The sequence below is a fragment of the Pinus tabuliformis genome, chromosome 6 (genome assembly GCF_031772625.1).
Source record: "Pinus tabuliformis cultivar Carrire ecotype Pingquan chromosome 6, CPIR1, whole genome shotgun sequence".
NCBI classification, from domain to species: domain Eukaryota; kingdom Viridiplantae; phylum Streptophyta; class Pinopsida; order Pinales; family Pinaceae; genus Pinus; species Pinus tabuliformis.
Window position 1 is genome coordinate 1,125,153,586 of NC_142292.1, and position 72,089 is coordinate 1,125,225,674.

Below are 72,089 nucleotides of genomic sequence, written 5' to 3' on the forward strand. Positions count from 1 at the left end.
TTCCTACTTACTGTTATATGATTCTGACACAACATCTGAAGAATAAATTAAATTATAAGTCTGGGAGGTATACGGAAGTTTCATTAGTCAGATCTGCAAATCTTTGTACAAATTGAAAAAGAATTTCATAATACTGATTCACCCCCCCCCTCTCAGTATTATTTTCAACAATTGGTATCAGAGTAGTTCCTTCAGAAAAGCTTGATCACATGAAGGAAGATCTATCATCATGAGCAACTATGAAAAGGAAGCATCTATCAGGCCACCGATTTTTTATGGGAGCAACTTCGTCTATTGGAAGGTAAGAATCACTGCCTATCTTCAATATCTTGGTACAAAATTTTGGGATATTGTGGAAACAGGATACACATTTCCATTAGCAACTCCTAAAGATGCAGCTGGTAAGAAGCAGTATGAAACAAATGCAAAAGCTATCAATACTCTATTAGGAAGTCTATCTCAATTAGAATTTGTCAAGGTTATGCAGCTCAAAAGCACAAAATAAATATGGGACAAGATTGTTTTGAGCTATGAAGGAGATGAACAGGTAAAACGAAAAAAATTACAAACTGTTAGAATTAAATATGAAAGTCTCAAAATGCATAATGATGAAAGTGTGACTAGCTATTTCCACGTATAGATGAGATCGTAAATTGTATGAAAAACTTGGGTGAAGAAATAAAAGAAGTTTTTTCAGTTGAAAAGGTTCTAAGATATTTGTCTCCTAAGTTTGATTCAAAAGTTTCTGCCATAGAAGAAAAACAGAATCTACAGAGCCTTACCATGTCACAGTTGCATGGAATTCTATCTGCTTACGAAATGAGAAAAGGAGGACCATCAGACAGGAGAGAAGCTGCATTCAAGGCTTCAGGAAAAGGAGATTACTATGAGTCAGGACATATGTCAGAAGAAGAGGAAGAATCAAATTTTGTCAAGAACCTCCAATGGTGAACTGGAAGATTCAGAGGTAAGTTGCCTTTCAAATTCTTTGCTTGTGGTAGAGTCGGTCATTATGCTGCAAAATTTCCTCATAAAGATAAACTAGACAAAGGTAAGGAACCTGTTAGATGGAACATAAAATAGAATGTAAATAAGAAGAGCTATTACACGCATGAAGATAGTGATGGATTGTAAAATAGTGATGGAGATGAACAAGGTAATGATGATAAACTTTTGATGGATTTTGAAGATTATGATTTCGTGGATGCTATAAATGAAGAAGGTCTTTATGAAGAAAATTCTAAACTTAAAGTTTGTTTAGAGGAAAAGAATATTATTATAGATACTCTAACATTCCAACTTGCTGAAAAAGATAAACACAATGAATATTTAGAATGTGAAATTGTGGGAATTAGAAAATAATTGAGAAAACAAAAGCCCTTAATCTCAGATTTGCTAAAGGATCCGAAACTCTAGATGAGATTATCAAAGTGCAACGTTCTCCTCTAATCAAGACTGGTCTCGGATATTCTGAAGAAGCATCTCAATCTCAGAAGTAAGAGCAGAAGCCATCCACCTCCAAAAGTTATCTTGATGCAGCAAGGAGAAGTGAAAAAGTTGACAATCGACAGTAAAAGCATAATGCATATCACCAGGTAAATCAGGGAAAATTTTCTTCAAGAATGATCAAATATTATCAAGTAAATTAGGGGCAATCTACGTCAAGGATGAATAGAAGCCTCAACCGACCACAGGTAAATCATTCTCAATTTGGCTCAAGAATGGATGGAAACTACAATCATATGGTTGGTAGATTTGATAATCGCAGGAATTTCTTCAATGGCCAATGTTTCTCTTGTCATAAATTTGGTCATAAAGCTACTCAATGTGTTTCCTACAAGGCCATCATGACTAGGGAAGCTCAAAAACAAAGAGTATGACAGGAATCATGAAAAGAACCTAAAATAACTTCTTTGCTCTTGAAAATGAAATAGAATTTTCTATCTGTAACAACTTCGGTCATGAAGATTCTGAATGTAGAAGTAGGTTTTGGCAAACAACTCAGAAGGAGCAAGCTTCATTGAGTTCCAAAACATGGAAAAAGAAAGAAACGCAACTGGAAAGATGTGGGATAGCCTTATATGCGGAAGGACAGGAAAATCAATGGTACATCGACAGTGGATGCTCGAAACATGTGACAGGTAATAAAGAAAACCTTTAGTCATATAGTTCCTTAGAAAAGGAAAAGAAGGTCTCATTTGGAAATGACACCCCTGCATTCATAAAAGGTAAAGACTTTGTTCATTTGAAAGAAAAGGTCAAGGCTGGTAATGTTATGTATGTTGATAGCTTAAAGCATAATCTACTGAGTGTCAGTCAGATGTGTGATCAAGGAACTGAGGTAATATTTTGATCAAATGGATCTATTGTTCATGATCTCGATACAGGAAAGATAGTGATCAGAGGCATAAGAAATCCAAATAACTTATACGTACTCAAGGGAGAACAACAACAATGCTATTTAAGTAAGAATGATGAACACTGGCTATGGCACAAAAGACTAGGGCATCTTAGCTTCTCTTAGATAAGGAAAGCATGCAAATATCAGGCAGTTCATGATCTTCCTGGCATCAGAATTCTAGACAATACAATATGCAAATCATGTCAATTTGGTAAGAAAACCAGAACTAATTTCCCTGAGAAGGAAGGATTAGCTAGCAGGTCACTTGAACTTGTCCACACCGATATATGTGGTCCAACTAAGAAGAGGTCAACTCGAGGAGAAGATTATTTCATATTGTTCATTGACGACTTTTCAAGGATGTGTTGGATAGGACTCATGAAGTATAAAGATGAAGCTTTTGAAAAGTTCAAGTAGTTCAAAGCTTTGGTTGAAAACGAATCAGATCGCAGAATCAAATGTGTTAGGCCCCTATACTACTAGTTTAACCCCTTATTGTTATTAGTACAACCCACTTAATATATTGATGTACCCATGTAGTGCCCATATTGTTAGTATTGTGCCCCATAGAAGCCCACTATTGTTATTATTGTGCCCTTACATTATTATTGTTATGTCGGCTCTGATTATGTTATGACCCCTTAGACTCCTATATATAGAAAGGAGGTCTTTTCATTTGTATCATCCAAGAATTGTTCATTTATGTAATGTAAAGGAGGTTTCTCCCTCAAATAGGCTGAATTCTAAGGTGTTGATCTATCTTTTCTATCTTTTCTTGAGCTGGTTTCATAACATTTGGTATCAGAGCTTTGGATTCTAGGGTTTCGCTGCTCCAAACAGGTCATCGTGGAATATTTGCTATAACGTTTTTACTGCGACACTTCATAAGTTCCAAAAAAAACCCATTTGATAATACATCACGCTGAACCTCGGGTCCGAATTTTAGAGCTTTTCGCACTATATTTGCCGAGATATGATCTGAGGAAATTGGTCTTTTTGCAAACTCCTGAATTACATTCCAAACAGGTGACCTGGGGAAAATCATCATAAATTTCTCTCTGAGCATCAGATTTAAATTTCATAAGAAGGTATAGAAAGAGGACAGCCTGTAGTTTCTTGTATGTATTTTTCATATCCAAAGGTCGAAACAGTAACTCGTGGCACGTCGTACAAGTTCGCTCTACTAAACTAGACTATAGTCAAGTCACTGTGGGAGATTCCGCATACCTCTTCCTTGGAGAATCCAATTTGGGTCAGACTTGTGGCATTGGGAATAGGACGCAGAAGGCTACTACAGGTCAAAATTTTAGAACTGGAGGATCTGAAATTGCAGAAATACATTAGATTCAATATCAGGATTCTACAAAGTGAAAAAAGGTGTGTAGTTTTTTTTAAACTTTTGCGTAAGCTTGGTTTGAAGGAATTCAAAGGGCATAGTAAAGAATTATTATCAGTAATTGATGCCCCGAGGAAAGAAAATGAAAACACCTAGTAAGGAACCTAAAAACTCTAGCATGACTCATGAAGAAGAGGAAGAAATGCTACATGATATATCAAAATTACAAGAACAAGTGCAACAAATGTCATGCTCACAAAAGTTAACAGAAGCTAAGATAAATGGCGTGGAATCTAAGATAAATGGCATGGAATCTAAGATAAAGGACATGGAATCTAAGATGGATGATTTGAAGACAGATTTGAAGAGAGACATGGTAGATTTGAAGAGAGATTTGAAGACAGACATGGTAGATTTGAAGGCAAATTTGACAAATTTTCTACAAGAAATACTTACTAATGGTGAAAAGGCTGTAAAGGAAACTCATGATGTGAATAAAAGAAATGTTAATCATGATTCCATAGACTCTAATGTTGGATCGAACCACCATATTCCAAAAATCGATATGAGGAGGTCTGATGGCAAGGATCCCACCACATGGATATTATAGATGGAGCAATTCTTCGATCTCAATAATGTGAAAAACACACAAAAGGTATGTATGGCAACTTTATATTTGGAACCAAATCAGTTTGTATGGTATCAATGGCTTTGCTCTCGTAAAAATTTTATCACTTGGGCAATATTTACAGAAGAATTGATAGCACATTATGAGGATACAAAAAGAAACACTTTTTTTTAGCCAATTGATAAGCCTCAAACAAAAGGGTTCAATAATGGAGCACATTGAGGAATTCCAAAAATTAAACATAAGGGTAAAAGATATTCCAGAGGAGCATAGGATTGATGTGTTCATAGGGTATTTAAAGGATAATATCCAACATGGTGTTCACCTTTGGGAACTTGATTCATTAGAGAAGGCATTCAGGTTAGCAAGAAAAATGGAAAGCAAAATTATGGCAACCAGGAAGCATACCACTCACAACTATAAAGACGGAAGTGTTGTTGCCCCTAGTCTTCCACAACCTATAAGGTTGACACCACAACAATTAGAAGAAAAAAGAGCAAAAGGGCTTTGTTACAATTGTGATAGTAAATACACTAAAGGTCATAAGTGTGCTAAGAAGAAATTATTTTACATAGATTGTGAAGAGGAAGAAGAAAAGGAGCAAGAAAGGTCAAAAAAGAGGATATACTCCAGGAACAAAGCCTAGGTGAAGAAATAATAAATCCGACCATATCTTGTAATGCATTGGCGGGAATTACCACTCCTCAAACCATCAAGATAGAAGGACAAATCAAGAAGAAAAAGGTAATAGTGTTGATTGATTCAGGAAGCACCCACAATTTTATTCATTGTAAGGTAGCAAAAGAATTGAATTGCTTCTTATATCCAGCACCAGAGTGTCAAGTGATGATTGCAAATGGAGGAACAATAAATTTCTCTGGAAAGTGCCATAATAGCAAGCTATCCATTGGAGAATATGTATTGACTAGCCCAATGCTTTCCATTCCAATGGGAGGTGCTGATGTTGTACTAGGAGTCCATTGCCTACAATACTTGGGTACAATAGCTTTTAATTTTCAAGAAATTTTCATCAAATTTTCTACAGAAGGAAAGGAAGTTGAGTTAAGGGGTATTGTAGGGAAACCAGGAAAGATAATCAACTCTAGTTTTATGACAAAGCTTCTAAAAAAGGATCAAAGAGGTGTAATTGCACAATTATGTTCGCTAGATGTTTCCACATCGGAATCATCTATTTCTCCAGATCTCCAAAAAGTCCTGGAAAATCATTCCAAGGTATTTGAGACTCCCAAAGGTCTCCCACCTATGCATGATCATGATCATGCTATTCATCTGATTCCAGGAAGTGTTCCTCCAAACATCAGGCCGTACAACTATCCCTATGTCCAAAAGAGTGAAATTGAACATATGGTTGCAGAAATGCTAGAGGCTGGTATAATTCAACTGAGTCAAAGTTCTTTCTCTACTCCAGTAGTATTGGTGCACAAGATGGATGGATCATGGTGCAGGTGTCCGAATTATAGGGAGCTCAACAAGCTCACTGTTAAAGATAAGTCCCCCATTCCTGTCATTGATGAATTACTGGATGAATTGCATGGATCAATCTACTTCACCAATTTGGATCTTCGTTCAGGATATCATCAAATCAGAATGAAGACTAAAGACATTCCGAAAACAGCATTTTGAACTCATGAGGGTCATTATGAATTTTTGGTCATGCCTTTTGGCCTTACCAATGCATCTTCAACATTTCAAGGTTTGATGAATTCAATTTTCAAACCATTCCTTCGAAAATTTATGTTAGTATTTTTTGATGATATACTAATCTACAACAAGTCTTGGAAGGATCATGTTGAACATGTTGACAGGGTGCTACAACTATTAGAGGAGAAACAATTATATGCAAAAAGATCCAAATGCTTCTTTGGAGTCCAGGAGGTGGAATATCTGGGTCATATTGTATCTCATGAAGGAGTTAAGGTAGACCCTAGCAAAATTAAAGCCATTAAGGAATGGAAAATCCCCACATCCATAAAGCATCTGCGAGGATTTCTCGGGTTGACAGGGTATTATTACAAGTTTGTTAAGAATTATGGGAGAATAGCAGCACCCCTAACAACATTATTGAAGAAAGATGCATTTTAATGGATTCCAGAAGCAACAAAGGCCTTTGAACATCTTAAAGAGGCAATATGCCAAGCACCGGTCTTAGCTACACCGGACTTCACAAAAACCTTATTGTGGAATGTGATGCTTCAAGAAATGGAATTGGTGATGTTCTAATGCAAGATGAAAGACCCATTGCTTTTGAAAGTCGCCCAATCAAGGGAAAGTTTTTAAGGAAAGCTATTTATGAGAAGGAAATGTTGGCAATACTCCATGCACTTAAGAAATGGCCACCCTACCTAATGGGAAGAAACTTCAAGGTAAAAAAGGATCATGATAGTCTTAAATACATTTTAGAACAAATATTATCCTCTGAAGTGCAACAAAAGTGGGTCACAAAGATGTTGGGTTATGACTTTGAAATCATCTACAAAAAAGGGAAGCAAAATGTGGTGGAAGATGCACTCTCAAGAAAGGATGAGGATGCAAAACCATTGTTGTGCGCCATTTCTATTATCCAACCAGTTTAGAGAAACGAAGCAAGGGATGAATGGAAGAATGGTGAAGAAGTATGGCCACTTATTCAAAAGTTGCAAAAGATCCCAATTCAAACAATATTGCCAGAAATTAAAGAGGAAGGAAAAATCATATTGGAACCTGGAGCAGTCATAGAAACAAGAACTCGACAACTACGAAATCGATCAATTTCAGAGTATCTCATCAAGTGGAAGAATTTGCCCACTGAATATTCCACATGGGAGGACAAGAATTTTATACAGAAGAATCAAGAACTACTCAAGCGTTGAGGACAACGCTTTTTGAAGGAGAGGGGCATGTTAGGCCCCTATACTACTAGTGTAACCCCTTATTGTTATTAGTACAACCCACTTATTATATTGATGTACCCATGTAGTGCCCATAGTGTTAGTATTGTGCCCCATAGAAGCCCACTATTGTTATTATTGTGCCCTTACATTATTATTGTTATGTCGGCTCTGATTATGTTATGACCCCTTAGACTCCTATATATAGAAAGGAGGTCTTTTCATTTGTATCATCCAAGAATTGTTCATTTATGTACTGTAAAGGAGGTTGCCCCCTCGAAGAGGCTGAATTCTAAGGCATTGATCTATCTTTTCTATATTTTCTTGAGCTGGTTTCATAACAAAATGCCTCAGATCTGATTGAGGAGGGGAATTTACCTCAGATGAATTTTTCGATTTTTCTGAAGAACATGGAATAAGAAGGAAACTTTCTACTACAAGGACTCCTCAGCAAAATGGAGTAGTGGAAAGGATGAACAAAACGGTTCAACAAATGGCTCGTGCTATGCTTGATGAGTCTGGAACTCCCACAACCTTTTGGGGTGAAGCCGCATTTGCCGCTATTACTATTCTCAACAAGACAAACGTCCAGGTAAAAAACACTCAGACTCCCCATGAACTTTGGTACGGTAAGACTCCCATGGTAAAATACTTCAAAATTTTTGGAAGCAAATGCTACATTAAAAGGACTGATGAAAATCTTGGCAAGTTTGAACCTAGAGCAGATGAAGGCATTTTACTTGGCTACTCTCTCCACAACAAAGCTTACAAATGTAACAATAAAAGACTTGGTAAAATTGTTGAAAGTATTGATGTAGTGGTTGATGAAGAAGGAAGTACTCCTAGGTAGGTAAAATTTGAAGATTTCGAAGATGGTGAATACTATTCGTCAACATCAAATCAGATTTATGACGAAGAAGAAACCCATGAGGCACCAGAAGATTAGATAAGGATAGAAGAAAAGAATCCATCTAGATACGTTCAGAAGAATCATCCAGAATCTAAAATTTTGGGGTAGAAAGAGGCAGGTGTACAAACAAGAAAAACCATTTTAGAAGCTTCAAGCTATCTAGCATTTCTCTCCTCCACTGAACCGTAGAACATAAGAGAGGCTTGCAAAGATGAATGCTGGGTCAAGGCCATGGAAGAAGAACTCAAGCAGATTGAAAAGAATAACACTTGGGAGTTGGTTCCTAGACCAAAAGATATGAATGTCATAGGGACAAAATGGATTTTCAAAAATAAGCTGAATGAAAATGGGGATGTGGTTAGAAACAAGGCAAGACTTGTTTGTTAAGGATATGCGCAACAAGATGGAATAGACTTTGAAGAAACTTTTTCTCCAGTTGCCAGACTTGAGGCCATAAGAATGTTCCTTCCTCTCTCTAGCATTCAGAAGTTCAAAGTATTTCAAATGGAAGTAAAATCTGCCTTTCTGAATGGAGACTTAAATGAAGAAGTATATATTGAACAACCAAATGGGTTTATTCTTGGAAATGATCCAAAACTTGTATGGAGACTCAAAAGGCTCTCTATGGCCTTAAACAGGCTCCAAGGGCGTGGTATTATCGGTTGGATAAGTACCTTCATCAACAAGGTTTTGTAAAAGGATCAACTGATAACAATCTATATATAAAATTTGACAATGATAAGTTGCTGATACTTGTTGTGCATGTTGATGATATCATATTTGGTAGCAATGAAGAAGACATGAGTCAAAATTTTGCCTTAGTGATGCAGAAAGAGTTTGAAATGTCCATGCTTGGTGAGGTCACATATTTTCTTGGTTCACAAGTCCAACAAAACAAAGATGGCATTTTTCTATCACAAACCAAATATCTCAAGCAGATCTTGAAGAAATATGGGATGGAGGATTCAAAACCAGTATATACCCCTATGGTGACAGGATGTAGCCTTAACGCAAATGATGAATCGATAGTTGTGCATCAACCAACCTATAGATCCATGATTGGTAGTATGCTCTATCTAACAGGTACCCAACCAGACATTATGCATGCAGTGGGAATAGTTGGAAGGTTTTAGGCAAATCCAAAGGAAAGTCATCTTCAGGTAGTTAAGAGAATCTACAAGTATCTTCAAGGAACTCAAAACTATGGCTTATGGTATCCTAGAGGTACAGATCTCACACTTCATGCATACATTGATGCGGATTGGGCAGGAAGTGTGGATGATAGGAAAAGCACTAGTGGTGGTGCATGCTTCATGGGTCCTAGATTAGTATCTTGGTTCAACAAGAAACAAAGCTCTATTGCATTATCTATAGCTGAAGCAGAATATGTAGCGTTTGCATCTTGTTGTACACAGCTCCTCTGGATGATGCAAACATTGCAAGATCTTAAAAATCACTTGTACTCCACCTATCTCCATTTTCTATGATAATACAAGTGCAATCAGTATTTCAAAGAATCCTGTCATGCATTCAAGTATCATTTTCTCCGAGAACAAGTTCTTGAACAAAAGGTCAAATTGGAGTATGTTCCCTCTAAGGAACAAGTTGTTGATATTCTCACCAAACCACTACCTAGGGATACCTTTCAATACCTCAGACAAAAGCTGGGGGTAATTGATGCATCATCTTGCTATTGAATCTTGTCTGTTTCAGAGATTTTTGGTTTTACACGAGTTTCATGTGGGGTATACGCGTACATATGCTAGTTTATATGGGTACATTCGACTTGAAGAAAAGCAAGGATGAGAAGAGTCCGATATGGGTTTGTCAGAGACCATCTGGCACAGGTTTAGGGGGAGCATATATTCTTCTAATAATGCATTGTTGGCATTATCATAGAAGATCTTGGTTCAATTTTTCAGTTATTTTGATTTCAGGAGGAGCAAGTGCAGAAGGAGAACATGGCTACTGATCTGAATAATGGTTGACAGATGCTACTGATATTTTGTCTCTATCTTTCTTTTGTCAAGGTCATGTAACGGCCTTGTCACGCAGAAAGAGTCGTTAGTGCGGACACAACCGACCTTCCTAGAAAACCTAAGACTTTCTAATGACAAACAAGACAAATAAGAGAAATCCTTCCCTAAATATTCTTTTACAATATGAGAAATCAAGTGTTTTAGATCCTACCTGAAATCCAACGCTGTTGTAGTAGTACAGCTTCGTTGATCCGGATGAGCTCCTCCTTCTCTTCTAAACCTGCATTCACTAACAATCAAACAATTAAATAGCACCTGAATATCACATAAGATAAAACATATTTAACATATAGACCAAGGAGTATATGAAACAACTCATAAATAACAAATTGTTGAGAAGAATGGACTAATTTGTATTAAAAGGTAACAAAAGGAACCATTACAACCTGAGCCTTGGTGTTGTGCAAGCTCCTCCCAGGGTCCCCAAGAGTTCTCCCTTACTATGATCAGCTCACCCACCTCCCAATGGAAACAAGTAAAGATGGTAATCTCTCCTCACACGCTTCTACAAGGAAGTCCTAATTCCAGCAGCATCTACCCTTAGGAATATTCAGCTTTCAACCTCCCCTCCCTTTGGCCCAATGCCTGTATTTATAGTGCTCTAGAGGAAGTTATTCAGGTCCACCATCAATGGGATAATCCCCTCTTTGGATGGGATAGCTCCCCTATTGATGGGATAAGTTCCTCTTTGGTATGGATACATGAACCATCTGGAGGCGCTTCATACACGTCAAACATACTTCTAGAAGACTCTAGAAATGACCACAAGTAACTTTTTTGGAGTGAAACTTGCGCCTTTTGACCTTTACAGGAGTACGCACCCACCCCTTTACATACAGAGCGTACAAGTACGCAGGTATTATGAACTTGGGTTGCGTACCCGCAGGTAAGGCTAAGAGAAACTGCGTACCAGAGATAATTGACTTTAAATGACTTTTCTCTCTTTCTTGAAGTTTGACATGGAGAGCAGAGGCATGAGACTTGCCAAGGAGGATAGTATGACAGTGGATGGAGCCATACTAACTGCAAATAGTCATGGTGACATTTTTTAGTGTAACAGATTGCCCCCTAAAGTGCGAAGCCTGTAGTAGATTAGGGTTTTTATGATCTAGGAAGGGTGAAGTACTTTATCATTTCAAGGAGTATCTTGCGGAGGACCCGGTCAGAACCTGCAAATATTCAACACAAAGCACATATATAAGATGATATCATCGCTGAGGTAGGCATTCCCATACTCAGATTGAAAACTTTAACTAATAATCTAACTACTGCTCTGATACAAGAATGATTTTGCAGTACATCACAATCATAGACTCTTGTAGACACAATATGGATGCAGCCATCTGTTTATGATTAGTCTACTGTATAATGAATACAAAACTCCTCGCAGCCTGGATGGTGGAAACTAGATCCAGGGTCTTCATTTCTACTTCCCGAATTGGTACGATTCTATTCATGCGAATAAATGAGTTGATGTCGAGCATGGTAGAAACCACTTGATTACCGGTCAATGATGTAAACCGTTAACAAGTGTGAGAGAGACCACCAGTGATGTCAATGGTTCTCAAAGTACTCAGTACAATCCATGAAACGTGAATGAATGGGTTGATGTCGAACACGTCACGAAATCCTTCGATCGAAAGTCAATGATGTAAACTGTCGTCAAAGGCGAGAAACCTGCCATTGATGCATGCAGACTTCAAGGTACTGACAATTTCTAAGTCATCTTTCTAGATAATATGCTGATGTCGATAGAAAGCGACTCGTTGCAGGCAAGCCCACAACATGAAATCATTGTTCAAGTTGAAGAAATGTTGCTGTAAGGACTGACTCAGGGATGGTCAAATGGATGACAAGTATTTTGCATATGAATGGTTTATTTGCAGAGACCTCTTGAACACATAACGACACAACAGATGGCTTGATGACGATTGACCCAAAGTTAATACCCGGAAACGGTTGAACACTTTCAAAGTGGTTTGATCAACTTTTAAGGCAAAGGATTTCCCAACCCAGGTGAATGAAAAGTGTCGTGTTCAAGAGCGGTGATAAGGTTCTTTTGTAACAAAGGATAACAAATCGGTTCATTCTTCTCTCTTTTCCCCCACCATTTCTGGAAAGTACCTCTTTATTTTTTTTACAAGCTTGAGGAGGATAACATATGCTTGATTATAAGCTCATCCTTTGGATGCGTCCAACTTAGTTTAGATTCGGACCCTAAGAAGGAGTGGTCCGTTCCTGTTTGTAATTGAACAGGTCCTGTACTGTGAAATTTTAACGAGTCCAGTATACGAGAAACTCGGCGTTTTTCATTTTTAGAGAGTCCGAAAAAACTAAAGGAGACTCCAAGGTGAACTTTTTCGTAAATTTGTGTCTCCCAAGCCCGAAAAAGTATAAAATAATACCTGAGAGAACCGCTTGATCTTGCGACCAAGGAGTACTTTCATGATTAGTGTCTTTGACCTGAAAAGTAAAAAGCGATCAAGGACACGTCGTTTTATTTCCGTATCGAGTTTGAAACGACAAAAACCCGACAAAATTTTCTCGTTTTTACGGTCAGAAAAGAGCTATAAGGGGACCGTCTTTTAATTCCGTTTTAACGAGTGTAAAAGAAACGCTCGACAATCTTTTCATTTTTTAGGAGTCAGAAAAGAGCTTAAAAGATGACTCTGATGTTTTGGTTCGTGAAAAATGATGATTTTACTCTAAAGTCCTTTTGTCCTGCACAAAAACTACACATTACTCATACCTGTTTAAGATGGGTAAAAATACATTGAAAAATGTCCTTTCATGGTGAAAAATAAACAAACTTAGCATTCATTCATCCAAAAAACCTATAAAAAGACTTTTTACCATTTCATTTTTACCATTTTACTGTTGAGGTTGAGAAGAGGGCTTTTGACAAGAAAACTTTCGGTGCACTTTGCGGAGAATCCGACCATCAGAATCGAGCGCCGTCTCTTTCAGGTATTTCACAACATCCTCCTCTTCAATTTCATCCGTTTAGAATTTAATTTCAAGTTTTAGTTTGATTTTTTGGAGGGTTTAGGGTTTTAAAAATTCGTTTCTCGGGGGACGCAGGTGCCCCATGGGCGACCTGCGTACCCCGATTTTTTCGTATATCGGAAAAAGGTCGGGGTACGCAGCTCGCCTTAAGAACAGTTGCGTACCGCCGCTCTGTTTTCTGAACGCGGGGTGCGTACCCCGTGAAACGTGGATTTTGAAACCCCAAACCCCAATTTTAACCAACCAAATTTTGTTTAATGAATTCTAATCATTGTTTTTTGGTGTGTAGGTCACTCACCATGCTAGATTGGCATGAAAGAGAACACGAAGACATTGATTTGGCCGCAATAGGTCATCAACCTTCTATTGATGCGTTAAGGGCATGCGGTCTCTACAAGTACTGGGCCATACCTGGCATGAGGGCCCAGGTGCCATTCTTAGAGTGGCTGGTTGAAAGGTGGAATATTCAGGATCAATGTTTTTACATCGGAGAAAACCAACTCGAGATAGAGTTCTCCGACATATACTTTCTCACTGGCTTGCCTAACAGGGGCGAGCAACTCTCTCTTTTCGGGACTAGGCCGGGTGGCCAATCCCTTGCTAGTCTCCGGCTAGAGTGGTGCAACAATAAAAACCAGGAGAAGGGGATAGAAATCAAATATATATCCCGACCTGAACTCATGGTAATTGCTTTTACAGTTACCAGACTTTGCGGCGCTGCCGCTTTGCACATAGCCACTGGTTCCCAAATGCGGATGGCTATAGATTGCTTCCATGGCACCATTTTCAACTGGTGCGATGCTGTGTTGGCCAATATGAAGGGCCAAATAACCAGGGCAAAAAGAGGACAACTGAAGACCTTTGGATACGGGCCTTTAGTTGTGAGCTTTGCCCTAGAGAGAGTTCCAATGTTGATCCCCCAGCATCTTACAGTTCCAGTTGGGGCTCCTCGGGAGCCTAAGTTAACGAGATGGGTTGCGATAATGGCTCGACATCCTAATGAGGGAGCAGGAGTTGTTCGATTTCCTGATGGTTACTTTCACTGGCTGGAGGGCCAGGTCTTTGCGATTCAGGATTTTCCATATGCCGGAATGGATTTTCGCAATGATCCAGACATGGTTCTTCCACAGGGAGAACAATGGGACGACAGAGGTATTTCATTTTTCACAAGTTTTTAAATTATCTATTTTTTTTTTTTTATATATATCGTCTCAAAACTGACAGCACAAATCTTCAAAAGGCAGATGTAGGTCCGCGGTGTCTGGCCAACCTTCGGGCTTTTGAGAGGAGAGTACCAGCTGTACCAGCGCCGGCCCCACAGGATGCGGCCGCAGAGACCTTAGCCGAGCTGGAATAGGATCTAGAGTGTCTGACGGCGGATATACCAGAGACCACTATAGATGACATTCCTATCCGACTTCAGTGCTACGTGGTCGCAGTCCCAAGACCTTTCAGGAGGTTCTTGTGTAGGGTAGCGCGGGCAGTGGTCTCGTATAGAGAGCACCACCAGTGATTGGCTAGTCACTTTTGTAGACACATATGACATTTTTGGTTTTTTTGTACTTATCATTTTTGCCGATCATAAGGTGTTTTTCAACCAATGATCAAAGACGATGTATATTTTTGACACACTCCTATCTATATATATCATTATTACCGGCTTATTTTGTTAAACATGTGTGATGAAATGTTTATAAATTTACATTTATGATTGTTACAAATGTATATTTAACATTCGAGACGCCATTGCGTCTGCTAATGTATTTAAAGACCTTGGAATATGCTGATATTCAATGTAATCAAATTCACGTTCCAAGAGACGCACCCTCAAAAACAATCTTAATAAAACTGGGTTTCTAATGGCATAGACTCTATTAAGCTGTAATACAATGAGTTCAGAATCTAACCTCACTATCAAACTCCGAATCCCAAATGAAATAGATTCAGATAATAATTCAATCACTGCATTGTATTCTGCAATGTTGTTTGTTGTTTGACTGAGGCTCACCCCATGCATAGAAACTAACTCGTCAGAGGGCGAATAGATAACCCAAGCTGCGGAAGAGATATTTCGTGTACTACAACAAGCACCATCAGCAAATCCAATGTACGTTTGGAGAGGCGTCGACATCTGCAATATCAAGAGTAAAACCAAGATAAGCCAGAATAACGACAAAAACACACTCTTTAAACTAAGCACACAGCCTAAACTAAGCAAACATACCAGCTAGAAAGAAAATTAACCTAACTAGAACTAACTAAATCTCCATACCCACCATTTAAGCATAATACCTCTTTAGGTAAAGTCCATTTCTGGGCTTACCCAAAGAGTCCCCATCAAAATCTACCAGCTCATAGGCCCCTTTTGCCAGCTTTCGCTTGACAATGTAGGGCCCATGCCACATGGGAACGAATTTTCCAGCACCTAATTTATCGTTAGCTTGATCATATAATAGCACTAGGTCTCCTTCCGAAAAAATACGAGGGGTCACGTTACGATCATACTGAGCTTTCATCCTTATTGCATGAGTCTCGATTGCCAAAGCAGCATCACGTCGAGTCTCATATAATTTAGCTAAGTATAACAGACGCTTCTCCTCTTCGGAAGTAGCTGGGAGTAATTCGATAGCCATTTGAAGTGATGGGATTTCGTATTCAATGGGCAACACTGCTTCCAAACCATAAACTAGTTGGAAAGGAGTGAACCCTGTTGATGTTTTTACTGAGGTTCGATATGCCCAAAGCGCGGAAAATAACATGTTGTGCCAATTCGACCGATGAATACCAATGATTCGTCGGATCATGATAACTAGAACTTTGTTGATAGATTCAACCAAACCGTTTGCTTGAGGATAATAAGGAGTAGAACTATCATGGCGTAAACCAAGCTGGCTTGTAAGTTCTGTCATCATAATGCTTCGAAAATGGCGCCCATGGTCAGTGATGATCGCTTGTGGGACACCAAATCTAGCAATAATATGATTGAATACAAAAATCGTTGCTGTTTTGCCGCTTGCCTCGAATGTAGGCATCACTTCGGCCCATTTAGTAAAATAATCAACCGCAAGGATGATATACGCATGCCCCCCGACCGAGTGAGGGTTACAAGTAATAAAATCGATACCCCATTTAGCAAAAGGACCAATGGAAATTATAGGGTGGAGAGGAGCAGGTGGTGCGCGCATCTTGCGATCAAACACTTGACAGTTGTGGCATTTTCGGACCGCAATGATGCAATCTTTAAACATGGACGGCCAAAAATAGCCAGCACGCAACACCTTCTGAGTTGTGGCATACCCAGACATATGACTGCCACATACTCTAGAATGACAGTCATTCAAAACCCTTTCTGCCTCTTCATGAGTTAAGCAACGACGAAAAACCAAGTCCGCCCCACGACGACAAAGAGTATCTCCAATAATTCTGTATTGTTGGGACTGGAATCGAATTTTCCGGCGTTCCGACTTTGAAGCTTCAGGCCGAAAGGATTGGGTTTGGAGATAGAGGATTATATCCCCATACCACGGATCTAAAGTGTTGATAAGAAACAGAGATTCGTCCGCAATGGGTTCCTCTGCCACAGTTTCCGTGTCAGCACGCGGGAAGTCACACATCAATTCCGCGGAAACTAAGGATTTATTAGACTTGGACTTCTCGAACTCCAAATCGAACTCCTGCAGGATAACAATCCATTTGGAGTACTTGCCCCCTAGCAATTGTTTTGTCAAAATGTAGATCATAGGGTTGCAATCCGAAATCACTGTAGTTTTATGGAGAAGAATGTAATGACGAAAATGCTGGACAGCCTGAACAGCTGCCAGGGCCAATTTCTCCACATGCGAATATTTTAGCTCCGTGGGATGTAACGTCCTACTAAGATAATATATCACATGTTCTGTTCCGAATTCGTCTTCTTGAACTAAGACCATTCCAATGGTGGAGTGGGAGGCGGCGAGATACAAAAAGTAGTCCTGGTTGTAGTTGGGAGGATGCAGCAACAGTGCATGGGTCAACGCGTGCTTAAGTGCATCAAAAGATTTCTGAGCTATCTCATCCCAAGAAAATTGAGCGTTTTGTTTCAACAACCGGGTGAAACCTTTTGTAACCTCGACGTAGTTAGGAATGAATCGACGTAAAAAGTTTGCTTTCCCCTGCAAACTTTGGAGTTGGCGCAAACTCGAAGGAGGAGGCAATTTGATGATGGCTTCGACCTTCGAGGGATCGACGCGGATACCGACTTTTGAAATGACAAATCCTAGCAATCGTCTCACTTCTATGCAGAAGACACATTTGTGTGGGTTCAACCGAATTCGATAATGCTGACACCTCATAAAAATATCATGTAAGTGGACAAGGTGATCAGCTCGATGTAAAGAATGAGCAGGCAAATCATCGAGATATGGTTGCCCAATGTGCTTGATGTCGTGAAACGCGTAAGACATTGCCCGTTGGAAATTGGCTCCGGAATTCTTAAGTCCGAAAGGTAATTTGCAGTAAGCAAACGTCCCCCAAGGACAAACGAAAGCCGTATTTGGTTGATCGGTGGGTAGAATATTAATTTGGTTGTAACCGGAAAAACCGTCCATAAAGGAAAATATTTCACTGCCGGCACAATCATCGATTATTTGATAGATATAGGGCGTAGGATAGTTGTCTTTTGGACAAGCATGATTTATATCCCTATAGTCGATACGTATTCTTATTGTTCCTTGTTTCTTGTTAACCGGAACAATATTCGATACCCAATCTGTTAACGGGATCGGATAAATGAAACCTACTTTCAACAGCTTCTCGACTTCTACTTTAATCGCAGCTGCTTTCCTAGGGTGTATCTGACGTAGATGTTGCCGAACGGGTTTAGCGTCCGGGTAGGTCTTGATTTCATGAACAACAATGGAGGGATCAATTCCTGGCATTTCCTCATAGGACCAGGAAAACACGTCGCGAAATTATTGAAATAGGACCTTGTATGTTTGAATTTCGTTATCTGTACACGAGGCACCTATATGAATGTTTTCAATAATTCCGGTTTTGTCTGAAATGTCAATGGCAATCGTTTGGGAAATGTTTCCCAAATTCAACTCTGAATCAGGATGTTTCATGGGATTCTGAGCGTCCTTGACATATTCAGCTGTAAAAATTGATGAAAAATCATTTTCAAAGTCATTACCCTCAGGTAAAAACGAAGATCTATGATGAAGATCTTCCCATGGTAGATCGTCTACACTTAGGATTTCGCGAAGTTGTTCGTCAGATGACACGACTTCAGGAAACGTTATCCATTCTGAGGTTGATGTGAAAAGCGATTCTTCACGGACCACATTCATTTGGTCGATTTGGGTTGAACGCGGGTCGGTAAAAGACTGCACGGCTTCATAAGCAATTTCATATGGACTCAAAGGCATGACATTACCGAATGAGTCTATCTCAGATCGAGATGGAACAATCCAAGGATCATCATAAATAATAGTGTCTGAAGTAATCATATGAATGGATGCGAATGAAGGGTCTGCATTGATCGAAGGAAAAAGAAAAGTTCCCAGTAAACCGGAATCTTTAACTAATCCTACACCAACATCCTTGTAAGGGATAGTCGTTTTACCGACATGCTAGATACTCTCTGAAAAGGCTGGGTCGGATGAAAAGTAAGCCAGCTGGTCTATCGTCACGATCTTACCATTATGTGGAAACTTTATAACTCTGAAGACCGATGACACGACCGCTGTCATAGCGTAAGACCAACTGCGACCCAAAAGAAGGTTGTAGTCTAGAGGGGCATCAACCACTTCCACATCCAGACTAATGGTTTTTCCTTCAACCCCTATAGGCAAGTCCTGTAGAATGCCAAACGGATGGAACCCACGGCCATCAAAGGCCTTAAGAATCATCGGGGATTGGTTCAGTGAAGGAGAACCAAGCGATCTCCAACACTGAATCGACATAATACACGTAGAAGCTCCTTCATCAATTACAGTCCGATGAATAGGCCTGTTTTTTACTATCACTGGAATCTGGAAAACCATTTGATGAGGGAGACGCGGTGTACTATTTTCTAGATCAAAGATTATCAGGTTCGGGTCCTGAATATCAACAGCTCCTATAGCTGACAAGAGTAATTTTCGTTGTGCTGGGCATGATTGCAGCACTTCCAAAGCCGACATTGCTGAGGGTGAAACAGCTAAATCCTCAACAATGTTATAATTCTGAGCTGCTCTCGCATGTGGATTGAAAGTAGACTTTCGAAGTATACCCTTGGCGGGCGGTTTAATTACCAAGTCCGGGTTAGGTTTCTCGATTTGTAGTGGATCGGAACCGGGAGCTGAGGTTGATGGATTAGAATGAGAAGATTCTGCTTCTTTACCATCAACAGGATTCTTACTAACATAATCTTGCGATCGAGTCGCAATCCGTACATGAGACATCATCAATATGGGTTCTTCACTGGCACTCGAGGAAGAACCTATCATTTTACTCTCCTGCTTTGGAAATGGATCTTTCAAAACAGTAGGAGTTGGGGAACCTTTAACGATTTTCACAACCTCTGCCCGATGAGGGCAATCTCTTGTGAAATGATCTCTTCACAAATTAAACAAGGATAGCGAGGTTTGCGCTTTTCGTCGTTAGATTCCGACTTCTCTTTTTTCTCCTTTGGATCCTTGTCTACTTTATCCTTCTTCTTGCCTTTCTTCTTACCACCGTTTTTTTATTTAGCCGTAGATGAATCCACAGCGTGAATATCGGCAGTAATTTCAGGAGAAGATTCTCCTGTCGGGGAGTCCGGTAAGGTTATTATTGGAGAAGAATTCTTTGAGGATTTCTTCTTATTTTTAGTATTCACCGTACCAATCATGCCATCAGTAGCATGAGACCCCAAAGGAGCAGCAGCGATTTGATTCGACTTAGGAAGATCTGGGATCTTCTCGTGCAATGTACCCGACTGAGTGTAAACTAAGTCAAGGTACTGGGCTTGAGCAATGACTTGCTCCTCAGTAACTACTCCGGCCTTAGCTACATCTTCAGTAATCTTCGGTAATAATGATTTTACAAACCATTCAGCTAAGATTTGGTCCAGGATAAAAACTTTCACTAAACGTCTTCGACGTCTCCATTCATGAATATGACCGGAAATATAGGTGGAGGTCGACTGTTTTAATGAAGTTAATAGCTCCGTGTCATTATCGTATATGATCGGCAACTGAAAATGAGTTAGGAACGAGGTAGCTAACTGGCTAAAATTGTAAAAAGAGGCCCGTGGTAACTCAATGTACCACTTGGCCGCGAGACCAATGAGCGTACGCTGGAAAAGACGTAAGTGGATCGAATCATCCGAGATAGAATTGGAAGCACACCAAAGGTGGTAAGTCATCACGTGATTGGACGGATCCTCTCCAGACTTACCTTCGAACTTGGGTATATCACTGGGCAACTTATTTGGCATTGGCGGCCAGAATGGAAGATATTGAATTGGATCGTTCGTTAGGCGCGTCAAGTCTGGTAAATCCAAAGTTGCGATAAATGGTAACTGCCGGTTAGGATCTCTAAAACTTTGGGTCACAAGACCAGTCCCAGGAGGAGGATATCCAGGATAGCTAGGAACAGGAATCGCATTAGGGATATTATATCCTCCTGGAAAACCAGGATTAACCGGACCGTACTAGGGTTGTTGAGGTTGTTGATAAGTGTACCCAGGATACGGTTGATACTGGTAAACTGGTTGTTGGACAGCAGGACCGAATTGGTACTATCCCTGGTACTGTTGGTAAGTAAATTAAGGTTGACTTGTTACAACAGTGCTTAAACCAGGTTGCCCTACAGGCATCTGGACCGTAGTTTGAATCGTAGATCCGGACAACGGTAAAGATGTCTGAGGAGTGGTTGCAGAGACAGTAGAAACCGGAGTTGTCGATACTCCAGAAGTAAGTGCAGTAGATGTTGCGGTAGTTGCAGCAGCCGTTTGAGATGAAGTACTAGGTGCAATTGGTGGCTGAGTAACTACCGAAGTTACAGAAGTTTGAACATTTGACTGGACAGGTTGTGGTTGCTGGGGTGAACCAGAAACTACGGGTTGTCCAGTTTGAGGTAACAATTGTATACTTGGCTGCAACACCTGTTGACCCTATGTGATGGATCCCACACTATCATTCCAGGGTATTGACCCGTAACAGGTTGAGGATACTGAGACCCATAACCGAATTGAGGAAAGGATTGATAACTGAAAGGCATAGTTCCCATACCTTGAACATATGACTGACCTTGAGGTGGCTGATAACCTTGACTCGAGTATTGACCTTGAGGTTGATAACCTTGGGGTAAATACTGATACTGGGTTTGACCTTGACCTTGAGGTTGATACCCTTGAGGTTGATACCCTTGGGGTTGATACCCTTGAGGTAAATATTGATAATGAGGTTGAACCTGAGGTACATATTGAGGCTGGGGTTGACCTTGAGGCATGTATTGTACCATAGGTACATACTGACCTTGAGGCTGCCCCCCAGACACAATTTGTGTACCTTGAGGTTGCCCCCCAGGCGTTAATTGAGGCTGCCCCCCAGGCGGTAATTGACCACCTTGAGGTTGAGAAACGGGAACTGAACCTGACATCATGTAAATGTCCCCTACACCCAACGGTTTATTACCATTGTTTCCAGCTAATAACCCATGATTAATGGGTTGAGGAGATGCCCCCGCAAAGGTACCAGAAAGTGACTGATACCCGGTGGGAACAGAAGGACCGCTGTGTAAGAAAGATTCAGAAGATTGAGTGAACACGGACGACTGACCAGACATATTTACAGGAGTATAAATACCTCCAGGTGGAAAAGGAGTACGAGGTGGAGAAAAACCTACCCCTGAGTTGTCTAAATAATTGGTTAACGAAAGGTACCAAGTAGTACTTCTAGGAGGAATGTAAAAGATAGATTCACGCTCCCTTAGATCAATAGTAGGTTGATCTTCAAGGGTAGATACGCCTAATTCTTCCTCTGGAGCAAGTTCTTCAATAGCTATCAAACCAGTAGGAAGATTTTCGGTGATGACCCTTTCTACCCTAGGTGAATCTGGTACACTAGAAGTTGGAGTAACAGGTTCAGATATTTCAGGTTCTTCACCTATATCACTAGTAGATGAAAAACTACCAGCAAGCTCAGAAACTTCAACTGCTTCAGGATTATAACCTGTCTCTAGACTTTGGTAATCTTGATGGACTACCAACGAAGACTCTCCTTCTTCTGGTGAACCTACTCTACTGCCGCTAGGAGGAGTTACAAGGACCTTTAAACCTTCGTAATGACTTGGGACATCTTGAGGAGATTCACCCCGAAGTCTACAGGATTTCCTCAACAATTCGGCCACAGAAACAACCTTAGGAGACTTGCCCCGAAGTCTACGGGACTGTCTCGGTAATTCCGCCACAGTTAAAAACTTTTAACTACTGACACGCAAACAAAGTAAAATATCAAAGCAAACCACCTAAAGTCTCTAAAGAACCAAACAAATTTGAATCATACGCCTAAAGGATCTAGGGCGTCAAACCAAGCACAAACAGTAGCCTTCCAGACCGAAAATGCTAGTTGGAGATGAAACCCAACATCGCCGGATTCAGTACAGAAGTGGCGGGTGGAACAGTTACCCCGGCAACCTGCTTAATGAATATACTGGCACAAGTTCCTCCACTTTAACCGTCTCGAGTGAAGTGAACCCCCGGAAAATCCAAGTGAGTCTAGCCGACGTCTGCTCCAGGTACAGTGGGATCTTCCCTCCACCGTCACCTCGGTAGAATCCTAAAGATAATGGTCACTAAGGTTACCAACCGCAACAAATGCACCTGGGGGAACAGTCTACACTCGGACAGCACGCAAGGGCAGAGTATCAAGCTCAATCCCCTTGTCGGTTCCTTGACAATAATCCAAGGTTTACCGACAAGTGACCCCTGGCTCCTCGACAATGGTTAATCCGAGGTTTACCGTTTGTAATACGTGCATGTCTGGCGTCATTCCCAATGAGGGAGGATTGATCCCCTCACTGGTTCGGACACGAGCTCGTGCTTCTCCTTTAAGAGGAGCTTTCACAGAGTACAAATGAGACAATTGGATTTATTCTATCACAAGATAAGCTACTTGTTTGGTTTTGTTGTCTTGGAGAGTTAATTACTCTCCTACTCCAAGACACTAGCCTGATCTAAATTGGTGTTTCAGAGCCCTATTAAATAAAAGTTACTACGTTGATTTTACTTTAAGTGTTAATTTTATGGTTTTTCTTAAAGACAAAAGGTAGTGGAGATGAAACTGGTGGTGTGTAGACTTGACTCGCAACCACTACAAAGATGAACCTAAGATGATTTACACTACTTTTCCTTTTCAATGAATCTCCTAACTAAGAGAGTTGGAAAATGCAAATTTTATAGAAAAAAACTTTCTTAGTAAAGACAATCAAAGAAACAATTCTCTTTATCTTTTCAAAATACACAACTCATGACCACTAATTACTCTACGAAATTTCCTTTTCCTCCCAAAAGTCTACAAATGCTACCAAAGAAAACTTTTTCCAAAAGAATTTTTGTGTTTTTTTCTATGTTAATAAAGCATGTAAAACTATTTTATCAAATCGAATTTAACAAATCTAAGACAATCAAATCAAATTCACTCAAAAGCAAATTAAAAGGAATTTTACCTAGAAGCAAAAAATAATGAGGACAAAAGCCTACAAGGATGATTCCCGGATGTTTTACTTAGTCAAAATGCAACTAAGGATCAGTTCATGCAAAATCATAAACTAACCAAAAAACAAAATCGAAATCTTTTTGTTCTTTTTTGCCAAGAATGGAATTCAAGGCTTTAACAGACAAAATTTTCGAGATTCGCAAAGAGAAGACACAAAGGTAGGTCTCTCACTAGGGTGACTTCTATGACAGGCCCGACTCCTAAGAGGACTGATCAAAACCAGGGAGATCCAAAGTTTGACAACCTCTAACGCCAAAGTCACTACAGGACCAGTTAAAAATCAAACCCTAAGGCAAAATCCCTATGAATTCCACCAAAACCCTCGACACTAACGGGACAAGTTCAGGTGAAGATCTTTGATAGTAAACTGATGGATCTGGGCAGTAAAAACAAATTGAAAGCAAAATCTAAAGAGCAAAAAGCAAAAATTGAAATTTTCTCAAAATTGACAGGGGTACGCAAGTCATCTATTCACGCAGGCGCGGGTACGCACTGTGCACAAAGACACAGTACGTACAAGTACGCACTGTGTCAAACCCAGAGGCTGCGTATTGCTAGCAAGGCTAAGAAAAATAAAAAACTAAATTGACTCTAAGCTAACCCACCCAAATACACAACTAGACAATCAAAAATCAGAAAACAAGCAATTTTTCTCAGTCCAAAATATCAAATCAAAAAGAACTCAAACACATTCATGGAGTCCCCAGTGGAGTCGCCATTTTGTCACGCGGAAAGAGTCATTAGTGCAGACACAACTGACCTTCCTAGAAAGCCTAAGACTTTCTAATGACAAACAAGACAAATAAGAGCAATCCTTCCCTAAATATGCTTTTACAATATGAGAAATCAAGTGTTTTAGATCCTACCTGAAATCCAACGCTGTTTTAGCAGTCCAGCTTTGTTGATCCGGATGAGCTCTTCCTTCTCTTCGAAACCTGCATTCACTAACAATCAAACGATTAAATAGCAACTGAATATCACATAAGATAAAACATATTTAACATATAGACCAAGGAGTATATGAAACAACTCATAAATAACAAATTGTTGAGAAGAATGGACTAATTTGTATTAAAAGGTAACAAAAGGAACCATTACAACCTGAGCCTTGGTGTTGTGCAAGCTCCTCCCAGGGTCGACAAGAGTTCTCCCTTACTCTGATCAGCTCACCCACCTCCCAATGGAAACAAGTAAAGATGGTAATCTCTCCTCACAAGCTTCTACAAGGAAGTCCTAATTCCAACAGCATCTACCCTTAGGAATATTCAACTTTCAACCTCCCCTCCCTTTGGCCCAATGCCTGTATTTATAGTGCTCTAGAGGAAGTTATTCAGGTCCACCATCAATGGGATAATCCCCTCTTTGGATGGGGTAGCTCCCCTATTGATGGGATAAGTTCCTCTTTGGTAGGGATACATGAACCATCTGGAGGTGCTTCATACACGTCAAACATACTTCTAGAAGACTCTAGAAATGACCACAAGTAACTTTTTTGGAGTGAAACTTGCGCCTTTTGACCTTTACAGGAGTACGCACCCACCCCTTTACATACATAGCGTACAAGTACGCAGGTATTATGAACTTGGGTTGCGTACCCGCAGGTAAGGCTAAGAGAAACTGCGTACCATAGATAATTGACTTTAAATGACTTTTCTCTCTTTCTTGAAGTTTGACATGGAGAGCAGAGGCATGAGACTTGCCAAGGAGGATAGTATGACAGTGGATGGAGCCATACTAACTGAAAATAGTCATGGTGACATTTTTTAGTGTAGCAGGCCTATCTTGGTTGCCCCACTATGCCTGGGATGGCTAATGTAATATGCTTATTATATCATGTATCCCCACTTGGTTTGGAGTCGTATGTATGAGTCTTTGGTTATAGGAAGTTCAGTTATGATGTATAAACTCATATTTATTTTATAGAACATCTTCATGCAGATCTTGCCTAAATGTTGAGGGGAACTTGGATAGCACAGCAGAGTAGAGATTTTAACATGTACTCATGGGGAGCATAACCCTTTTCCCTTGATGTCAAAGGGGGAGAAAAGACTTTGAGTGACTTTGGGTTGCCATCAAGTCCAAAGGGGGAGATTGTTGGCATTATGACACAGGTTTGGCACAGGTTTGGCTCGATGACATAAGTGTTGTCCTTGATGGAAACTCACTCAAATAGCAGATCACAAGTTCAGGCTCTCAAAATAGTAGAAACTGAGATACCCACAGGTTCCTATTCACAAAGCCACGGACATACGCAGGTGCGCCGAACAAAAGGTGTGGACATATATGTAGGTGAACCGAACAAAAAGTGCATACATAAAGTACATGCACTTTCATGCAGAGAAAAACATGCACACGTGGGAAATCTTATGGTTGGTCCATGGTATTTAGTTCGACATTTTTGATCCTATGGTTTTGGTCCGTGTTTTTGTATCTAAATTAATTAACCCAGGTTTTGGGTCCCTAGTATTGGATCTTTATGGTTTTGGACCATGGTTTGAGTAAGGCATAGACTATAAAAAGGAAAGGAGATCATTTGGCTAGTGTGACTGATGTGTTGAATATCTTGAGAAGAGCAAGATCTAAAATACTGGTGATTGGTTGGTGAGTTATAGCTAGACCTGAATCAAGGAGAAACCTGAGCATTACAAGACGGATCTATTGATGGGTCGAGATCTCTTTGGTGCATGATTAGATCTATAAATCTAATAATATGGGGTATAATTGAAGTCTAATAAATTATCTATACCCGCAGGTTTGACACAGCGCAGGCGCGGATACCCGCAGTCTCGACACAGCGTAGGTGCAGATACCTGCAGGTTTGACACAGCGCAGGTGCATATACCCGCAGGCTCGACACAGCACAGGCGCGGACACCCGCAGTCTCGACACAGCACAGGGGCGGATACCTACAGGTAAAGGAAGTGAATACTGTGTATGTACACAGGTTTCTAGTGGTGAGGTTGTGGACTTTTATTGAAATATGTTTTAGCTTCTTTTGTCTATTACTACAGTGTTCAAGGTTCTGAATTGATGTCTGGTTACTGGTACTGTGTTCTGAGAAGTTATTGATTCAGTATTTGTACAAGGAAGTTGGTTGATTGTAGATCTTTTTGATGGTTGATTGATATTCATGGATCCAATTTGAAAATTTATGAAATGTGGTCCCTGGAAGAAAAGAGAAGTCTTCTTAGCAAGGGGGTTGTAGCTCCCTTCCAGAAGAGTCTGGAGAATGAGAGAAGGTTGTAGCCTTCTACAGGTTGAAGCCTGCATACTGGTCTAATACTGCACCAGTACAAAATCATTGTAAAAAGAAGTTTCTAATTGAAAGAAGATAGAGACATATTGCAACAGGTGGCTTTCACCCACATTGGGTTTCCACCTTATATCTTGTGTTCTTAAGTGTGACTGTCTACTCTATTTTTCTGTTTCTGCTTACTGTTATATGATTCTGACACAACATCTGAAGAATAAATTAAATTATAAGTCTGGGAGGTATACACAAGTTTCATTAGTCAAATCTGCAAATCTTTGTATAAATTGAAAAAGAATTTGATAATACTGATTCACCCCCCCCTCTTAGTATTATTTTCAAGAGAGTTAATAAGACAAGGATTTCCATGAATACCACCTTCGCCAACACCACCTCCAACTTCACCACCATCGCCTCCAACTTCACTCGTACCACCTCCACCTCCACCACAATTCAGTATGGCAAATACAGTGAAGCTTCCTTTTTTCAAAAGCTTGGAAAATGAGGACCTGGATCAATTCTAGTTTGTTGTAAGGGTTGTATGGGAAGCTCAAGGTGTTACAGATAATCATATAAGGAAGGTGAAATTGGTTAGTGCTCTACAAGATCACACACTAACCTAGTATATTAAGTACTCTAATGATAACTCGAATGCTGGAGTGGTATACATTCAGAAAACACTGAATAAAGAATTCTGTAGGTCTAAATCTGAGGAGTAGTCGATTGTGGGATTCAAAGAAATCACAATGAAACCAGGCAATATGCCTTGGGAAATAGATCAGAGGTTTAAATGTATAATCCAGGAAGCCAACATGAACCTAACAGATGGGCAACATCGCGAGTGGTTTGTTGCTTTGTTCCTGCCACACTTAAGGGCTGCATTGTCATAGTAGAAGATAACCACTCAGGCGAAGGCCTTGGAGATTGCCATGAGACTACATGAAACTCTGATGCGAGATCCAAATCTAGGAGTTTAGTAGATCCATGTGTAGTTGAAGAATCTGTGCCTTGAGATGCAAAGTCTGAAGTAGGATAGGATGGTTCGACGAGAGGTGCACGAGGAGGATATTGTTAACGGGAAAAGTGTCTACTCAGAACGACCCTATCCCACTAAGGTGTGACAGTGACCTTAGAAACAAACAAGAAAAATAATTTCGTATTCTTCTTTATGAACTATAAACAAAGAGGAATAGGATGAACCAACCTGTGTCTTGCGCTAGTCCTTTGATCCAATCTCTCTCCTCTTTGACAGCTTCTAGCTACCTGCTCCCTTACTTTCCCAGCTTCACCAAGTTCCTGTAAGATCACAAAAGAAGAAAACTACAAAAAGACATGGATTTATATTCATAAATAGCTTAGGATCAGATTTAAGCTAAACATACAAATGTAACAAGCATCAATGAAACACAAGCATGTAGGAGAAACTCAAATAGTTTTATTGATATAACAAGAAGATCCAGGAGGAGTTACAACCGATGATTCCTGATCCATCATCAACCTCCCAGCAAAGGAATCCCCTCTTCACCTCCAACAAAGCATAAATCACCCAATACTCTGATATCTATCTCAAAACCAACAACAATTCTCTGCAATGTACAAAATTCCAGCCCCTGGATCTCTGGGATGAGGGATCCATATATAGATGTATGCAAAGAGGATGAGTGAGCTTATGATCTGACTAGTGGCTTCTCTCTGTCAGTTCTTGCTTCCACTTGGAGACTGAGAGCCTCTTACTCATCCCTGGTCGAACTCAGTGATGCAAGTGTCATTGGGGAAGATTCTGGAAGCTTCCATTGTCTGTCCACCTCGCGGAATGACACTGCCATTTGTCATTTCCCGCTCAACGCACCCTGGTAGTGTATTTAGGTGCGTTACAACGCACCTAGCTAGTGTACTTGGGTGCTATGCAACGCAGCTAGCTAGTGGAGCAGCTGAAATGATCCTGATTTGACTGATTCTGAGCAGTTTCTGGTGGAGAACTTCTGGGAGAAGCTGCAATTTGTTGACCTTGTTCCTCTAGGGGTCGGAACAACACTTTTAGGGACTTAGGATCCCTTGGTTTATGGACATTTCATGCTTAGAGCTGTAAGGCACAAAAATGTCTATAACAGTTGCCCCCTAAAGTATGAGGCCGTTTATCGGGTGAAATGCCTTATTAGGAGGATCCAAAGTTCTTCCAATGCTGGGAGGAGACCTGTAATAAGATACAATACAATACATTATCTTCATACTATTTTCATGATCTAGCTGAGGCGGGCATTCCCATGTTCAGCTTTGTAAATTCATTTTCATGTACATAGGACAGACAATCGTCTGATGGTAGACTGATGATTCTGATAGAGCCATCATCCTTTTGGTAGGATGATTATCTGTGCTGCAATGCTGTACATCTCCATGTCTTTATTTTCCTGAATATATATCGCAGCCCAGATGGATGAAACTAGATCCGGGGTCTTCAATCTTGTCCGATCTTCACTCGAAGTACAAGTCGATCCATGTGAGAAATGTTTTGAAGTCGAACATGGAAAGACATCACTTGATTACCAGTCAATGATGTAAACTGTTAACAAGCGCGAGAGGAATCATCGATAATGATGATGACCCTCAAGGTACTGCAGTACAACTCACATGGTGTGAATAAAGGACTTGGCGTTGAACACCACGCAAAATCTTTCGGTCGAAGGTCATTGATGTATACCTGTCGCCGGAAGTGAGAAACTTGCCATTGAGGCATGCAAGCTTCAAAGTATTGAATGGGGTGTTCCTAGATCAACTTCTTGGATAATGAGCTGATGTTGACAAGAAGCGGTCCGTCAAAGGAGGGCCTTGATGAATCCCACATCAATGAGACAGAACAGAGCAAATGATTTTGATGGAGGTGAAAACGATCTGATGATATATGGTTCAGGATGGTGGTCATGAAAGAATGAAGTATAATGTATGGTAGTGGATGGGACACGGGTGACTTCTCTGGATGACTTCTCTTGAACATGTCGGCGACACTTATGTGATGGATTGGTAGCATTTACCCCAAATGTGGATGGTATGGCGTGACCATGGTGATGTGACCGGTGAATGAAACAACCCAACCAGACTCAAGCACCGAGTGGAAGTGTCATGTTCAAGAGCGACTTGCTACCAATAAAGATTCTTTGAGTTTCTTCCCAATTTTTCCCCAGTCATTGCTGACCAGTACCTCTTTATTTTTGTCAAGCTTGAGGAGGATAACATATGCTTGTTCTATAATTTGCCCTTCGGGCAAATCCATCGCTATGTTTTAATGAGCCTAGCGACAGTGAAACTCGTTCTCGTCTAAAGACAAGTTTGTCGCTATTAATATTTTTAACGAGTTTAACGACAAAGATAACTCGGTCCTTTTCATTTTTAGAGAGTCTGAAAAGGTACGTAAAGGTAACTCCAAAATTCCTTTTTCATCATCTAATCCCTTAAGTCTGAAAAGTATAAAACAATACAGAAGGGATGAATTTTCGATAGTTTTAACGAGCCGAACAAAACAAGCGCTCGATCTTTTTGTGCAATAATCCCTCAGGTCCAAAAAGATTAAAATCTAGAGGAGGGATAATGCTTCCCGTAACTTTAACGAGTTGGAAGGCCAAAACTCGGCAATCTTTTCATATTTTACGAGTCAGTTGAATAGAGCTTAAAGAAGACTCGTCTTTTGAGGAACGAGTGATAAAATGGGTAGCAGCTGATTCCAAGTAAGGGTTGGAATTTTCCAATCACGGCAGTGTCACAAGGATGGCTAGTGAAATCACTCTTCGCAGCTGTTCCTCAAAATGGGTAAAAAATCAAATGGAGGTGAATGATCGGCCAATGGAAAAGTGGAGGTGACGGTGCAAACACGACCAAGGCTTTAATGGCTGAAATGCTTCATTCACGGTGGTTATTTACCAGGGAATAGTTCATTTTTTAACGAGCTTAAACACGGGTGGAAACATTTGCTCATGTCTTATGTTTATTTTTTAACGAGCTTGAACTATGTGCTAAAACTGCTCGATTAGATGGTCTTGTTTTGAGTTTTTACCATAAATAGCTTTGTCCTTCCAAAGATAGTACTGTATTTTCAACTGCTTCATCAAACTAGTCAGAAATGAACAATATTTGCTTGAAAATGAGATTAAAACGCTAATATTTTACTTTGAACTACGTAAAAGCAATAAAAACGTGTTTTTTACCTCTCATTTTACCATTTCTTTTGAACGTGGTTTGTTGGAGCTTTGGAGGTGCTTTTCCCCCTCGATTTTCATCAGCTGATTTCGGGAGATTCTGTGGACGATTCTCGGCGCCGTCTGGACCAGGTAGGAGCTAAACCCGAGCTCTTTCATTTCATGGTTTCCTTTTTGCATTCTGTGCTTCATTCCCTACTTTTCTGAGCCCCTGGGGTTTGATCGTCAAGATATGGTTTATTCCGAGTATCCATATGCTGGCATGGACTTCCGGGGTGATCCTGATTTGGTACTGCCGGACGGCGAGCAGTGGGGTGCTATTGGTAAAATCTCTGACCATATTGTTGTTTACTATTTTTGTTTATAATGTCCTTGTGCTTTATTCTATCGAGACTTTATTCAAACTCATGTGTACGTGCAGATGTTGGTCCTGTTCGTCCAGTAGTTCGCCTGAGAGTACCAGCTGTTGCCCCAGCAGGAGAGGCCGCCAGAAGAGTTATTCTTCGCGACCTCGATGTGGCCGAGACTCTCACAGCTGTGCAGGAGCAGGTTGAGAGCCTTACTCTCGGTATTCCAGATGTGAGGATCGACGAGCTACCTTTGCAGTTACAGCGACATACTACTGGTGTGCCTAGACAATGGATTTGTCTCTTACGCATGATCGCACAGGTTGTGACTTGCTATCATGAGCATCATTAGACTAGGGTGCCCCCCAGCATTTTGAGTTTTTGGGTCATGTGACCGATTTTGTCTTGGTTACAGAACATTATATGTAACCCATAAATAGCTATATATATTTTTGATTTTCGGGGTTTTATTTTGGTTGAGCTATATGATCCACATGTAAAACATTGATGATGTGTTTCTTTTTATAAATGTTGCAAATGTCTATCTAACACATAGTTTTCTAATGAGTCGGTTAATGTGTTTAAGTTTCTGGAAATATGTTGGTATTGAATAAGATCAAATTGTCTTTCCAAAATCTTAACCTTTAGGAACATGCGATAAATAGCTGAGTTTCGGACGGAATATATACCATTGAGTTGTAGTATTATGAGTTGTGAGTCTAACCTGACAATTAGTCGGCGTATACCATGGGTGATGGCATCAGAGAGAAGTTCTATCAACGTGCTATACTCAACGATGTTATTCATTGATTGACCAATACATACACCTCTGAAACTTACTAACTCACCGCTTGGATAAAAAATGGCCCAGGCTGCGGAGGACAGGTTCCACAAACTACGACTCGCTCCGTCGGCATATCCAACACATGGTTCCAAAAGGTTTGACATCTGCAATAAATGTAAAAAGGTGGATTACTCGACCAAAACAAACACTTTAGTGAAAACAAAAATATAACAAAATCATATTGGTTACTATTTATGCATAGTAACGCTTGAGGTACAACCCATTACGAGGTTGCGCCAGTGGAATTCCGTCATAATCCATTAACTCGTAGCCTCCTTTTGCTAACACTCGTTTAACAATATAGGGGCCCATCCATAAAGACTTAAATTTACCTGCTCCCAATTTATCGAATTCTTGGTCGTAAAGCAGGACCAAGTCACCTTCCGAGAAGACACGGGGTTTGACATTTTTGTCGAACTATGCCTTGACTCGTTTCTTATGGGCTTCGTTAGCCAAAGCGACGTCATGACGGGTTTCATCCAATTGGATTAATTCCAAGAAACGATCCTCTTCTTCTAAAGTTCCAGGGCGGAGATCAATTGCGAGTTTGAGAGACGAGATTTCACACTAGACTGGTAAGACTGCTTCCAGGCCATATACCAGTTGGAAGGTTGTTAACCCGGTTGCATTCATTATCGATGTTTGGTAAGCCCACAAGGCTGAGTACATGATTAGGTGTCACCTTCTTTTGTGAACTCCGATCATCCTTTGCAACATGCGCTTCAAGACCTTGTTGATCGCTTCAACTTGTCCGTTGGCTTGTGGATGATATGGAGTAGAGCTGTCGTGAGACAACCCTAGTTTGGCAGCTAATTCGACCATCATGTGATTACGAAAATGTGATCCATGATCTGTGACTATAGTCTGTGGTACGCCGAATCTGGCGACTACATGATTGAAAAAGAAAAGGGAAGCTGTTTCACCAGTATTATCTAATGTAGGCATCGCCTTGGCCCATTTGGTAAAATAGTCAACTGAAACTATGATATACCCATGCCCCCTGGTCGAGGTGGGGTTACATGTCATGAAATTGATGCCCCATTTGGCGAACAGCCCAACAGCAATTATTGGCTGTAGAGGTGCGAGTGGTCTTCTGGTTTTGCTATCAAAAATTTGACAAGCATGGCAACTTCTGACTACGGTTATGCAATCTTTGAACATTGTCAGCCAGAAGTATCCTGCTCGTAAGATTTTTTGTGCTATAGCATATCCAGATTGATGCCCCCCATAGGCGCCTAAATGACACTCATTCAGGGCTTTCTCGGCCTCCTCATGGGTGAGGCACCTTCTCAGAACTGTATCGATACCACGACGATAAAGTGTATCACCGACGATCATGTAGTCTTTTGCTTGGTATCAAATACGTTTTTGTTCAGAGTGTGAGGTGTTTGGCCTAAATTTTTGGGTTTGGAGATAAATTATTATTTCTCCATACCACTCATTGCTTGTGGATATCAGAAACAAATTCTCATCCACGATTGATTCTTCGGATGTTTCATCGTTGGACGATGATGGGAGATCGCATAATAGTTCTGCAAAAACTAGAGCTTTCTTTGACTTAGATTTTACAAATTCCAGATCAAACTCTTGTAGGATCGCTATCCATTTTGAATATTTGCCCCCCAACAACTTTTGCGACAATATATAAGTCATGGGGTTGCAATCTGACAGAATGGTAGTTTTCCGAAAGAGGACATAGTGTCGAAATCTTTGTATCGCTTGAACAGCTGCAAGCGCTAGTTTTTCAACATAAGAATATTTTCTTTCTGTATCATTTAAGTTTTTACTTAAATAATATATAGGATGTTCAATTTCATCGACTTCTTGAACTAAAACCATTGCGATGGTCGTATCTACTACAGCCAGATACAGGTTAAAATCTCTTTGATAATCGGGGGCATACATTAATGATGCTTTCATTAGGGAACCTTTTAAAGCATCAAAGGAAGCTTGTGCAACCTGATCCCAGACAAAGGGTACCTCCTTTTTCAAAAGACGTGTATAACCTTTAGCAAGTTCGGCGTAATTTGGAATGAACCTCCTCAGAAAGTTTGCTTTCCCTTGGAGTTTCTGAATCTGAAGCAAATTTGAAGGTGGAGGCAAATTTATGATTGCCTGGACCTTACACGGGTCAAGACGAATCCCATCCTTTGAGACTACAAAGCCAAGTAAACGACCAGAACTGACGCAAAATACACATTTGTGCGGATTGAGTCGTATCTTGTAGTGTCGGCAACGTAGAAATATCGCTCTTAAATGCTGCGGATGATCAGTCAACTTTCGTGAATGAGCCGAAAGGTCGTCGAGGTATGGTTGAACGATGTTTTTGATGTCATGGAAGGCATAATTCATTTCCCTCTGAAACTTCGCCCCTACGTTCTTTAAACCAAAGGGTAATTTTCGATATGCGAATGTGCTCCACGAATAAATGAATCCATCCATGAATGAAAAGATTTCGCATCTGGCGCATTCATCAATTATCTGGTCGATGAAGGGTGTAGGGTAGTTGTCTTTTGGACAAGCTTGATTTACATCCCTATAATTGACACACACTATAATTGTCCCCTGTTTCTTCATAACAGGGACAATATTCGATACCCAATCGGTCAGAGGAACCGGGTAGATGAAACCAGCATGGGGAAGTTTTTCAACTTCTGCCTTAATGGCGACGGCTTTCTTGGGGTGCACCTGCCTTAGCTGTTGTCGTACTGGTTTGACATCTGGATACATCTTAATTTCGTGTTCAACGATACTCAAGTCGATGCCTGGAATTTCACTGTATGACCAAGCAAAGACATCTCTGAATTCGCGAAAAAGAGCATTATATATTTCCAGCTCTGAAGGAGAACAACATTTGGCAACATAAATATTCTCTACAACATCTGTTTTAGTCGAGATATTTATGGCTATAGTCTCTTCAATGTTGGATAAGTTTCGCTCGGAATCCACTGTATTTACAGTATTTGAAAGAAAATCAAAGACTGAGGGATGATAAAGGTCATTCTGAGTCTCTTCTTCACAATCCGGAAGAAGGGAACGATGGTGGGAATCATTCCATGGTGCTCCTTCAATTACCATAGCTTGGAGAATTCCCTCGTTGGTGACATGCACTTGCGACCAAGGATCTGAAGGAGTACCATATTCTCTAGACCTATCTATCCAAACGCTTGATGAGCGTTGATTTGGGTCTGCCTCCCATGCTAGAAACATTGATTGCTATAATATTTCTATTGGGCTTGGGGGAAAAACCATTGCATGATCCATGTTGATATCATTTTCTGAGATCTTTGTCGAAGATATCATATTGCAGGTTCCTATCGATGCTACTTCCGCCAGATTGATTGGAGGTGGAAGAGCGAAAGTCCCCATTAGTATAGGATCTTTTAGTAGGCCTACTTCAATATTCTGAAGCGAATGGGGGCTTCCATGGATCATGGGAATGCTTCCTGTAACTTGAGAACCATTGGGGAGGAAGTTTTGTTGATCGACGATTATAATCCCTCCTTGAAAGGGAAATGCAATCTTTCTAAAATAGGTCGACACAACAGCTGCCATGGCATATATCCATGGTCTTCCTAGTAGGATGTTGTAATCAAGATTCCCATCGATGACTTCAACATCTATTTCTACCGTTTTTCCCCCTAGTTCAACTTTCAAGTTATTTAGGATACCATATGGGGTATATGTCCTTCCGTCGAATGCTTTTAATGTCGTCGCTGACCGCGACAAGGTCGGAGATCTTAAATTTTTCCAGCAACTCATCGACATGATACATGTAGATGCCCCCTCATCAATTATTATTCGATGAACAGTTTTGTTGAGGGATTTCACTTGAACAAGGAAAGCTAGTTGAGACGGTAACTGAGGATCGTATCCTTTGTGGTCGAAGGATACAAGATTGGAACCCTTTGGATCAATCCCACCAATGGCCGATAATAAAGCCTGCCTTTGGGATGGGCAATTTTGTAGTACTTCAAGAGTCGACATAGCGGATGGCGATTGGGCCAAATCTTCCACTATGTTATAATGTTGCGCTGCTTTAGCGCGAGGATTAAATGTCAACTTGTGTACTACTCCCTTTGGCGGTTTTATTGTCAATTCAGGAATGGTGGGTGGTACAACTTCTGTCGAAGTTGTTGTCGAACTACTTGGTTGATCTTTATCCTTGTTGTTTGACAACTGCGGATTCCCGTAATCTTTGTTCCTTGTCGAAATCAAAGCATCATTCTGCTGTTTCGAAATCGAAAACATCAACACTTGAGACGGGGAAGCATTTCCACTTTCAACCAGATTTGTTCCTGGATTCAGAAACGGATCAGTTAGCACTGCTGAGGTTTTCGAACTTTTAAAGAATTTCTTAAGCTCAGTTTTGTACGGACATTCTTTCGTCCAATGATCCTCATCGCATATATGACACCCTGCAGGGGGTTTCCTATTTCTAGGAGGGTTTGAAGAAGATTTTTCAGGAGATGACTCATCCTTTTTCTTCTTTTTCCCTTTGCCTTTTTTCTTGCTTCCTGGTTGTTTGGTTTATTTGCCCTTATCTGTCGATACGGCATTTACTTCCGAAGAAAGAAGTTCGTCTTTTGCATTTTGATCTGAAATCTTACGGGCCTTCTTGAATGTAGCCTTTGTTGATTTCATGTCTGTTGTGCCAATCACGCCATCGCCGGCGTGAGAGTCATTGTTCGATTTAGGAGGAGGAGGAATTGAGAATTCTAGTCTAGGGGCGTCAGGTATTTTGTCATAGATAGTGTCGGACTGAGTATAGATCAAGTCTAGATATTGTGCACGAGCGATAACTTGCTCTTCCCTCACGACTCCCCCCTTTGCCACATCTTCCGTGATGGAAGGTAGTAACGACTTGATAAACCATTCAGCTAATAGCTTATCGAGAACGTACATTTTTACCATCCTACGACGACGTCGCCACTCATGTATATGATCAGATATGTGAGTGGTCGTTGTCTGTTTGAAGTTGGTAAGGAGTTCTGTTCCATTTCGTACCTTATCGGTAATTGAAAATGGGTTAAAAAGGTTGTGGCTAAGGTACTGAAGTTGTTGAACGAAGCTCTAGGAAATTCAATGTACCATTTTGCTGCTGGACCCGTTAACGTCCTCTGAAAGAGGCGAAGCCTTATCGAATCATCATTTAGGGTGTTTGATGAACACCATAGATGAAATGTCATCACGTGATTTGATGGATATTCACCCAGATTTCCATTAAATTTAGGAATATTTGATGGAAGTTTATGTGGAATCGCTGGCCACCAAGGGGCGTAAGGAATTGGATCGTTTGTTAACCGGTTTAAATCAGGTAACTCTAAAGTTGCCACGAATGGTAACTGCTGATTCAGATTAGGTGAAGCATACCCAGGGTAAGATGGGATTGCCTGAGCAGTTGGTCTTTGCATGCCAGCATAATGCATTTGATGTTGGTATGACTGATAAGGTTGGTGGACATGACCATTGTAAAATGGTTGATTTTGACCATTTTGAATGTACGGTTGTCCACTGTTCGCAAAGATTTGCTGCTCAGAACCTTGGTATACTTGTTGGAATTGTGGTTGTTGGTATTGCACCAGCCATGGTTGAGAAGCCATGTGCTGTTGCGCTATACTAACCGTTGGACCAAGGTGTGGGGTAATTGTACCCACCTGGACCTATGTCGCCCCACTAGTTGGCGATTGTGGTTGAGTCACAGGGTCAAGGGGTATTCGACATAGGTATTTGAACTTGTGACACCGTCACAATAGCTGGTGTAGTCGGGATATTCGACATAGGTATGCATTGTTGCATCGAATACACAACCCTTGGTTGTTGAGGTAGTATAGGTACCCAACCACTTGAGGTAATTCCAGTATAACCTGAATATTGTTGTGAACTCCCGTATGGATATCCTCCTGGAGGGCATAATGAAAGGGCATACTGCCCCCCATACGGTGGTAATCCAGAACTCAAGGGGATTGTTTGCCCTTGGGGACCGGACTACCCAAATTGACCTCCAAACGGATCAATTTGTTGAGACTCAACATAAGAGTTTCCGGATGAACAAACATGAATGGACCAGACTGTCGAAATAGCCCCTGAGTGGGCTCCTTCTAGCGGTTGAGAACTAGTCGGGACAGTTGGTATGCCGGCGAACATTGTCGGAGTGACAATAGGGGGTTCTGATGTCGCTGTGTCAGAAGACACAGTCCTAGATGTTGACGGTTGTTCAGCCATTTGGAGTCTATCCAAAAGATTACGTAGCGATTCTACAGGAACTTCCGCTGGTGGTAGACCAACTTCTGATGAAGAAGGATATAGAGTGATCCGGACTCCAAAGTGCGTTGGAGTACTTGTTTGAGTTTCTTCTACAATTTATTCAATTGCAATCAGACCAGGTGGAAGGGGAAGACCGTCAGGTCCGTAAAATATTTCTGGTGCCGAAGAAGGGGTTGAATCGGCAGCGACAGATGTTTGAAGAGCAAGACTCTCTGAACCGGTTGTAGATGGAACTGGTTCGGTAACACAAGTGTTTACTCTCAGACTAGGATCGGTATCACTGTCCCTCTGTGGCTGTTGAACTTATTCTGTAGAGGCAGGGATTCCAGAAATGTTTGGAGTAACCGGAATCTCGGATGTCGTTGGAACACTTGTTCTAACTTTAATAGGAGATTTTGAACCGGTTAAACGAGTTCGCTTTGTCCGTACTGGTTTCGATTCTGGAGACAAAGACGGTTGACTCGTAAGCCTCCGCAAACGATGGGGTTTCAATTGAATTTCTTCCATGATTGCGGATTACTCGATCAACTAAAATAAATAGGGGAAGTATGTTTCCGAATTAAATGAATTTTAGACACTTTTGACACAACTTGTTTTTTCAGTTTTTAAGAGTCGAGAAAAAACAAAAGATGACTCTAGTCTCCTTCGATTTTTAATGAGCCTAAAGTGATAAGTGCTCAGATGGACCTTTTCCGTTAAGGAGTCTGAAAAGGAATGAAAGGGATTGCTCTAGAGATATAGGTAGAGGGAGTACCAAACCAATCGCAAAACTGCAGAATACTTTTTACAGTACGGCAGTCAATCTTCCCGAATGTTGTGTTCGGTGCATTGCGATCAGTAGGGCGGCCGACGCGGCTTCCTATGGATAAAAGGTTTTAAGCCTATAGGGGTCTCCCAATATATACTCGACGGTACGTGGGAGCACAAGTCCGTACTGGCACTTATCATCTCAAAGTGGAGGAATCACCCAACCATCAGTGAGGACAACAGTTACCAGGCTTTACGACACCGGAATACGTCTCTAGCTTAGACCTCTAAATGTTGTGCGTTAAGTTCCAAAGTGTTGTTAGATTCATTCAATTTATTTTAAGTTGATCTTTCTTATGAAGTTTGCCTTTTGGGATCACCATGAGATGTAGATGTAATTCCTGAAATGCAATCTAAAGATGATAAACAAAATTTTATCGCTTTTCAGCAATGAAAATCCTAGCTACAAGGGAAAAAGAAAGACACAATCTTTTCTCAAAGAGCAAAGAGCACACTGTAAATGCACTTTTCCTAAATCAAGCCAAGCAGACTATCAATATGCAAATGCACATATGCATGTATTTGTTTTCACTTTCTTAATATTGATGCCTAAAAAGAAAGTTGATGTACAAATCTGAATTTGCTTTCAAGTGACAAACACAAACAAGCTTCTTTTCGAAATCAAAAGGTAGAGATGATTACGACACTTTATGATTTTGAAATAAATACTCGTTTCGACACTAGAAAGTCATAAATTCAAACCAAAGGCAAAAGTAAAAGCATAATCGACTGTCAACAACAAATAAACTTTCTCCTAAGATCAAAATCGACACTTACGACAGATCTAAATCAAAGGACGACAGTATGACTATTCTACTTTTTCAATGGAAAACTGTAAATGATGTAACAAACACACAAAGAACATCTACAGTCTTTTTGTACAAAGGAGGTAGAATTAAGGCAAAGAAAAGGGGTTTTTGAATAGACACATACACTGATCACAGGCTGCAAAAATCAGAGACAAAACTGAAAAAATGAAGCAAAGAACCTCAGCTGCACAGGGCTAGGCTGATCAGTGCACCTGTTACACAGAGAAACTAGATTACAGCGCAGGTAGCCCTCTCGGGAACTGCGTTGAAATGCAGAATCTCTTCACAGAGCCTGCGCTGGGGCAGAAACGAGAATTCTATCTAGGTTCTGGGTTACGGTTTGCAGTTTAATATATGGTTTTTGGCCGAGTAAAAACAATCACTAATGCACAATCAGAGGGTAGATTTAAAGGAGGTATAAGAGCTATCAAAAAGGGCAATCATATCATTTGTGAATCAGTTGTTCAAATCATAAACAGATCCAGTGAATGGATTGAAGTAGCAGATGTCTACTTTGCATTTGTTAATGGCAAATGCAGTTCGATTGCTACTTCTATGTTTATGAAACAAACAACAAGAGAAACACAAATAAACTAAATAAACAAGCTCCCCAGCGGAGTCGCCATTTTGTTAACGAGAAAATTGTCTACTCAGAACGACCCTATCCCACTAAGGTGTGACAGTGACCTTAGAAACAAACAAGGAAAACTACTTTCGTATTCTTCTTTATGAACTATAAACGAAGAGGAATAGGATGAACCAACCTGTGTCTTGCGCTAGTCCTTTGATCCAATCTCTCTCCTCTTTGACAGCTTCCAGCTACCTGCTGCCTTACTTTCCCAGCTTCACCAAGTTCCTGTAAGATCACAGAAGAAGAAAACTACACAAAGACATGGATTTATATTCATAAATAGCTTGGGATCAGATTTAAGCTAAACATACAAATGTAACAAACATGAATGAAACACAAGCATGTAGGAGAAACTCAAATAGTTTTATTGATATAACAAGAAGATCCAGGAGGAGTTACAACCGATGATTCCTGATCCATCATCAACCTCCCAGCAAAGGAATCCCCTCTTCACCTCCAACAAAGCATAAATCACCCAATACTCTGATATCTATCTCAAAACCAACATCAATTCTCTGCAATGTACAAAATTCCAGCCCCTGGATCTCTGGGATGAGGGATCCATATATAGATGTATGTAAAGAGGATGAGTCACCCTATGATCTGACTAGTGGCTTCTCTCTGTCAGTTCTTGCTTCCACTTGGAGACTGAGAGCCTCTTACTCATCCTTGGTCGAACTCAGTGAGGCAAGTGTCATTGTGGAAGATTCTGGAAGCTTCCATTGTCTGTCCACCTCACGGAATGACACTGCCATTTGTCATTTCCCGCTCAACGCACCTTGGTAGTGTATTTAGGTGCGTTGCAATGAACCTAGCTAGTGTACTTGGGTGCTATGCAACGCAGCTAGCTAGTGGAGCAACTGAAATGATCCTGATTTGACTGATTCTGAGCAGTTTCTGGTGGAGAAATTCTGGGAGAAGCTATAATTTGTTGACCTTGTTCCTCTAGGGGTCGGAACAACACTTTTAGGGACTTAGGATCCATTGGTTTATGGACATTTTATGCTTAGAGTTGTAAGGCACAAAAATGTCTATAACAGGTATGGTGCTTGAAATGCAAGAGTCAAGGACATGACAAGGACCATTGCCCGGTCTTTGTGAAATATATTACAGGAGGGGGACTGATGCCTTTAAGGCTAAGAGCTCAAGTAGGACCTAGTGCAGGTCCTGCATTATGGTGCACTATCTGTCAGGTATGTTAGTGCTTGAAATTTCACCTCAGGCTGAGAAAGGTAAACCTCAAGGCAACATCAAACCACTTAGCCTCATAGCTAGCCCTACGGGGCAGGAGAGGGCTCTCTGTGGTCTATCTCGATAAAGATCTTCAATGGGCGAGGTAACCAATAGGGTAACACTGATTTTAGGCTAGTAAACTGATCAAAGGGTTGATTTGGGATTTTTAGGGTTTTTGGTGGCAAATTGAGGAGGTGGCAATTTTGGGTGCGGGGATTGGACACAGTTTCTACAGGGGGCTCTTTGGGGCGAGGTAGGAGACAATATTGATGCCTTTGATTGAGGTGGATGATTAAGAATGACAGATGAGGAGTTAAGGAGAGCAAACAATAACTTTGAATTCTCCTTAAACAGTAGAAAACATTGAAATTAAACAAACTTAAAAGCAGAGCATGACAGTCATGAGTTCTACTTTAACACTTCATTTGCTTAATGTGCAGAAGGAAAAGAAATGAAATGATTCACATAACACACTTACAAGTACATAGAGAAACACATCATCAATACATGTAACCACAAGAATCCCAAAAAGGACTGCAAAACCCTGGTCTTCCTTAGCCAAAAATTGCAGAGATACAGTGAAAAATACAATGATAGCTTCTCCCTCAAGAGTCCAACCATGAAAATGAGCAAGAGAGTACATAATATAGATCATATAACATCTTTCCCTGCCTCTAGGGGTCGATCTCACTATCCTAGGAGCTGTTTCAACCACTTAAAACTAAGCACTGAAAACTAGGCAATCAAAACAACTTGCCTCTATAAGCTAGGAAACCAATTCATTCATTAAATACAAGCTATTTCATGAATGAATCTTATAGAATAGGTAAATAAGTGTCATATCAACATGAAAATACATAAATTACATTAAAGAGGGTGAAAAACCCCATCAAGAGTCAAAACTAGTAATAGCTGGGCGAATCCATGAGCTGTAAGTGAAAAATTATGAAATTTTCCTGATGGATCGCGCGCCTTTGAGAGCACTTTTGGGGCACGTCCAGGTGTCCAAATGAGGCAAGAGTAGGCTTGTTGGAAATTTCTGTGAGTCTACTATCCAAGCCAGATGGAATTTCGGAATTTGGTTGTCCTTTGCCCCTCCAAAATTGCAATCTACCAAGACTGCTTTCTGTGTGTCAAAAATGTGGCAGAAAGTCATTTCTTGCTTGTTTTTTGACTCTTAGGGGGCCCAAAACTTCATAAATCTCTTGGAAATGGGTGAGCATGTGTAACGTTTCATGCCAAATCCAGAAATGCTGAGTTTTTTGAAAATAGAGTTTCCAAGTGAAAGGGTCGCGCGGGGGGTGAGACCCGTCAAGCGGAAAAACCTGTTTTTTGCCTTAAAAACCAAAAATCACCCAAAATGCTCAAAATTTCTTGGAATTTGTGCTGGGGATGAACTATTTAGTGCCTTGCTCCTTCAAGGAAGCCTCGGCCAAGATGTGGAGGGGATTGGGCCTCTTTCTCCGTTTTTGTGCTTTGACCAACCGCCTTTGGAGCACCTTCATCTTTGCCTTGTACACGTGCATTCGTGCCCAATATTGATTCTTCATGTTTCTAAGCAATTCCTTATCTTGGTTGGCCTTGGCCAACAGCCTCTCCAAATGAGCATTGAGCTGGATAAGCATAGAATCTCGCTCATCAGGCAATAGATCACCTGGTCTTCTTCGATTCAAGTTGCGGTCACTACGAATCCTCCACAACTCATCAAGAGTTTGCTCATCGTCCAACTTCTTGTTGCACTGTTCTAGATATGAGATTGTCCATTGTGCCCCTTCTAATCTCTTCTGCAATGCATCATTTTCAGCTCTAAGGTGCTGAATGATCTCCTTCGACTCTAGGCTAGGAGAACTGACATCAAGATCAATAAGCTCTATATTTGGAACACCTGATGGCCCCTCATCAATATTGGGCTGCTTGCCCCTCTGTGCTGCCAGTGCTACTGAAGAAAGTGAGGCCCCTTCCACCTGCTGTGGAGATAACACTCGCTGAGCTGATGAAGAAGGCGAGACCCCTTCCACCTGGTGTGGAGAAAATACTCGCCGAGCTGCTGCAAATAAGGCCCTTTGGCCTCTCTGATAAGTGACAAGCGGAGGAGAGCTGACATGGCTAGTCCCGGGGATATCATGCTGCTGTGATGGTCCTCCCTCCTCATGAACAATCTTCGGATGTGGTGGTGGTGCTGTAAAGAACTCACGAGAGATGAACTCCTCCCATGTGATGCCCTGCTGAGCCAACTAATGTCTGACCACAAGCTGAATCAAACCGTAATGATAGAGGCTCCTATACTGCTGAGCTGGGCTCTTCCTCTGCATCAAGGGCACCATCCTCTCAATGTTCTGGCACATGAAAACAGGGATGTTCATCATCCGTACCCGTGTGAAATGCATCAATAGGCGAATATGGTACGAATATATCTGTGAAAATCTGCCCTCACAGGTGAAAAAGAGCATGATAAGCCTTATCATGGGAGCAAAATCACTCCTCAAAAATATGAAGGGAAATACACCCGTCAAATGTCTCATGAATGCAGGTCTAATGAAAAGCTCAAACTAAACACTGTCCAACATCCTGTGCTTGTTCCACACCTCTCCGACATTCGGTATCCCTGTGGCTTGAGCAATCATCTCGGGTATCAATGTAAAATCCACCCCAGCAAGGTTCACATGTCCATCATGCAAATGCAAAACAAATAAGCAAGCCAACTCCCTGTGATGCTGAATCTGAGAGATCCTCTCGCAAAACTCAATCAAGACATATAACGGAAACATGATACTGCCATTGGACAAGCCTGCAAATTGGTCAAAGAGGTGGGCTCATCTATCCTATGATGACCACCCTTTCCACCCTTGTGAGGCCTTCTCCGTTCCTCAAACTCTAAAGCTGATGCATGGTCATGACTTTGCTCATAACTGGTTTCGGTTTTTGACATTGTTTTAGGAGCAAAATGGCTGAAATGTACTGTTGTTTCTGCTTTATAAACTTCTGATTAAAATGTTGTTTTCAAGGGGACAAGGAGCACCAGGGAAATGTTAGGGAAGGGATGTTTTAAAGGGAATTTGGGAATAATAATGAAACAGGGATTTAGGGGAAAATCATTGCATATATATCATTATACAAATTTATTTACATGGATATTATGAGAGGTAGGGTTAGGGTTTGATTTTTATTTCTTAGGGAAAAGGGGTAGAGTTTGGGTTTCTTTCACAAATTTGGAAAGGCAATTTACATGGAATGACAAGGAATAAGAAAAGGGAAATGGGGAGAAAATGATAACAAGAGGATACCTTAAAACAACATATAAACCCAAGCCATTTTACAACTTTAAACCAAAGCAAAGTGGAGCTTTTCATTTGCAAATGAAGGCCTTTGAGAATGCAATCATGATTTCCTTTAACCATGGCAAGCAAGAATTGTTTAAGATTGAGGGCCTACCTTACGAAGTTTGGCGATTTGTTGCTCCTTGGTGAATTTGCAGGCGGTTTTACAAAGAGGGCGCTGACGGGTCGCGTGCCTCACCCAACGGGTCACGCGCCTCTGATGGGTCCCGCCCGTTATAGTTTTGCACTGTCGGAGGGTGCTCAACGGGTTGCGCGCCTGGTTCAACGGGTCGCGCGCCTGTCCAGCTCACAAATTTCGCCCAATATCTCTTGCAATCACTTACTCTATGACTTAGATGCATAATGAGGTTCAATGGAGGGAGATTGGGACTTTTATAACCTTATTTGAATTAATTTCATGCCCAAACCCACTTTATAATGTTTTTCCTTGACACTTTATAAACTTGACTTTTTGGTTTCCTTTTGTCCTGAAATTGACTGATTTGATGCTTTTCTTTGATAAGTTTTTTGCAGGGGTAGCATCTGAGGGATCTTGGCAAGGGAGCCAGGGTTACATGCTGTCCTTTGAATCATTTTGAATTTTTACAAAATTTACAAAAATTTTGAGAAATGACTTTGGCTTTAAAAACAGGGTTTTTAAATCCAAGGTGAAAATTAACTGTACAAGATAGAATCTTTTGAAAAAACACTTTAAAAATCATCCCTCTAGCTTGCTGGGTACTTATTGACCTTCAGAGACATGAGCTTGAAGACAAACTTGACAAAAAACCCTAGACCTAAAAATTTGATCTCAAGGCAATAGACAAGTAGCCTTGACAAAGTTTAATGACTGAAACAAGTTGATCCAGCAGTGCCCAGAGGGGGACAAAGACACCAGCTCCTTCATTAGGGTTATGGCATGCCTAATAGAATGCAAGACACTGATGAGACACCTACTTATGCAAATGCAAAGAGCTTTGATCACTGATGGAGGGCTACTAGACCAACTCTAACATTGGCTCCAATGGGGATGGTAGCTCCTTGGAGGTGCCAAGAACCTTAGACCTCTGGGAGAGCAGACCAGTGCTTTATCATCATTGGGCAATGGAGTCAATATTTACACATGTGACCCAAATTTGGACAACTTTATTGACTTTGACAATTGACTGAAATTTGAACTAACTTTGACACAATTATGAAACCTACATGACTGAAAACTGACTCATAAATGACTCATGACTGACTTAATGAAAACAAGAACTTACAAAGCTTATTAAAGGGCAGCAGTCCATCAAGATTTGAAATCATGATGACAACCACCTGTGTTTCTTAGAAGACAATATACATCAAAATATATCAAAATGCCAATGCAACTAATCAAGCAGATGCCTTCTTGATTGATTCTCCTGATCAGATCTTCTGGTCAACAATACCAACTGATAAATAAACATCCAAAAACATAGTTGACCATGATCTCCTTCATCACTGAACACAACAATAATCACTTTCAATGCTGACTGCAACAGGGCTGCCATTGGATCTTGAAAAACATGAAGTTTTGCCATTGCCACCTCCCGCTGAAAGATCAAGGTGTCCTCTGTTTCAAATTCTGATCTGCCTTCATCATGTGCTTCAGTAAAAGTATGCTCATAAGCTTCAAATAACTCCGAACAAATGGATGAGTAGATCTCTTCTTGGAAAAACATTTCAGCACATGAAACATATGAAGAATCTGAAAGGTAATCCTGTATGCTATGATCTTCTGTAGTTTGACAATATGGTAGGTCATCTTCAAATGATATGACAGCCAGATTCACATTACATTCATCAATCATGAGAAAAGAAATTTCAGATGTTTCGTGAAACCCAACACTAACATTTCTATCAGCTACCATAGATTCATCCAAAGAAACCTTTTCACTTACTTGAATGAAGATCTTGTCTTGTTTTTCACAGAGGCAATGAACTACCTCCTCATGAAGATCTAGTGTTGGTGAGATGAAAGCATTTAGGTCCGCTACTCCATTTTCTTCATTTGAGGTAGCCGCGAGAATACAACTCTCTTTTATGAGATCTGGAACAACATGTTTTGCCTCATCACAATTTATCTCTCGATCTGATTTATCATCATCACTTTCTGAGATTGGAACATTACTTTCCTACGTTACCTGCATGTTGTCTTCTTCTATGGACAGGTCTGAAACCACACTTGCTCTTTCCTCATTTTCAACCATATGGAAATCTTCAGCTTGTTGATCTTGACAAGTATCCTCTAAGATTCCTATGTGCTGCTGAAATGGATTCTCATACAGAGCCTCCATAATCTCAACGTCCATAAAATTATCATCTTCATAAAACTTCTCAAGGCTTTCAATAAAAGTTGAAGCATGTTTGCAACAGTCATGAACTAAACTTAATGATGGATAAGAGTCCTTATATCGTTCAATGAACATAACATGAAAATCCTTTAAACAGTAAATACAAGCAGGCAACAAACTTTCATACCATGATTGGGCTTTACCTTCCAGAGTGGCCAAGAATATCTTCATCAAGCAATCTTCAGGAAAATTAACCTTCAACTTGCGAATATGCATGTGAAATCTAACTAGATGTCAAGCAGCATCCTTCTTACCATCATCATTAAATGTAGGCAAATTCCTTGACCAATCTACCTTTGGAATTTTATTTCGAAAACCAGGGATGTGATCTCGGCTCAAGGGAGCATATCTTCTTGTGATTCGGTCCATCTTGAAAATCTCACAGCTACTGATCTCTCTGTAGTGAAATCACCATGAAGCATTGATCTCTGGAGTTTTCAGTGAAGGAGTCGCCAGTGAATGATTTCAGCCTTTCAAGTGTCTCATCGTTGTCCACCATCAACAATCAGATCTGAACTTGATACATGTACTAGGGTAAAATGCAAATGAGGTGTTGTATTCACAAGCTCATGGAGATAGACTGAAGCAGCGTTTATCTACTTCCGCTTACGCAAAGCAAAAGCGTTTCAAAGGCTACCTGGCATATCTTCAGGCTCCGTCTAAGACTTATGAAACAAACACATCAAACCACAAACAAGTTTGTTCTCCCCAGTATGGTCGCCAATATGTTAGCGCTTGAAATTTCACCTCAGGCTGAGAAAGGTAAACCTCAAGGCAACATCAAACCACTTAGCCTCGTAGCTAGCCCTACGGGGTAGGAGAGGGCTCTCTCCGGCCTATCTCGATAAAGATCTTCAATGGGCGAGATAAACAATAGGGTAACACTGATTTTAGGCTAGTAAACTGATCAAAGGGTTGATTTGGGATTTTTAGGGTTTTTGGTGGCAAATTGAGGAGGTGGCAATTTTGGGTGTGGGGATTGGACACAGTTTCTGCAGGGGGTTCTTTGGGGCGAGTGTTATAGACATTTTTGTGCCTAACAGCATGAAGCATGAAATGTCAATAATCTGAGGGATCCAAAGTCCCTAAACATGTTGTTCTTACCCTTAGAGGAACAAGGTCAGCAAACCACAGCACTGAAAATCAGTTCTCCACCTGAAAACACTAAAAAACAAGCTATTTCTGGATCATGTCAGCTGCTCCACTGAGCATCTGCGCTGAATGTCAACTGCTCCACTCTGTACCTGCGTTGAATGTCAAATCTAATGAAGGATACCTGCGCTGGGCAAGATTGGCCAAGTGGCACAGTCATTCTGCAAGGTGTCAATTGCCCAGGAAGCTTCCAAACTGACACTTGGATCAAGGAATTCGCCTTGTGATGAGTAAGAGGGTCTTGATCTACAAGTGGAAGCAAGAATCTCCAAGTGGACTCAAGAACTGAAGATTAACTAAAGTGGGAGAGGACACTAGTCAGCTTCATGCCAGCCTCAAGCTGACTCATCCTTTCTCCAATTCTCCTATATATAGAGCTCTCTCATGAGGTCTAAGGAGGCTGGAATTTTGTGCAAGCAAGGAAGTGCTGTTGGTTTGAGTATAGAACTATTGGGTGATTGCTTTGAAGGAGGTGAAGAGGAGATTTCTTTCTGCTGGGAGGTGTTGCTGGATTGGGCCTATTATGGTTGTAACATTCTCAGAACTTTACTTCTTCTATTAATAAAGTATTTGAGGTTCTTCTATATGCATGTGTCTCTATGGTGAATTGATGCTTTTATATTTGATTTATTCTAATCCCTGAATCGATTATGGATGTATGCTTCTTGTAGTTTCCTTTTCTTGTGCTTTTACAGGATCTTTGTGTAGCTGGGTCGGTGAAAGATCAAGGAGCTGGGAGCAAGCAGCAAAGAGGGAAGATTGGATCAACCATTAGCGGAAGATAACGGTTAGTGGATTCCTTTTCTCTTCTCTCTCTCATCTCGTAAAGAAGTAATCTTGAATAGCTTTGCATTCAGTTGTTGCTGAGGTACTATCACCCTTAGAGTGGGATAGGGTCATTCCGTATTGGATACTTTTCCCAACAACAAATTGGCGACTCCGCTGGGGATCGTATCTTGTTGGTTGTTTATGTGTTTGCTATTCATTTCATAAACAAAGGGAGTACCGAATCGAACTGTGTTTGAATCTTTCAAATGCAAAGTAGAGGGTAGCTACTCTAGCTCAGTTTCTGGGCAAGTTTATGATTTGAAGAGCTGATCCACAAGGACTCTAATAAGCTCTTAGTGATATCTTTTCATCCTCCTTGTCATCCCTTAGTGTGTCCTTGACTGATAGCTTCTGATTTGAGCAAAAACTGTGAATTTTTGAGAAATCTGTGACCCGGAAACCACCAGAAACGAAAGTTTCGTTCTTTAGTGCAGGCCGTACAAAGGCTGTCTGCATTTCAGCGCAGTTCCCGAAGGGGCTACCTGCGCTGAAGGTCAAACAGGCAGTGTACCACCTGTGCTGGACCAGTCTTGCCTAGTGCTACTGGGGTTTCCTTCTGTTTCTTGCTTTGTTTTCACTCTTGTTTTTGTTGTTTGTTGCCAGTCAGTAGGCCTATTTGAAACCAACTTTCCTTGTCACTATTTCGCCTCGATTGTATAAAGAAATTGTGTTTGTTCTTTGTGTATTTCTTGTACATTTACAGTTTCCTATAACGAAAGTGAACTAGTCTTGCTGTGGCCTCTTAGATCTAGACCTGTGATAAAGTGTCGTTTTGATCTTAAGAGTTAGTTTGTTTGCTGTACATAGCTGATTGAGCTTGTCGCTTTCGTCATATGGCTTGAATTCATATATTTCTAGTGTCGAAACAAGTAAATCTTAAGGTGTCTTTTGATTTTGGACAAGCTTGTTTGCTTTCACTTGAAATTGAATTCAAAATTATACAACAACTTTCTTTTGGCATTTCACCAACATTAAGAAAGAGAAAAGAAATACCTCCATCCTTGCATTTTGCATATAAGTTTGTATGTTGATTTAGGGAAAAAGTGCATTAGCGAGTGCTCTTTGATCTGTGTGAAAATATTTTGTCTCTCTTTTCCCTCAGTAGTTAAGATTTTCATAAGTTGAAAAGATTGAAAAAGCTTGCTTCTCATCTTAGACTGCATTTAGGAATTTGTATCAATACATCTCGTGGTGAACCTTGAAAGGCAAACTTTAAAAAGATCAACTTAAAATATATTGAATGAACCTAACAACGCTTTGAAACATAACGGAAACATCTAGAGGTCTAAGCTAGAGACGTGTTCCGGCGTCGTTAAATGTAGTGACTGTCGATCTCGACGAAGGTGGGTGATTCCTCCTGAGAGTCGGTGGCACTAATAAGGACTTGTGCTCCCATGTACCGTCACATATATATTGGGATACCCCTATAGGATCAAAGCCTTTATCCATAGGAAACTGTGTCGGCCGCCCTACTGATCGCAATGCAGTGAACACAGCATTCACGAAGATCGACCACTCGTACCGTAAAACGTATTCTGTGGTTTGCGAAAAGTTTGGCACACCCTCTGCCTAGAACTCCAGAGCAGTTTCTTTTGGCCTTTTTCAAACTCTATAACTGAAAAAGTCCAACCGAGCATTTGTCACTTCGGGCTCGTTAATACATCGAAGGAGACTAGAGTCATCTTTAGCTTTTTCTCGACTCTTAAAAAGTGAAAAAGCAAGTTGTGTCTAAAAGCGTCTAATAAAATTCATTCAATTCGGAAACACAAATTTCCCCTTTTAATATTTTAGTTGATCGAGTAATCTGCAATCGTGGAAGAAAGTCAATTGAAACCCCGTCGTTCGCGGAGGCTTACGAGTCAACCGTCTTTGTCCCCGGAATCGAAAATAGTACAGGCAAAGCGAACTCGTTTAACCGGTTCAAAATCCCCTTTGAAAGTTAGAAAAAGTGTTCCGACTGAATCTGAGGTTCCGGTTACTCCTTACATTTATGGAAACCCTGCCTCTGTAGAAGAAGTTCAACAGCCACAGAAGGACAATAATACTAGTCCTAGTCTGGGGGCAAATACTTGTGTAACTGAACCAGTTCCATCTGTAACCGGTCCAGAAAATTTTGTTCCCCAAACAACTGTCGCTGTCGAAGCAACCACTTCTTCGGCACCAGAAATATTTTATGGACCTGACGGTCTTCCTCTTCCACCGGGTTTGATTGCGATAGAGGAAATTGCAGAGGATCCGCAAGCAAGTACTCCAACTCATTTTGGAGTCGGGGTCACTCTATTTCCTTCATCAGAAGTTAATCCACCACAAGTGGAAGTCCCTGTAGAATCGCTAGGCAATCTATTGGATAAACTTAAAATGTCTGAACAACCGTCATCATCTAGGACTGTGTCAAATGACACATCGACAGTAGAAGCCCCTACCGTCACCCCAACGATGTTTGCCGACATACCGGCTGTCCCAACTAGCTCTCAACAGCTAGAAGGAGTTCACCAAGGGACTATTTCGACAGTATGGTCTGTTCCAGTTTGTTCATCCGGAGTAATACCCGGTAATTCTTATGTTGAAACTCGACAGATTGACCCTCAAGGAGGTCAATTTGGGCCATCTAGTCCTCAAGGACTAACAATCCCTCTGAGTTCCGGATTGCTACCATATGGGGGGCAGTATTCCTTTTCATTACCTCCTCCGGGAGGATATCCATATGGCAGTTCTCAACAGTATTCAGGTTATACTGGAATTGCATCAAGTAGTTGGGTACCTATGCTACCTCAGCAACCAAGGATTGTATATTCTATGCAACAGTGTGTACCTGTGACAAACATCCCAACCACACCGGCTATTGTAACCATGTCGCAAGTTCAAGCGATACCTGTTACATGTCAACCTCAGATTTCTCAGGTTGTAATGCAACAGTCGCTTGACCATGGGTCACAACCACAATCGCCAACCGGTGAGTCGACACAAGTACAAATGGGTACAATTACCCCACACCTTGGTCCAATGGTTAGCATGGCGCAACAGAACATGGCGTCACAACCATGGCTTGTACAATACCAACAACCGTAGTTCCAGCAAGTGTACCAAGGTTCTGAGCAGCAGATCTTTGCGAATAGTGGACAACCGTATATCCAAAATGGTCAAAACCAACCACTTTACAGTGGTCAAGTCCACCAACCGTATCAGTCATACCAACATCAATTACATTATGCTGGTATGCAAAGGCCCACTGCTCAAGCGATTCCATCGTACCCTGGTTACGCTTCGCCTAACTTGAATCAATAGTTACCATTCGTGGCAACTTTAGAGTTACCCGATTTACACTGGTTAACAAATGATCCGATTGCTTATGCCCCTTGGTGGCCAGCGATTCCTCATAAACTTCCATCTGACATTCCTAAATTCAATGGAAATCCAGGTGAAGACCCGTCGAATCACGTGATGACTTTTCATCTGTGGTGTTCTTCGAACACCCTTAACGACGATTCGATAAGACTTCGCCTTTTTCAGAGGACATTGACAGGTCCAGCGGCTAAATGGTATATTGAATTGCCAAGAGCCTCTTTCGACAACTTTAGTTCCCTAGCCACGACTTTCTTAACCCACTTTCAATTACCGATAAGGTATGAAACGGGAACAGAAATATTAACCAACTTCAAACAGACAACTGCTACCCATATATCTGATCATATACATGAGTGGCGTCGTCGTCGTAGGATGGTGAAAACATATGTTCCCGATCAGCTACTAGCTGAATGGTTTATAAAGTCGTTACTTCCGGCTATTACGGAGGATGTGGCCAAGGGGGGAGTCGTAACAGAGGAGCAAGTGATTGCTCGTGCACAATATTTGGACTTAGTGTATACTCAGTCTGGCACACTCTATGACAAAATACCTGACGCCCCTAGACCGGAATCTTCAATTCCTCCCCCTCCTAAATCAAATAGTGACTCTCATGCCGGTGATGGCGTGATTGGCACAGCAAACACGAAATCGATAAAGGCTTCATCAAAGAAAGCCCGTAAGAATTCGGATCAAAATGAAAAAGAAGAAATTCTTGCTTCGGAAGTAAATGTTGTATCGGAAGATAAAGGCAAAGAAACCAATCAACCAGGAAGCAAGAAGAAACAAAACAAAGGGAAGAAGAAGGAACAAGGAAAATCGTCTCCTAAAAGATCTTCTTCAAACTCTCCTAGGAAAGGAAAACCAAAAAGTCCATGTTTTATATGTGACGAGGATCATTGGACAGCAGACTGTCCATACAAAGCTGAAATAAAAAGATTTTTTAAGAGTTCGAAAAATCCAGCTGTGTTGACTGATCCGTTTCCCAACCCAGGTCAAAATCTGGTTGATAGTGGAAATGCTTCCCCGTCGCAAGTACTTATGTTGTCAGTTGCAAAGCAACAGAATGATGCTTCGATTTCAACAGAGAACAAAGATCACATAAATCTGAAGTTGTCGAACAGCAAGGGAAGAGATCAACCAAGCAGTCCGATGACAACTTCGACAGAAGTTGTGCCGTCATTTATTACGGGAAGCATTCCAATGATCCACGGAAGGAATCATTATCTCCAAAATATCGGAGTAATTTTCCTAAAATATCCCACTTTAAAAGGTACTTTTGCCCTACCACCTCCAATTAATCTGGCGGAAATGGCCACAGCGGAATATGAAACCTTCTGTTTCTAATGGATCTAAAAACTCGAGGATAGTTCCTATCTCAGGTCAACCTCGTTTAAAAAATGAAATAAAGAGTCAAGAGGATAGTTCTTTACGATGTCAACCTCATTGAAAAATGGAACGACCCCCTAAAGACTAGGGGGCATGTGCCTCGTTTACATTATTATGCTGGAGGCATACAAAATCAGAATCGAGCAGTTTTAGCATAAAGTTCATGCTCGTTAAAAAATAAACGCAAGTTCGAGCAGTTTTACCGCGGAATTTATGCTCGTTAAAAAATAGAAAAGCGAGATTCGAGCAGTTTTAGCATAAAGTTCATGCTCGTTAAAAAATAAACGCAAGTTCGAGCAGTTTTACCACGGAATTTATGCTCGTTAAAAAATGGAAAAGTGAGATCCGACCAGTTTTAGCGTCATAGTTCATGCTCGTTAAAAAATAAACATAAGATTTTGAGCATTGTTTTGGCGCATTCAAGCTCTTTAAAAAATGAACCCAGTACCAGTAAATAACCATTTGTGATCGTAAAATTATTAGCCATAAAAAGCCTTGGTCGTGTTTGCACCCGCCACCTCCATTCCATTTGGCCAATCGTTCACCTCCATATGATTGTTTACCTATTTTGAGGAACAGCTGCGAAGAGTGATTTCACCTAGCCATCCTTGTGACACTGCCGTGATTGGAAAATTCCAACCTGTACCTGGAATCTGCTGCTATCCCTGTTTATCACTCATTCCTCAAAAGACGAGTCTTCTTTGAGCTCTTTTCTCCTGACTCGTAAAATATGAAAAGTTTGCTGAGTTTTGGCCTTCCAGCTCGTTAAAAATGACTGGAAGAGCTATCCCTCCTCTAGATTTTAATCTTTTTGGACCTGAGGGATTATTGCACAAAAATATCGAGCGCTTGTTTTGTTCAGCTCGTTAAAGCTATCGAAAACTCATCCCTTCTGTATTGTTTTATACTTTTTCAGACTTAAGGGATTAGATGACGAAAAAGGAATTTTGGAGTTAACTTTCTGTACCTTTTCAGACTCTCTAAAAATGAAAAGGACCGAGTTTTCCTTGTCGTTAGACTCATTAAAATGATTAAATAGCGACAAACTTGTCTTTAGATGAGAACAAGTTTCCCTATCGCTAGGCTCGTTAAAACATAGCGATGGGCTTGCCCGAAGGGCAGGTTATAGAACAAGCATATGTTATCCTCCTCAAGCTTGACAAAAATAAAGAGGTACTGGTCAGAAATGACTGGGGAAAAATTGGGAGAACCTCAAAGCTTTAATGGTAGCAAGTCGCTCTTGAACATGACACTTTGTCCTCCGTATCACATCGGGTTGGGTTGTTTCATTCACCGGTCTCATCACCATGGTCCTCGCCAAACCATCCACATTTGGAGTAATGCTACCGATCCATCACATCAGTGTCGTTATATGTTCAAGAGATGTGTTCAGAAAGAGTCAACCGAGTCCCATCCACTGCCATACAATATCCTTCATCCACCCATGATCGCCACCCTAAATCATATTTCACAGATTGTTTCCACCTCCACTGAAATCATTAGCTCTATTCCGTGTCATTGATGTGGGATTCATTAAGGCCCTCCTTTGACAGATCGCTTCTTGTCGACTTCAGCTCATTATCCAAGAAGTTGATCTAGGAACAAACCCCCCAGTACTTTGAAGCTTGCATGCCTCAATGGCAAGTTTCTCACTTCCGAAGACAGGTATACATCAATGACCTTCGACCAGAAGATTTTGCGTGGTGTTCGACGCCAAGTCCTATATTCACACCACGTGAATTGTACTGTAGTACCTTGAGGGTCATCATCATTATCGGTGATTCCTCTCGCGCTTGTTAACGGTTTACATTATTGACCGGTAATCAAGCGATGTCTTTCCATGTTCGACTTCAACGCAATTATCACATGGATTCACTTGTACTTAGAGTGAAGATCGAACGAGTTTTGAAGACCCTGGATCTAGTTTCATCCATCCGGGCTGCGATATATATTCAGGATATAAAGACATTTAATATGTACATCATTGCAGCAGATGATCATCCTACTCAAAGGATGATAATTTCAGCAGAGAATTATCAGTCTACCATCAGACGATCGTCTGTTCTATGTACCAAAATGAATTTATGAAGCTGAGCATGGGAATGCCCGCCTCAGCTAGATCATGAAAGCAGAATGAAAAATAATTTATTGTATTGTATTTTATTACAGGGCACCTCTCAGCGGTTGAATGAACTTCGGATCCTCCTGATAAAGCATTTCACCCGATAAACGACCTCATACTTTAGGGGGCAACTGTTATAGACATTTTTGTGCCCAACAGCATGAAGCATGAAATGTCAATAATCTGAGGGATCCAAAGTCCCTAAACATGTTGTTCTTACCCTTAGAGGAACAAGGTCAGCAAACCACAGCACTGAAAATCAGTTCTCCACCTGAAAACACTCAAAAACAAGCTATTTCTGGATCATGTCAGCTGCTCCACTGAGCATCTGCGCTGAATGTCAACTGCTCCACTCTGTACCTGTGCTGAATGTCAAATCTAATGAAGGCTACCTGCGCTGGGTGAGATTGGCCAAGTGGCACAGTCATTCTGCAAGGTGTCAATTGCCCAGGAAGCTTCCAAACTGACACTTGGATCAAGGAATTCGCCTTGTGATGAGTAAGAGGGTCTTGATCTACAAGTGGAAGCAAGAATCTCCAAGTGGACTCAAGAACTGAAGATTAACTAAAGTGGGAGAGGACACTAGTCAGCTTCATGCTAGCCTCAAGCTGACTCATCCTTTCTCCAAATCTCCTATATATAGAGCTCTCTCATGAGGTCTAAGGAGGCTGGAATTTTGTGCAAGCAAGGAAGTGTTGTTGGTTTGAGTATAGAACTATTGGGTGATTGCTTTGAAGGAGGTGAAGAGGAGATTTCTTTCTGCTGGGAGGTGTTGCTGGATTGGGCCTATTATGGTTGTAACATTCTCAGAACTTTACTTCTTCTATTAATAAAGTATTTGAGGTTCTTCTATATGCATGTGTCTCTATGGTGAATTGATGCTTGTATATTTGATTTATTCTAATCCCTGAATCGATTATGGATGTATGCTTCTTGTAGTTTCCTTTTCTTGTGCTTTTATAGGATCTTTGTGTAGCTGGGTCGGTGAAAGAGCAAGGAGCTGGGAGCAAGCAGCAAAGAGGGAAGATTGGATCAATCATTAGCGGAAGATAACGGTTAGTGTATTCCTTTTCTCTTCTCTCTCTCATCTCATAAAGAAGTAATCTTGAATAGCTTTGCATTCAATTGTTGCTGAGGTACTATCACCCTTAGAGTGGGATAGGGTCATTCTGTATTGGATACTTTTCCCAACAACAGCGAGGTAGGAGACAGTATTGATGCCTTTGATTGAGGTGGATGATTAAGAATGACAGATGAGGAGTTAAGGAGAGCAAACAATAACTTTGAATTCTCCTTAAACAATAGAAAACATTGAAATTAAACAAACTTAAAAGCAGAGCATGACAGTCATGAGTTCTACTTTAACACTTCATTTGCTTAATGTGCAGAAGGAAAAGAAAGGAAATGATTCGCATAACACACTTACAAGTACATAGAGAAACACACCATCAATACATGTAACCACAAGAATCCCAAAAAGGACTGCAAAACCCTGGTCTTCCTTAGCCAAAAATTGCAGAGATACAGTGAATAATACAATGATAGCTTCTCCCTCAAGAGTCCAACCATGAAAATGAGCAAGAGAGTACATAATATAGATCATATAACATCTTTCCCTGCCTTTAGGGGTTGAGCTCACTATCCTAGGAGCGGTTTCAACCACTTCTAAACTAAGCACTGAAAACTAGGCAATTAAAACAACTTGCCTCTATAAGCTAGGAAACCAATTCATTCATTAAATACAAGCTATTTCATGAATGAATCTTCTAGAATAGGTAAATAAGTGTCATATCAACATGAAAATACATAAATTACATCAAAGAGGGTGAAAAACTCCATCAAAAGTCAAAACTAGTAATAGCTGGGCGAATCCATGAGCTGTAAGTGAAAAATGATGAAATTTGCCTGATGGGTCGCGCGCCAAATCTTGACGGGTCGCGCGCCTTTGAGAGCACGTTTGGGGCACTTCCAGGTGTCCAAATGAGGTAAGAGTAGGCTTGTTGGAAAGGTCTATGAGTCTACTTTCCAACCCAACTAGATTTTCGGAATTTGGTTGTCATTTTCCTCTCCAAATATGCACTCTCCCAAGATTGCTTTCTGTATGTCAAAAATGTGGCAGAAAGTCATTCTTTGCTTGTTTTTTGACTTTTAGGAGGCCCAAAAATTCATAAAATCTCTTGGAAATGGGTGAGCATGTGTAACGTTTCATGCCAAATCCAGAAATGCTGATTTTTTTGAAAATAGAGTTTCCAAGTGAAAGGGTCGCGCGGGGGGTGAGACCCGTCAAGCGGAAAAACTTGTTTTTTGCCTTAAAAACCAAAAATCATCCAAAATGCTCAAAATTTCTTGGAATTTGTGCTGGGGCTGAAATATTTAGTGCCTTGCTCCTTCAAGGAAGCCTCGGCCAATATGTGGAGGGGATCGAGCCTCTTTCTCCGTTTTTGTGCTTTGACCAACTGCCTTTGGAGCACCTTCATCTTTGCCTTGTACACATGCATTCGTGCCCAATAATGATTCTTCATGTTTCTAAGAAATTCTTTATCTTGGTTGGCCTTGGCCAACAACCTCTCCAAATGAGCATTGAGCTGGATAAGCATAGACTCTCGCTCATCGGGCAATAGATCACCGGGTCTTCTTTGATTCAAGTTGCAGTCACTACGAATCCTCCACAACTCATCAAGAGTTTGCTCATCCTCCAACTGCTTGTTGTGCTGTTCTAGATCTGAGATTTTCCATTGTGCCCCTTCTAATCTCTTCTACAGTGCATCATTTTCAGCTCTAAGGTGCTGAAAGATCTCCTTCAACTCTAGGCTAGGAGAACTGACATCAAGATCAATAAGCTCTATATCTGGAACACCTAATGGCCCTTCATCAATCTTGGGCTACTTGCCCCTCTGTGCTGCCTGTGCTGCTGAAGAAAGCGAGGCCCCTTCCACCTGCTGTGGAGATAACACTCGCTGAGCTGATGAAGAAGGCGAGACCCCTTCCACCTGGTGTGGAGAAAATACTCGCCGAGCTGCTGCAAATAAGGCCCTTTGGCCTCTCTGATAAGTGACAAGCGGAGAACACATATTTCATTAAAATTGGAATTTTTTTATTACAAGGATATCACTAGAATTGTGTATTTAAGCTATTTAGAAATTCTAGATCCACTATTTATTTCCAAATTTAATGAAATATGTGTTGGAGGAGAGGTGACATGGCTAGTCCCAGGGATATCATGCTGCTGTGATGGTCCTCCCTCCTCATGAACAATCTTCGGATGTGGTGGTGGTGCTGTAAAAAACTCACGAGAGATGAACTCCTCCCATGTGATGCCCTGCTGAGCCAACTGATGTCTGACCACAAGCTGAATCAAACCGTAATGATAGAGGCTCCTATACTGTTGAGCTAGGCTCTTCCTCTGCATCAAGGGCACCATCCTCTCAATGTTCTGGCACATGAAAATAGGGATGTTCATCATCCGTACCCATGTGAAATGCATCAATAGGTGAATATGGCACGAATATATCTGTGAAAATCTGCCCTCACAGGTGAAAAAGAGCATGATAAGCCTCATCATGGGAGAAAACTCACTCCGCAAAAATCTGAAGGGAAATACACCCGTTAAATGTCTCATGAATGCATGTCTAATGAAAGGCTCAAACTAAACACTGTCCAACATCCTGCACTTGTTCCACACCTCTCCGACATTCGGTATCCCTGTGGCTTGAGCAATCATCTCGGGTGTCAATGTAAAATCCACCCCAGCAAGGTTCACATGTCCATCATGCAAATGCAAAACAAATAAGCGAGCCAACTCCCTGTGATGCTGAATCTGAGAGATCCTCTCGCAAAACTCATATCAAGACATATAACGGAAACATGATACTGCCATTGGACAAGCCTGCAAATTGGTCAAAGAGGTGGGCTCCTCTCTCCTATGATGACCGCCCTTTCCACCCTTGTGAGGCTTGCTCTATTCCTCAAACTCTGAAGCTGATGCATGGTCATCACTTTGCTCATAACTGGTTTCGGTTTCTGACATTGTTTTAGGAGAAAAATGGCTGAAATGTACTGTTGTTTCTGCTTTATAAACTGCTGATTAAAATGTTGTTTTCAAGGGGACAAGAAGCACCAAGGAAATGTTAGGGAAGGGATGTTTTAAAGGGAATTTGGGAATAATAATGAAACAGGGATTTAGGGGAAAATCATTTCAAAATCATTGCATATATATCATTATACAAATTTATTTACATGGATATTATGAGAGGTAGGGTTAGGGTTTGATTTTTATTTCTTAGGGAAAAGGGGTAGAGTTTGGGTTTCTTTCACAAATTTGGAAAGGAAATTTACATGGAATGACAAGGAATAAGAAATGGGAAATGGGGAGAAAATGATAACAAGGGGATCCCTTAAAACAACATATAAACCCAAGCCATTTTACAACTTTAAACCAAAGAAAAGTGGAGCTTTTCATTTGCAAATGAAGGCCTTTGAGAATGCAATCATGATTTCCTTTAACCATGGCAAGCAAGAGTTGTTTAAGATTGAGGGCCTACCTTACGAAGTTTGGCGATTTGTTTCTCCTTGGTGAATTTGCAGGCGGTTTTACAAAGAGGGCGCTGACGGGTTGCGTGCCTCACCCAACGGGTCGCGCTCCTCTGACGGGTCGCGCCCGTTATAGTTTTGCATTGGCGGAGGGTGCTCAACAGGTCGCGCGCCACTGACGGGTTGCGCGCCTGGTTCAACAGGTCGCGCGCCTGTCCAGCTCACAAATTTCACCCAATCTCTCTTGCAATCACTTGCTCTATGACTTAGATGCATAATGAGGCTCGATGGGGGGAGATTGGGACTTTTATAACCTTATTTGAATTAATTTCATGCCCAAACCCACTTTATAATGTTTTTCCTTGACACTTTATAAACTTGACTTTTTGGTTTCCTTTTGTCCTGAAATTGACTGATCTGATGCTTTTCTTTGATAAGTTTTTTGTAGGGGTAGCATTCTAGGGATCTTGGAAAGGGAGCCAGGGTTACATGTTGTCCTTTGAATCATTTTGAATTTTTACAAAATTTACAAAATTTTTGAGAAATGACTTTGGCTTTAAAAACAGGGTTTTTAAATCCAAGGTGAAAATTAACTGTACAAGATAGAATCTTTTGAAAAAACACTTTAAAAATCATCCCTCTGGCTTGTTGGGTACTTATTGACCTTCAGAGACATGAGATTGAAGACAAACTTGACCAAAAACCCTAGACCTAAAAATTTGATCTCAAGACAATAGACAAGTAACCTTGACAAAGTTTAATGACTGAAACAAGCTGATCCAGTAGTGCCCAGAGGGGGACAAAGACACCAGCTCCTCCATCAGGGTTATGGCATGCTTAATGGAATGCAAGACACTGATGAGACACCTACTTATGCAAATGCAAAGAGCTTTGATCGCTGATGGAGGGTTACTAGACCGACTCTAACAAGGTAGAAGGAAAACATGCCATAGATAACTATCACTTGCTACAAAAGTTTGTACAGACATCGCAACAATTATTCTGCAACTTTTGTAGGTCGGTAGGGCATGATAAGTGTACTTGTAGGAGCTATGAATTGATGATGGATAGAATTCCCGCCTATAGAGTTCATACTGAAACGTGACCACCTGACTAGAGTGCAGGGATGGCACAGACAAGATTTCGGGGGCATGGATGAGGCTGAGGCAGAGGAGGACCTTGTAGAGGTCGAGGAAAATTGATTTGTTACAATTGTGGAGGGCTAAGACATTATGCCCATGATTGCACTAACCTAGAATGTTCATCGTGAAAGTATTACGAATTGTTTTATCATGAAAAGGAAGTAGCTAGGATACATGACAAAGGGGCGCTACCACCTCCATCGACTCAGAACATGTAGATGATGAGATCTGAGCTGCGCGAAGAGGATCCAAATGTAAACATAGTGCTCAGGAGTGGAATCGTTACAAGAGATGACAAGGGAAAACAACCAAAAGACATTACATGGGTGCACAAAGCTTCGGCAAAAGAGGTTGAGTTTGATTTGGAGCACGCACGTGAAACCTTCATGAACGCTTAAAAGAGCTATGGTGAAGCCTCCACCTCAAGAAGCAGGGATAAGCCTGAGTAGGAGATGGACCCCTCTATGCTCACAACTTTCTTGGAGACCTGTATGAAGTTACTGTGTGATAGTAAGGTTGTGAAAGGGTTACAAGAGCTTATCAATAGATGTGGTTGAACTGCACCAGGTGAGCCATGCGTAGTACGAAAGATTGGCAAGCATAAAACAATTACGGGATGGGAGATGAGACTGACCACGTAGATAGAATAGTATGAGATGGATCATTTTATTTTGGACCTGGGGTCAGACGCAAACATCCTGCCGAAACAAACTTGGGAACGAATGGGGAGACCCGCATTGCAATGGTCTCCAATTCAGCTAAGGATGGCCAATGAGCAGAAGATCATCCCCATGGGGTGGTTACAAGGGGTGACCATGGATATTGAGGGAGAAGATCGCTAGTTTATTTTGAAGTAATAGAGATAATGGATGACAATAATCCCTATCCTACGCTCCTAGGAATTGACTGGGCCACTGATATGAATACGGTAATCAATCTTAAGAAGAACAAGACGATCTTTGAGAAGAAATCACTATGTGTAATAGTACCTCTAGATCCTGTTGAGGGATCATGTTATACAGAACCAGTCCGTGATTAAGAGAGTGATGACGATTTGGAATGTATCTATAAGATAACATCACGAGATCAAGATTGGTGAATCCTAATGCGGATGGATGGATTACATGGGATTGCGAGAGTTCCTACACTTTAGACTCCGATAAAGAGTTAGAGCACTGGTAGAACCAGTTACATGAAGTGACTACACTGAACTGCAGCATGATGACCCGATCGTTGCATTGTGTTTCCTCAGAGGTAAGAAATATTCCTACTTATGATGGTTTGAATGAGGTATATATCATTTTGGATGTGTTTAAAATGGAGGTACTAAAAAAGAAATGCTTCCAGGTGTTGGACTGGGTCCTACGCGCTACACTCGCAAGATGGCGGGGGTACACATAAGGGAAGCTTTGATGATTGGTGCAAGTGCAGGAGAATGATGAGAACTCACTTTGGGAAGCTGAAAATACAAATGACAAACAAGTATGATGGACAGGATGATCCGCACAAGCATTTGGCCAAATGGACCTAGGATTATGGAGAAAAGCCCCAACCTAAATGGGTGCATTTGTTCTGTCACACCCTAGATATCGTCCCGATGAACTGGTATGTAGAAACTGATCTCCACCATGGGACAGGTGAATGGGATATCTTGCACAAGGATTCATGATGACAATAAGTTTTGAGGACAGGTTTGACAGTATTGATGAAACACTACAAGAAGTGAAAGAAGAAATATTTAGGATACCATAGGATCCTTTAGACCTGATTTAGCCTGAATGGGCTACTTAGCTGAATCATTCACTAGAATAATATAATGTAACTATTGAAGAAGAGGATGAGGATCTGTGGAAGATTGAAATTCCAGAAACAAAAGGTCACTATGAGGTTCAAGGACCGTAGATTGAGAACCTTGATATAACCGCACTATTGAAAACAAAACAAGTAACATTGGTATGGAGGCCGAACCCAAATTCGTGAATATTGGAGACTATTGGGATGATGTGATGGTGGATAAGGTCACTGAATTTCTCCATGAATACCAGGATTTATTCCCTACCAAGTTCACAAATCTGAAGGGGATAATCGGGGACCTAGGAAAGATGAATATTAAGTTGAAGCCAGATGTGAAGCTGGTTAAGAAAACACCTTACCATCTCAATCTGAAATATAAGGAGAAGGTCTGCATAGAGCTAGACAAGATGCTCGCGGTAGGCATCTTTGAGCCTATGGAAGAATATGACTGGGTAAGTCCAATGGTGGTATAGGAAAAGAAGCAGAAGGATGAAATAAGGATATGCGTGGATCTCAAAAAGTTGAATGACACTTGTGTACATGATCCTTTCTTGACTTCATTCACTAATGAAGTGTTGGACAATGTAGGTGGCCAAGAAGCATATTCCTTCACTGACGGGTTATTTAGGTACCACCAGATCACAATTGTGCCAGAGAACAGGAGCAAGACAACCTTTACAACAGAGTGGGGTTGTTTTCAGTACACTGTAATGTCGTTCGGATTGAAGAATGCACCTGTGATCTTCTCACACCTAGTTGTTGTTACGTTCAAGGAATTTATTCATAAGTTCCTAGAGGTATATTTTTATGACTAGACTGTCTTTAGGCTGGTTAAGCGCCATGTAGCAAGCTTGTGCCTGATGCTGGATACTTGCCGAAGATACCAGATCATGCTCAATCTCAAGAAGTGCCTGTTTTGTGTTCCTTTTGGGAACTTGTTGGGGCATGTGGTTTGCAGACAGGGATTGATGGTAGACCCCATGATGATCATGGTGATACTAAACTTGGAAGCACTGCGGAGTGTAAAAAAGTTGCACGCTACTCTGGGACATACGAGATATTACAAAAAGTTTATCAAAGGTTAAGCCCAGAGAACCACGCCTATGGAGAAATTGTTGAATAAGGATGTCACATTCTGCTGGAATGATGACTGCAAGAAGAGCTTGGATATATTGAAAGAAAATATGGTCACCACACTGATTCTAGTCTTCTTAGACTGGAAGAAAGAGTTTCATGTATATGTCGACGCTTCATGTATAATATTGGGAGTAGTACTAACACAGGCTTGAGGAGAAGGCTTGGACCATCTTATTGCGTTCACAAGCCAATGATTATCCAAAGAAGAGAAGAACTATTCCACCATTGAGCATGAAGGGCTAGCCATGGTGTATGCACTCCAAAAGTATAGGCACTACTTGTTTCGAGGCCATTTTAAGATGTATACAGATCACTCTGCGCTAAAGTACTTAGTCAATAAGCCTGAGTTTGGGGGGAGGGAATTTGTAGGTGGCTCTTATTGTTTCAAGAGTATGATTTTAAAGTTATTGTGAATCCTAGATGACTGAACATGGGACCAGACCATCTGTCACACATCAAAGCAAGAGAAGAACCCACTAACTTGGAAGAAGGATTTCTTGACGCGCAGCTATTTGCAGTGCGTGTCGTGGATGGCCATTTTGAGGATATAGTACATTTCCTAACGATAGGTATTGCACTAGAATGATACATTGTCCAGCAAAAAAAGGAATTAGTTGTGTGCATGAGAGATTTCTTTGTCATTTTTGGGCATCTGTACAAGATGGGGACTGATGAGATATTGCAATGTTATGTACCAGAGTTCAAAAGAAGTAGCATTCTTGTGGACGCTCATGGGGATGCCATGGGAGGACATTATGAAGGAAGAGAAAGTGTGTAAAAGATTCTATGCATAGGGTGGTGGTGGCTAACCCTTCATCAAAACTCAAAAGGATATTGCAAGGCGTGCGATGCGTGTCAAAGGACTAGCAGGTCATCGCAGAGGGATGAGATACCTTTGAATCCACAAATGACATTGCAACCCTTCGAGAAGTGGGCAATAGATTTTGTAGGACCCATTCAGCCACAAGGAAAGACAGGAGCAAGGTACATTATCACCGCGACAAAGTATTTGACTCGTTGGGCAGAGGCACAACCAGTGAAGGATTGCATGGGAATGATTGCATTAAAGTTCCTATTTGAGCATGTACTGACATGATTTGGCTGTCCAAAGATCTTGATGAGTGATCATGGTACTCACTTCCTAAATGAGATGATCAACATGCTAATGGAGGAATTTTAGGTATACCACCAGAAGAGCACACCTTATCACCCGCAGGATAATGGGAAGGTGGAAGCATTCAACAAAGTGCTTGAAAATGTGCTGACCAAGGTTTGTAATGCTCAATGAAGTGATTGGGACCTGCGCATACCTTTAGTATTATGGGCTTATCGAATGACATGCAAGAAGTTGACAGTACAAACACCCTTTAGGCTCATCTATGGGGTAGAAATGGTAATGCATATGGAATACATCGTGCCTAATCTACACATAATAGCGCTCATAGGTGTGACGGATCACGAAGCCCTAGAAGAGACGCTCACATAGCTGGATGAGCTTGAAGAAGAGATATTTTTGGCTAGATTTCACCAGCAGGTCGAAAAGCAGTGCGAAAAGGCATAGCATGATTGACACATTAAGCTGCACACATTTAAGGTAATGACCTGGTTTTGCTATATGATAGTAAGTTTAATAAATTTCCAAGGAAGTTCAAGATGCACTGGTTAGGGCCTTGTGCCATTGAGGAGATGATGAAGGAGTGATACAGTTGGTCAAATTGAATGGAGAACCCTTTCCAGGAAAGGTGAATGGTAGCCGCTTAAAGCCATACACCAATGGTGTGACCATGTGACGAAATGAGGGTAGCACAATCTTAGTGCTCCAGGTAGTTGAAAGGAGGTGTAGGACTATAAACTAAATTTCCTGGGTTGGGGAGCTACACGATTGGAATATGGTGCGAAGCAAGGAAGTATCACTAGGTCCACAATAGCGTGGAGGGAGCTGCGCAACCCAGGGAGAAATCACGCAGGTCAGCCTGAAAGTGACCATTACGGTCACTGTTCATGAAAATATGGTAGAAGTAAGGCCAAATGGAGCGGGTGTCTGGCATTTAAGATGAAAATTATGGCTCAGAACATTGAAAATATACCACCAATCTGGCATTAATGAACTGATTTTGGGGGGAATAGTCGGATTTGAATTCAAAATTCCCTATAAATTACAAGTGGTTGTCCAACAAGAAATGCTTGGCATTTTTAGAATTGAGTTGTTGAGCTCTGAGGCACATATGAATCATGAGCAATATGAGATTCTGATAACTACTGGTATATTTGAGACTTTGTCGATGTACACACAGGAAATCTTGCGGAAGATCATGTCAAGGCCCCCGGAGGATATAAATACTGAGCAAGTAGTAGAGGAGATAACACAAGAAATGGACATAGAAGTGGAAGAAGCTGCTCTGGAAGTGGCCAAAGTATTGACAGAGGTCCCTAAGCCATCGAGAACATCGAGACTGAAGCCAACCCTGACCAAGGAGACTGTGAAGGACAAGAAGGGCAAGCAGCCGGCCATACCGGTGCATGCCTCACCAAGGAGAAACCCACAAAAACCCACTGCATAGGATAAGGGAAAGGCCATAAAATTAGAGGCAGAGGAGGAGGACATCGAACACATCTTGATGGATGATGAGGATGTGGGGATTGAAGTGGAGGAGGTTGAAACCCAGGGTGTAGACCCTATTATGCAGTTGCTGAAGTATGTCCCTCCGTGCAAGCCTAAGTCCAAGGTCCCAAAGGACATTGATGAGAGTAAGACTCCCCTATAAACCCCTCTACTACCAGATGAAATTGCTGATGTAGTGGGAAGTGTTGTAGCTACTAGAGCTGGTGGGGCCAATGAAGCTGCTAAAGTAGAAGGAACTATTGTAGTAACTATAGGAATAGCGGTGATTGTAGCTGCTTCCATGCTGCCCCATTTCTCATGCACTAACTTATCCATCTCATTCTCCATTTCTTTTAACTCAGCTTTTAACTGCAAAATGAGGTCCATCATCTCATGTTTTTGGCTTTGGCTCTCTAGAACTTCCTTGGTCTGTGTATGTTCAGAAGGAGGAAACTTTAGTTGCTTCTTTAATGCAACAATGTCTTCATTCTTCTTTTTTATGAGCTTCTCTGCTACCTTGATGTCATTTGGATTATAGCCAATCTCAATAACCAAGTCTTCTAGTGACTTGATTCTGTTATCCTTTGCTTGTGAGGATGCTTTCTCTAGCTTAAGCTGTGTTGTGATATTGTCTAGAGAAGTTTGAAATTTTGGTAGACTCATAGTGTTGTTGGTCATTGTTGCGCATATCATTTCTCCTGCTTGATTGTGAAATTCAATCTAATATATGGGATGAACATACCTAGCTAAAAATTCATATCCTGTCTTTTTGTAATCTGTTGATGACTTAGGTTGTTGTACCATGGGCTACAAAAATTCCAATTTCATTTTACCTGTTTTAATTTCAAAAGCTGAAAGTAACCTATTCTGATTGTTAGGAGTCTATTTGAAATACTGGGCATAGATTTTAGCTTTCAATGCCTCAGTTCTCAACTTGATTTATTTATACTTCTCCTTTATATCTTGTTCTTTATCCACTGGTTTACTGGATGAAGAAAGTTCAATACTAAGATGCTTTTGAATAATATGTGTATTAGAAGTTGATGGCTGATGAGTTTCCTATAAAACTGCTAGAGTTATACTCTCTCTGACCACTATATTTGTATCAATGATTTGAACTGTCTCAACTGTCTCTTCTTGCTCATTTATAGGATTTAGTTTGGGCTTCTTCCTGTACATGATTTCAAATCTATCATGTGTTGTATCTATGTTTGAGAAAGAACCTTCTTCCCTGGTCCTTTTTGCATTTATGTCCCGTAGGGCTGGAGTATGCAGAATGGAACTACTATCCATTTGCATTTCCATATCTATCACTACAAGGAAAAAGGTCACTGGGGAGGGTCATGCTTGTGATGAAACTTTAAGGTTCGTCACTAATGTTGCATATGGTGACAGTCTTTAAAAAAGTGTTGCTGTAAGTGTATATAGTGATGGTCCTTTACGGTTTGTCACCAAAGCCATTTTCAATGACGCTTTTGGTGAGGGTCGTTAAAGGCCCATCACTAATTCTCTCTTTGGTGACACTTTTGGTGAGGGTCATTAAAGGCCCATCACTAATTCTCTCTTTGGTGACGCTTCTAGTGACAATATTTTATTGACCATCATCAATGATATTTTTGGTTACTTTTTTCTGACGGTCAATAAATTTTCGTCATCATTTATCATTCCAATGAGTTTTTTATGATGCTTCATGCCTATGATGGACCATTAAGGTCCATCATCAATGTCTCATATGGTGACGGTCTTTCAAAAATGGTTGTTGTAAGTGTATATAGTGATGGTCCTTTAAGGTTTTTCACCAAATTCATTTTCAATGACACTTTTGGTGAGGGTCGTTAATTTCCCATCACTAATTCTCTCTTTGGTGACACTTTTGGTGAGGGTCGTTAAAGGCCCTTCACTAATTCTCTCTTTGGTGACACTTTTGGTGAGGGTCGTTAAAGGCCCATAACTAATTCTCTCTTTGGTGACACTTCGAGTGATGATCTTTTATTGACGCTCACCAATGCTCCTTTTGGTTACTTTTGGTGATGGTTAAAAAATGTTTGTCATCATTGATCATTCCAATGAGTTTTTGATGATGCTATGTAACTGTTACTATATTTTTAGTCAAAATATAATGATTTAAGACCTTCATTGTGGAGTCTTTTTCAGTATGTGTCCAAGGTCATAGTGGTTATAATAGCTAGTCAAATTGTTAAGAAGTAATTAGTGTGTATCATTTCCCTCAAGTCATAATAATCTAGTATTCCTATGAGTCAACACATGATTAATCTCTATTAGGTTTATTATCTAGCAAATTTCTTTTAAATAAAGTTCCACTAGTGTGTAGGAACTATATTATTTAATACATAATCAAGCTCTATCAATTCTATTAGTGAGAGAGACCTAACACTCCTCACATGTCTTGGAACATCTTTGTACCTAGAACATGTTGCCATGAGTAGGATGACAAAGCACATGTTGGTATGCCATATCATAGCATATCACTCCCCTATCATGTGTTGGCATTCCTTGTAGTCACTAGCATGCCCTGGAAATCCTTGGAATAATATTGCATTGACAAAAATTAGCACTTGGCACAAATTGGCACTTGGCATGTATTGGAACATATTATTAGTGTGCCTAGCATGCCCCTTTTCAAAAATATAAAATCCCAACTTATTAACACTCTTATGTGTTCATTTCCTTTCATTTTAGCTTGGTTATTCCTTTTGTTGCCTTGAAACTCCTTGACGCACATTGGCATACTTTGGCATGCTGCACATCCTAGCATGTCTTAGCACATGGAATGCCTTGGCACTATTTGGTACATGTTAGCACACCCCAGAACTACCTAGCACACTCTAGCACTTCTTGACATTCCTTGATATTCCATGGCATGCCTTACCTGTTCTTAGCATACCTTGTCACTCCCTCCTTGGCATGACAACTAGCACTAATTAACACTCCCCAACACACCCTCATATTCATTCACTTCCATGCATTTTGACCTAGTACTCCCTTGTGTTGTCCTAGTGTTGTTGGGAAAAGTATCCAATACTGAATGACCCTATCCCACTCTAAGGGTGATAGTACCTCAGCAACAACTGAATGCAAAGCTATTCAAGATTACTTCTTTATGAGATGTAAGAGAGAGGAGAAAGAGATCCACTAACCGTTGTCTTCCGCTAATGATTGATCCAATCTTCCCTCTTTGCTGCTTGCTCCCAGCTCCTTGCTCTTTCACTGGCCCAGCTACACAAAGATCCTGTAAAAGCACAAGAAAGGGAAACTACAAGAAGCATACATACATAATTGATTCAAGGATTAGAATAAATCAAATACACAAGCATCAATACGCCATTGAGACACATGCATATAGAAGAACCTCAAATGCTTTATTAATGGAAGAAGTAAAATTCTGAGAGTGTTACAACCATAAGAGGCCCAATCCAGCAACACCTCCCAGCAGAAAGAAATCTCCTCTTCACCTCCTTCAAGCAAATCACCCAATAGTTCTATACTCAAACCAACAACACTTCCTTACAGTCACAAGATTCCAGCCTCCCTAGACCTCATGAGAGAGCTCTATATATAGGAGATTTGGAGAAAGGATGAGTTAGCTTGAGGCTGGCATGAAGCTGACTAGTGTCCTCTCCCACTTCAGTTATTCTTCAGTTCTTAAGTCCACTTGGAGGTTCTTGCTTCCACTTGGAGATCAAGACCCTCTTACTCATCAATAGGCGAATTCCCTGATCCAAGTGTCATTTTGGAAGCTTCCTGGGCATTTGACACATTGAGGAATGACTGTGCCACTTGGCCAATCTCGCCCAGTGCAGGTAGCCTTCATTGCTTTTGACATTCAGCGCAGGTACAGAGTGGAGCAGTTGACATTCAGCGCAGATGCTCAGTGGAGCAGTTGACATGATCCAGAAATAGCTTGTTTTTGAGTGTTTTCAGGTGGAGAACTGATTTTCAGTGCTGTGGTTTGCTGACCTTGTTCCTCTAGGGGTAGGAACAACATGTTTAGGGAATTTGGATCCCTCATATTATTGACATTTCATGCTTCA